Raw genomic sequence first — 72,089 nt, forward strand, 5'->3', positions numbered from 1 at the left:
CAGAAGCCTCCCAAGAAACCTGCTCACAGAGGAAAAGATTATACAGAAAAGATACCTCCTCCCAGGGAAGGATTACAACTGAGAGATGACAGGACATAACATTTTGGCGCCCAATGTGGGGCAAAGACTTTTGCTTATCCTGACAAGGACTTATTCTGAGCCCTTCAGAGGAGCTAACCTGGACTTGACACCCATAGAAGTGATCAGGAATTTGATGGGAGATGGAAGGAATCTTCTCCTCAGTTTCAACCAGTTTTTTCCATTTTTAAGTGGAATTCCTGGGTTGATTTGGGAGAACCCAGGTTGTTAATCAGAGGTAACCTAGTAACTGAAAGGAATTTTCTTATCTTAACACAATCAGAACTTAGTCTGATCTAAACAGTAGGAGAGAAATTTGTTTTAAAAGGCAGATTTAACCTAAGTCTGAAGGCTTCAGTTTTAAATCAAAATTATCAAACTCTCAGGCAAGGCCTGCAAAACTATTATGGTAGAACTAGATTAAAATGTAATTGGGGAATGTTTAACAAAATATAGACCATCATAATTTAGTTTTCTAAGTCAATGTTGTAGCCATCAGGGATCCATTTTCATTTCAGTTTCCCCTTCTAGTCAGAGACCAAAACTTAGACCCATTGTCAGGGATGCCCAGAAATGTGACTCACTGTATCTTTTAGTATGAATGAGTCTTCAGAGATTCAGTAACAGAAATCTAGATTAATTTTTGGATCAATAGAAATAACAGGAAAGTTAGGAGAAAGAATGAATTTAATGAGAAAGATGAAGAGTTCACTGTAATCTAACTACTGAATTTGTAAATAAAATATGAACCTAACTTGTGGAACACTCATTGTGTTCAGTAACAGAAATAGAGTATGATCATTAACTGTGAAAGATTAGATACTGTAATAAATACAATTAATGTAGTGTAGTACCTAGGGAGAATATAGCAATAACCCTAAGGCTACCTGGCCTTAACCTTAAGGCCACCTGACCTTGGGAGCACTGGAGTTTCACAAACAATGCTGACTGTCAGGTATCTGTTGGTAATAAAATTTTTGAGACAATCTAAGTATAGTATTCAATATGGGGTGCATACCAGATGACTCTTCAACTCCACCTCTAAAACATAAAATTAGCAAATCAGTGATATGAAAAACCTGATCTTTCTTTTTCTTATACATTTATCTTCTTGCTTTTGTTTCTTTGCTAAATTCTTTTGGAACTTAACCTGATGTTAGCAGCATATTAAATCTTTGCACTTCACTTGGAGGCAAACTGAATTTGTGAATGCTTTGACCATTCCTATGACACCAACTTAGGGATCCTAATATTGCTACTATGCCTTATTCTTCAATACAATTATCCAAGACAATTTCAAAGAACTCAGGATGAAAAAATGCTATCTACATCCAGAGAAAGAACTGATGAGCTCTGAATATAGACTGAAGCATGCATTTTTAAAGTTAGCTCCTTCCTTCCTTTCTTCCCTCACTTCCTCCCTCCATTCATCCTTTTTATTCCTTTCTTTTGTAACATAGCTAACATGGAAATATGTTTTTCGTGACTTCATATATATAATTGATATCAAATTACTTGCCTTCTCATTGGGAAGGTTTGAAGAGAGGGAGATAAATTGGAACTCCAAATTTTAAAAAAATGAATCCTAAATAAAACATAATTCTGAAAAAAATTAGGAGTTGGGCTTATATTTTCCTTTCATATGTCTTTAAAATTTTTCAAGTTATGATTCCCTCCCCCTTCTATTGTAAATACAATATTTTGTTCCTTCAAAGTAGCTTTGTTTCCACCAGCTCTCTGTTCCTTACCTCTGACCTCTTTTTCTTGTTTGTTTTGCCTTTCCCTTTAGGGATTTATCAATTCCTTTTTCTTTTTTTTAAATTAATTATAGTTTTTATTTACCAGATATATGCATGGGCAATTTTACAGCATTGACAATTGCCAAACTTTTTGTTCCAATTTTTCCCCTCCTTCCCCCCACCCCTTCCCCCAGATGGAAGGTTTACCAATACATGTTAAATATGCTAAAGTATAAATTAAATACAATATATATAACATGTCCAAACAGTTATTTTGCTGTACAAAAACAATCAGACTTTGAAATAGTGTACAATTAGCCTGTGAAGAAAATAAAAAATGCAGTTAGACAAAAATAGAGGGATTGGGAATTCTATGTAGTGGTTCATAGTCATCTCCCAGAGTTCTTTCACTGGGTGTAGTTGGTTCAGTTCATTACTGCTCTATTGGAACTGATTTGGTTCATCTCATTGTTGAAGAGGGCCTCATTCATCAGAATTGATCATTATATAGTATTGTTGTTGAAGTATATAATGATCTCCTGATCCTGCTCATTACACTCAGCATCAGTTCATGTAAGTCTCTCCAGGCATTTCTGAAATCATTCTGCTGGTCATTTTTTACAGAACAATAATATTCCATAATATTCATATAACACAATTTATTCAGCCATTCTCCAATTGATGGGCATCCACTTAGTTTCCAGTTTATGGCCACTACAAAGAGGACTGCCACAAACATTCTTGCACATACAGGTCCCTTTCCCTTCTTCAAGATCTCTTTGGGATATAAGCCCATTAGTAACACTGCTGGGTCAAAGGGTATGCACAGTTTGATAACTTTTTGAGCATAGTTCCAAATTGTTCTCCAGAATGGCTGGATGTATTCACAATTCCACCAACAATGTATCAGTGTCCCTGTTTCCCCACATTACTTCCAACATTGCGCATTATTTTTCCCTGTCATTCTAGCCAATCTGATAAGTGTGTAGTGGTATTTCAGAGTTGGCTTAATTTGCATTTCTCTGATTAATAATAACTTGGAGAATGTTCTTATATGACTAGAAATAGCTTCAATTTCTTCATCTGAGAATTGTCTGTTCATATCCTTTGACCATTTATCAATTGAAGAATGGCTTGATTTCTTATAAATTAGAGTCAATTCTCTATATATTTTGGAAATGAGGCCTTTATCAGAACCTTTGTAAAAATGTTTTCCCAGTTTATTGTTTCCATTCTAATCTTATCTGCATTAGTTTTGTTTGTACAAAAACTTTTCAATTTGATATGACCAAAGTTTTCTATTTTGTGATCAATAATAATCTCTAGTACTTCTTTGGACATAAATTCATTCCTCTTCCACAAGTCTGAGAGGCAAACTATCCTATGTTCCTCTAATTTATTTATAATCTCATTGTTTATGCCTAGGTCATGAACCCATTTTGACCTGATTTTGGTATACAGTGTTAAGTGTGGGTCAATGCCTAGTTTCTGCCATATTAATTTTTCCAGCAATTTTTGTTAAACATTGAGTTCTTATCCCAAAGCTGGGGTCCTTGGGTTTGTCAAACACTAGATTATTAAAGTTATTATTTTGTCCTTTGGACCTAACCTATTCCACTGATCAACTAGTCTATTTCTTAGCCAATATCAAATAGTTTTGCTAACCACTGCTTTATAATATAAGTTTAGATCTAGTACAGCTAGGCCACCTTCATTTGATTTTTTTCCCCCATTAATTCCCTTGAGATTCTTGACCTTTTGTTTTTCCATGTGAACTTTGTTGTTATTTTTTCTAAGTCATGAAAATAGTTTTTTGGGAGTCTGATTGGTATAGTGCCAAATAAATAGATTAGTTTAGGTAGTATTGTCATCTTTATTATATTTGCTTGCCTTATCAAGAGCATTTAATATTTTTCCAATTGGTTAGATCAGACTTAATTTGTGTGGAAAGTGTTTTGTAGTTTTGCTCATATAGTTTCTGATTTTCCCTTGGCAGATAGATTCCTAAATATTTTATACTATTGGTAGTTACTTTAAATGGAATTTCTCTTTGTAACTCTGTTGGATTTTGTTAGTGACATATAAGAATGCTGATGATTTATGTGGGTTTATTTTGTATCCTTCAACTTTGCTAAAGGTGTGGAGTATTTCTAATAGCTTTTCAGTAGAATCTCTGGGGTTCTCTAAGTATACCATCATATCATCAGCAAAGAGTGATAATTTTTTCCTCATTACTTACTCAAATTCCTTTAATCTCTTTCTCCACTCTTATTGCCAAAGCTAGCATTTCTAATACAATATTGAATAGTAATGGTGATAGTGGGCAACCTTGTTTCACTCCTGATTTTATTGGGAATGAATGCAGTTTATGCCATTACATATGATGCCTAGTGATGGTTTTAAATAGATGCTACTGATTATTTTAAGGAAAAGCCCATTTATTCCTATACTCTCAAGTGTTTTTTAATAGGAATGGATGTTGGATTTTATCAAATGCTTTTTCTGCATCTATTGAGATGATCATATGATTTTTGTTAATTTGGTTATTAATATGGCCAATTATACTGATAGTTTTCCTGCATTCCTGGTATAAATCCTACTTGATCATGATGTATTATTCTGGGGATGATTTTCTGTAGTCTTTTTGCTAATATCTTATTTAAGATTTTAGCATCAAGATTCATTAGGGAGATTGGTCTATAGTTTTCTTTCTCTGTTTTCAACCTACCTCGTTTGGGTATCAGTACCATGTCTATGTCATAAAAGGAATTTGGTAGGACTCCTTCATTCCCTATTTTTAATAGTTTATATAGCATTGGAGCTAATTAGTTTTTGAATGTTTGGTAGAATTCACCTGTAAATCCATCTGGTCTTGGAGATTTTTTCTTAGGGAGTTGATTAATAGCTTGTTCTATTTCTTTTACTGAAATGGGACTCTTTAAGCAATTTACTTCCTCCTCTGTTAATCTGGAAAGCCTATATTTTTGGAGGTAGTCATCCATTTCACTTAGGTTATCAAATTTATTGGCATAAAGTTGGGTAAAGTAGCTCCTTATTATTTCTCTAATTTCCTCCTCATTGGTGGAAAATTCCCCTTTTCATTTTTAAGACTAACAATTTGATTTTCCTCTCTTCTTTTTCTAATAATTTACCAAAGGCTTTATCTATTTTATTGGCTTTTTCATAAAACCAACTTTCAGTTTTATTTATTAGTTCAATAATTTTTTTACTTTCTATGTTATTAATTTCTCTTTTTAATTTTAGAATTTCAAGTTTAGTATTTGATTGTATTGATTGTATTTTTAATTTGGGTCTTTTTCTAGCTTTTTAAGTTGCAAGCTTAATTCATTGATCTTCTTTTTCTCTATTTTATTCAAGTAAGCCACTAAAGATACAAAATTTCCCTTTATTACCACTTTAGCTGTATCCCACAGATTTTGGTATGATGTCTCATCGTTGTCATTATCTTGAGTGAAATTATTAATTGTGTCTATAATTTGTTGTGTCACCCAATCATTCTTTAAGATGAGACTATTTAGTTTCCAATTGGTCTATTCACCCCTAACTTTTCGTTGAATGGAGTTTTTATTGCATCATGATCTGAAAAGAAAGCATTTACTATTTCTGCCTTCCTGCATTTAATTTTGAGATCTTTATGTCCTAATATATGGTCAATTTTTGTATAGGTTCCATGAACTGCTGAGAAGAAAGTATACTCCTTTCTGTCACCATTCATTTTTCTCCAAAGATCTATCATACCTAAATTTTCTAATATTCTATCTACCTCTTTAATTTCTTTTTTATTTGTTTTGTGGTTTGATTTATCTAATTCTGAGAGTGCAAGGTTGAGATCTCCTACTATTATAGTTTTGTTGTCTATCTCTTCTTGCAACTCTCTTAACTTCTCCTTTAGGAAGTTAGATGCTATACCACTTGGTGCATATATATTTAGTATTGATATTGCTTCATTGTCTATGCTACCCTTTAGCAAGATATAGTTTCCTTCCTTATCTCTTTTGATTAGATCAATTTTTGCTTTTGCTTGATCTGAGATAAGGATGGCTACCCTTGCTTTTTTTATTTTACCTGAAGCATAATAGATTCTGCTCCAGCCTTTTACCTTTACTCTATATGTACCTCCCTGCTTTAAATGTGTTTCCTGTAAAGAACATATTGTAAGGTTCTGACTATTGATCCAGTCTGCTATCCGCCTCCCCTTAATGGGAGAGTTTATTCCATTCACATTTATAGTTAAAATTACTAATTCTGTATTTCCTGCCATCATATTATCCCCAGATTATGCTTTTATTTCCCTTGCCCCCCAAACTCCTTCCCCAATATTAAACTTATGTGCCCCACTTGCCTCATGCAACCCTCCCTCTTTCGTATCCCTCCCTCCTTTCTTTAAGTCCCTTTCCCTTTCTTGTACCCTTCCCTTATTACTCTTTTCCTTTCCCCTTTTCCTCTCCCCCTTTTTTTAATAAGGTAAGAGAATTCTCTGTAAAACAAATATGTCAATTATTTTCTCTTTGAGCCAATTCTGAGGAGAGTAAGATTCACACAATGTTCCTCCCTCTCTCTAACTTCTCTCAGATATGATAGGTTTTCTTTGCCTCTTCGTGGGATGTAATTTCCCTCTTTTTATCTCCCCTTTTCCCTTTTTCTGATACTATCCTCTTTCCATTTCTACTTCTCTTTTTTAATGTTGTATCAGAAAAATCAAATTATACATGTGGTCTTACTGTATATCCATAACAGAAATACAGTTCTCAAGAGTTCCTTTTACCGTTTTCTTCTTCTCTTGAGTCCTATGGTTGGAAATCAAATTTTTTTTTTGTTTAGGTATGGCTTTTTTCCTTAGAAACAAATGGAATTCATCAGTTTCATTAATGTCCATCTTCTTCCATGGAAGAAAATGCTAAACTTAGCTGGGTAGTTTTATTCTTGGCTGCATTCTAAGTTCTTTTGCCTTTTGGAATACCAGATTCCAGGCCTTTCAATCCTTTAATGTAGAAGCAGCCAGATCTTGAAAGACTCTTATTGTGGCACTTCAGTATTTGAATTGTTATTTCCTGGCTGTTTGTAATATTTTTTCCTTAGATTGATAGTTTTAAAATTTGGCCACAATATTCCATGGAGTTTTGTTTTTTTTAGGGTCTTTTTCAGAAGGTGTTCGATGAATTCTTTCAACGTCTATTTTACCTTCTAGTTCTATTACCTCTGGGCAGTTCTCTTTGATGATTTCTTGTAAAATAGTATCTAGGCTCTTTTTTCATCTTAATTTTCAGGAAGTCCAAAAATCCTCAGATTATGTCTCCTAGATCTCTTTTCCAGGTCTGTCATTTTTCCAAGTAAATATTTGACATTTTTCTCCAGTTTTTCATTTTTTTTTTTTTTTTTGGTGTTGATAGACTGATTCTTGGTGTCTCAATGAATCATTCATTTCTATTTGTTCAGTTTTGATTTTTAATGAGTTATTTTCTTCATTAGCTTTTTTTTTTTTAACTTCTTTTGTATATGTCCAATTGAGTTTTTAAATGAGTTGTTTTGTTCTATGGAAATTTTTTCCTTTCACTAAATTTATTTTTTATTGAGTTATTTTCTTTTTCCAATTCACAAATCCTACTTTCTTGGGAATTCTTTATCTTTTCCAATTCACAGATCCTACTTTCCTGTGATTTCTTTACCTTTTCCAATTCCCTAATTCTGTTTCCCTGCACTTCCTGTGAATTCTTTACCTTTTCCAATTCACATTTCAGGAAGTTGTTTTACCTTTCCCAATTCACATTTCAGGAGGTTGTTACTCTCTTGAATAGCTTCTCTTTCCTTACCCCATTTTTCTTCTAACTCTCTTTTGAGATTTTTAGTAGTCTCTTCTAGGAGAGCCTTATTTGGGGTATTGTCTGGAGGCTGTTTGCTATTAGTCTCCTCAGGGTTGGAAACCCACTCTCTTTCTGTATAGAAGTTATCAATCATTCTCTTTATTTTTTTTACTCATTTTTTAAAAAGCTTTTAGGGTCTGCCTTCAGAGCAAGGAGGTTACCAGCTTCCTCTACAGGGCAAGGATAGGTATATGGACAGTAGCTCCTCTCAATGGGCTGCAAGGAGCTGCCGAGCTGTGGGAGTACTCTGGGAGTACTCTGCGAAGAGCTTCACACAGAAGTGACTAGGCTTGGGTATCAAGGGCGGGGCTCTGTAAGTGCCCTGAGAGGAGCCCCATTGTGAGGATTAGTGCCTGCTTTGGGGCTAGAGATTAAGCAGCAAGAGTATCATTGCCCCCCCCCCCCCAGAAGCCTGCTTTGAGTATTAGCAGTTGCCCTATCCCTCACCACACTGGAAGTGTCTCTGCCTGGGGAGCGTAGTTGAGCTGGGAAGATTCCACTACCCCAGGCTGAGCCCCCCACCATGAAGATGAGAGGCTGCCCCAGGATATGCCCCTGCAATGCAGGTTTGTGACTGCTCCCCAACAAGAGTCCCTAGCTACAGAATGCCACTGAAGAGTTGTGTTATGGTCTGTACTCAATCACATCTTGTCCTGGGTGGGCACAGCCAGATCCTGTTAGGCTCTGGTGTCCTTCAGTGTACCCTCTATCCTTGGCTCTAATTTCTCTGCTGGTCCATTACTCTGAGATCAAAGCAAAGCAGTCAGGCTATGGCAGAGAGCTCCATGTAAACCCTCCAACTTCAGAGGCCACCCCACTCCCGATTCTATCCCTGCCTGTGCTGGTCTGCTCTCGCCACTCAGGACAAATCTCTTCTGGTGATATTCCAGATTATCTTCGGCTGGTGAGTTGTTGTACTTCCAATCTCTGTGAACCTTACCAGACTAGCGCTATTTTTGAGGCTGATTTTAAAAATTGATAATGAGGGTATAAGAGGAGCTCAGACTGTCGCATGTGCCTTCTCTGCTATCTTGACTCCATCCCCCAACCAATTCCTTTTTCTCTCTTTCTTTTATCTGGTTATATATTTCTTTTCACTCTTTTTTTCCCTTCTAGTTAGTCAAGTTGATTCCCCCTCTCTCTCCTCTTTGGCTAATTTTGTTCATTAATTTTTAAATTTTCTATTTTTGTACTCTTTTAAAAAAGGATTTCTCTCACCCTCTTCATTATACATCTTTTCTTTCTGTTTATTCAGGATTCTTATTCTCTGAGTCATGACCTCTATAATTATTTGATCTCTCTCTTTTCTTTGATTTTTCAAAGAAAAGTATGTGGATAGTAGTGGCCACAAAAACAAAGACTCTCAGAGTAAGAAAAAGTAAAAAAGGATTTATTATGACCTAGAGAGAAAGAACATCTCCCAACCAACAAAGTGTCACTTAAAAGAGTGCAAAGTACAAACTGTAAAACACAAGATTAAATAGCCTTAACACAGAAGCCCCCACCCCCACCCCCACTTGGCCTTTTCTCCCATTGTTTGGGGGAATCTAGGATTACATTCTAAATTCAGAAGTCTATCCCAGAAATAAAAGAATAAATTACCAAAAGAAGTACTTAAATGCTAATTAAGAGGTGGTGGGAAACAGGAGGGGATGAACATCTAGAGCCTTTTTAACTATAGCTCAACTTGTTATTGCAAAGTTTCAAATCACAATTAGGGCATAGTTTAAGGTCATATTCCCATTAGAGGGTCTTCACTTAGTTTATACCATTCAGTCCATTTTCTTTATTTATCAACCTTTGAAGACTTCTCAGACCATTCTTTTCCTGAGGCTGGGGTTAAGTGACTTGTCCAGGGTCACACAGCCAGGAAGTATCAAGTGTCTGAGACCAGATTTGAACTCGGGTCCTCCCGAATTCAGGGCTGGTGCTCCATCCACTGTGCCACCTAGCTGCCCCCCTCAGACCATTCTTGATGTATTTCCTCAATCATCTTGTTCTGAGTTTCTAATCCCCCTGGACCTGGTTTGTCCTTTTTCTCTACTGGGATCCATCCTTGTCTACCTGGATTTCTCTCTCTAGAATGTTTATTTTTCCTTCTGTGGAAATCCCAGTCATATTCCTGAGGTTAAATTTCCCTTTTAAAACCATCCCATGGCGTCTAACTTCCTTTAGGGCAGCCCACCACAGCATTCTGCCTTGTGATGTCTTTTCCTTTCCTCCACACCACTTTCTATACCCCCAACTTCCATCTGAAACCATCTTTCACCCAACCATTTGTGTTCCCAGCAAATGCTAATGCTAAAAATAACAGACAGATAGAGATGCATCTAGCAACAGATAAATGATCAGGTCAAATATTCACTTATTTAGGATATAATAATTACATATTTTTAGATGGGAAACTGCAAGATCTTTTATCTACTGAATACTTGCTCCGATTATAATTATGTCCTTGCTTTTTCCTCTTATAGTGAATTTCTATAATCAAAAACTGTTCTCAGTGTGAAAGCCCATAAAGGATAAGATGAAGCATCCTTAGCTAATTGCATGCAATAACAATCCCACCTTATAGCCAAACTCAGGAATAATCAGGTGGGTTCTTATTTAAAAGAACATTACTGAGAAACTGAGTCAGAAGGATCTCACCTTAGGCAGAGGTTGAGGTTGTCCTCTCAATTCTTACCCAACTACTAACCTCTGCCTATTACAATTCAATATCACATTCCTTTGAGTAGCTTGTGGCATATTCCTTTGAGATTACTGGCTTGATCATTAGACAATCAAACTGAATTCAAAGCTCCAAATAAGATCAGCTACACTCTCAAGAGATTTTATTTAAAATAGCAAGTCATTAATCAAAAGCTTAATTAATTAATCATTAATCTAAGCTTCAAGTAAATGTAGCTCAAGGATTGCATATCCTAAATAAGTATTGAGTATGATGAATATGACATTGAAAACAATAAGAGATTTATCCTAGAACATTCACAGTTTATCTTTATATCTAAGTAGATGGGTTTTAAATTCAATATTACACAAATTATTTTACTTTGAGATGCTCAATAACCAATCTATATCAAAACATATTCAGATATTAACCATGTTCAAAGGGACAAAGATTTAAACCACTGTTCTCAGATTCTAATTCAACTTCCTCCAATTGAGACTCTATAAAAACTTTAAAAATTCCTCTCAAAGGAATTAAACACAATTAATTTCCTTACCACCAAAACATTCCTAATTACAAAGTCAATTTTAGAAGTTGTAAATTGTCCTTTACAATCCATTCTTGAAGTTTCTCTACAGATCTTTTAAACGTGGTGTTCTCAGGCTCCAGAGTGCAGTCTCATTCATCTGTAATGTCTGATAAGGTCTTTCCTACTCTGCTTCTTCCAGGAATTAGTAAGCACCCATTCTCCTGCAAACTGCAAACTCCAAAAGCATTGTCTGGGTCATCAATCCTTGTTTCTTAAGGCCTAAAAGAGATGAGGACACTGTCAGTATATAATTCCTCAAAAACTTGTCTTTTGTTTCACCAGAGGACCTTTCCCTTTCTCCTCCCAAATAAAATAAACCAATCTTATATAAGGAAAGTCCTAAGTCATTTCTGGGAACAGTTCTATTTTTTAAAAAACAAAACACTAGGCAAACATTTAGATTGCTTCAATTTAATCTCTAACAATTTACTAATTAGTTTCTTAAGAATCTGATTCATTCTTTCCACTATTTTTGATGAGGGTAGATGCCCAGGTGTATGAAATTGCCACTCAATTTGCAATCCTTCCCCATTATCTCTTATAAAACCTCAAAAGTAAAATATTTCCTTTATCAGAATCAATAGTCTCTACCAATCCATACTTAGGTACAATGTGTTCCAATATTATTCTACTAAGCTCTCTTAAAGAAGTAGAGTTCCGGGGAAAACTTCCACCCATCCCCTTTATCTCAGTTTCCCCACTGGTATCATTTCATTAAAACCTAATCTAAATATTTTGGAGTCAGACTCCCTCCCTCCAGAGGAACACCTCTCCTCAGTACCATCTTATTTATTTTTAGATATATTATACCTTTCAGATACGATTTGTTCTGCAATTACACATATCCCTATATGCCAAACTTTCTTACTTTTACTTCTTTGTTAAAGGGAGAAAGCAAGACATACCTTAAGATTAACAATCAAAATAGCTTTGGTCCAAATTTCACAAAATTTATACCACATATCCAGCTGGGCTGACAAAATGTTAAAGCACAGATCATACAAGTTTTACAAATTACCCAATATACAATTTAGAAAGCAACATATTTCATCTAATTAGGAGATACAAACATGTGACCTCTTTAGGTTAGTTACCAGAGAACACAAATTTTTGACTTAAAAATCAAATAAAAATATATTTAAATTTCTAGTAGCAATGCTTCAATATTAGTAGACACATATTTCTAAAATCTTATACCAGAATAAATAAATTCATAACTTTAGCATGTACTAGTTAATAGTAATTATCTCATACAACTTCAGAACCAGAATTTCAATTTAAACACACACAGCCCCAGAATTTAAAGTGGCAGAAAACTGCCCTTTAAAGTCCATCCACAGGACTTTAAGAAATTGTCAGACTTTAGGACCCTGGGGAAGAAAGTCAGAGATTCAGGACAGATATCACAAATCTCTCCAAGGAAAACCCCAGAGAGGGCAATTTTTTCCTTCTGTAGTTTTTCTGTAAGCCTCAAATTCTGATCCTCAGAAGACTTTTAGTCATGTAAATTAGGCGTACTTAAAAATACAATAGACTAACTCAAATTAGCTGAGAGACAGTGTCAAGTAACTTAATTAGTCTTAAAACCCCCAGAATCTGCTAAAATATTTTTACCAGTTCTATAATTTTAACTATTTTTGCAGATCCAAATTTGCCAGTTCTACACTCATAGAAAGATTATGTTTTGTATTGGATTGCCTGCCCTCTAGGGGAGGGGAGGGGAGGAAGGAGGGGAGAAGTTGGAACAGAAGATTTTGCAAGGATCAATGATAAAAAAATTATCCATGCATATGTTTTGTAAATAAAAAGCTATAATAATAATAATAAAAGAAAGAGCATTTTTTTTTGCTTTTTAGTGTGACAGTTAAAAACTTTCCCCATCTCAAAATTAGTTTTTCTTCTCTCTAGCTAAAAGCTATTTGCATAAGTCCAATTATATACAAAACAATCACTTTTTCAAAAATACCAAATAGCTAAATCTTTTCCTTTGTAATTCAGCTGAAACACAGAAGACAAACACAGGCAGGCACACACACACACACACACACACACACACACACACATACACACAAATACACACACTTTTCTAAATCAATCAGCTACCCTTTCAGCCTCACCCTGGAGTCAAATTGAAGAGGGGAGTTTAGGAGCCAGTCTGCTCCTTTGAATTTATACCCAGCCCTCAGGGGATGGAAGTTTCTCTGAACTAGCCAAACAACTGTCCAAACAAAACAACCATATTTAATCGATATACATGTTGGTACTTCATCCCAATTCTTTCTAGAGAATTAGTTTCTGCAAGCCATTTTCCAATTGATAAATGGTCAAAGGTATGAACAGACAATTCTCAAATGAAGAAATTGAAACTATTTCTAGCCATAATGAAAAGATGCTCCAAGTCATTATTAATCAGAGAAATGCAAATTAAGACAACTTTGAGATACCACTACACACCTGTCAGATTGGCTAGAATGACAGGGAAAGATAACGTAGAATGTTGGAGGGGATGTGGGAAAATTGGAACAGTGATACATTGTTGGTGGAATTATGAATACATCCAGTCATTCTGGAGAACAATTTGGAACTATGCTCAAAAAGTTATCAAATTGTGCATACCCTTTGACCCAGCAGTGTTACTAATGGGCTTATATCCCAAAGAGAGCTTAAAGAAGGGAAAGGGATCTGTATGTGCAAGAATGTTTGTGCCAGCCCTCTTTGAAGTGGCCAGAAACTGGAAACTGAGTGGATGCCCATCAATTGGAGAATGACTGAATAAATTATGGTATATGAATATTATGGACTATTACTGTTCTGTAAGAAATGACCAATAGGATGATTTCAGAAAGGCCTGGAGAGACTTACGTGAACTGCTGCTGAGTGAAATGAGCAGGACCAGGAGATTGTTGTATACTTCAACAACAATACTATATGATGATCAATTCTGATGAATGAGGACTTTTACAACAATGAGATGAACCAAATCAGTTCCAATAGAGCAGTAATGAACTGAACCAGCTACACCCAGGGAAAGAACTCTGGGAGATGACTATGAACCACTATGTAGAATTCCCAATCTCTATATTTTTGTCTGCCTGCATTTTTGACTTCCTTCACAGGGTGATTGTACACTACTTCAAAGTCTGATTCTTTTTGTACAGCAAAATAACTGCTTGGACATGTATACATATATTGTATTTTACTTATACTTTAACATATTTAACATGTATTGGTCAACCTGCCATCTGGGGAAAGGGGTGGGGGGAAGGAGGGGAAAAGTTGAAATAAAAGGTTTTGCAATTGTAAATGCTGAAAAATTACCTGTGCATAAAATTTTTGTAAAAATAATTTTTTTTAATAAAAAGAGTTATTTTCCAAGTATGTTAATTAGGAGAGCCAGCTAGATTGTTCCTTTTCCAAAATTCATACTTTCTTGTCTTCTTTAATGGAGGGTTCACTCAATCTCACAAAAGGAAAATAAGAGAATCTTTAGGGACTGCAATTTAGGCTTTTCCCAATATCAAAGGAAAATGATAGCGTTTTAAGGACTTTAACCACTTAAATTCTCCCAATCCCAATCCCAGTTACCCAAACAGTTTATTAATTCTTACCAAAGGAAAAGTATGGAGCTCTCCCTCAGCTCTCTCCCCATCCAGTTCTTGCCTTTATTTGGGTCCTGCACAATTTACCTGATTGTAATTTCAAACTTTTCTCAGCTGACTTAAGTCCTGGGCCAAATTAATTCTATATCTTTGTTAGCTCACTTACATTTTTACTTTCTCTGAGTGTCTATTTTCAGAAGTTTACCAGATTGGAGTGAGAGCTCCGGAGCCAAGTTCAAGGACAATTGGATTACTCTCTGGAGGGTATCTGCCCAAGGATTCAGCACAGGAGAGATCCTTCATGAACAGGAAATATTCCAGATGAGCCTTCAAACTGTGTGGAACAGTAGCAACCACAAAAATAACTAGAGACTCTCAGAGTAAGAAAAAGTAAAAAAAGGAATTTATTACGATCTTGTGAGAAAGGGCATTTCTCAACCAACAGGTGTGAGTTAAAGGAATGCAAAGTACAAATTGTAAAAGATTAAATAGCCTGAATGCAGAAGCCCCAACCCCAACCTGGCCTTTTCTTTATTCTTTGGGGGAGTCCAGATTTACATTCTAAACTCAGAAAGCTAAACAAAATAATAAATTGCCAAAAAGAAGTACTTAAGTGCTAATTAAGAGGTGGTGGGAAACAGAAGGGGATGAACATCTGAAGCTTTTTAGCTATATCTCAACTTGTTATTGCAAAGTTTCAAGTCACAATTAGGGCATAGTTTAAGGCCATGTTCCATGAGAGTGTCTTCACTCAGTTTATCCCATTCAAAAACTTCCATGGTCTCAGTTCTAAGATCTCCCTTCTAGGCACTTTCTGCCACTACCTTATAAGGCTTTATCCCATGGGTTTCCCTTTTCCATTGTATCTTACTCCCAGAACAGTATCAATTATTACAGATGTCTGAGAAGACACTGACCTATGGTCGGGCCACTCCCCCACTAAATCACTGATTATGTAGCTCACTATTGATCTATACCCTTTCTTGTTGATCTTTATTTCTACACTTGTCCAGAAATCTCCCAGTTGCCTCCATGGGTTCTCACCACCACCTTTTCTCAAAAAAGGCAGACTTTTCAAGCACCAAATCCTCTAGTCCTCATCTCCCTTTGTTAAAAAGATATTTTGGTATGGGCTTCACCCTGATCAGTGAGGCAAACTCAAAAAGAAAAATAAACAAAAACATATTTTATTAGCAGATCAAAGCAGCAGTTGGCATGTAGTTGGCACTGATTTTCAAACTGAGTGCAGTTTTTATAGATGAGTCAACAACTTCCATATAAGAACAAAAAATTGCTGATTGTCTATACATGATGAGGAGATAAGTTTTACACAACTTTAACTTTTCCCTATGTCTAAATGCACATGTATAAGGGTATCTCCAAACCATCATTCTCTGCAGACTGGCTCTGCATATATTCAAAGGTCAAACATGATTAAAACATGAGTCCCTTTGATGAGGTCCTGAGTAATTAGGTAGGGTTGGCAGAGTAATACTTATAATATTACTCCCTGAGGCAAGCAGGGAAAGGCACTGATAAGGATCAGTTTAACCTTATAGTCCCACTCTCTATTGAGACTTGGGCAACACCACCATGCTTTGTCCAGTCAGAAATCTGAGTTGTTCAAACTCCTGAGGTTAAATTTCCCCTATAAATCTATTGCCCCCGCCATCTTTGCTGAATCCATTGGGCATTCTGCCTCCTGGTGTCTTTCCCCTTCCACTTCTCCTATGCCATGTGATATCTTTCCTCTTATTACCCCATTATAACTCATGGTATCTTTCTCCTTCTTATAGTCAAATATCTTTTAGGGTGATAACTCTCTATAGATTTAGCCTGCCAGTTAAGGGCATACTCCAACATCATGGGTTTCTCCTGGTTTATTGTGAGTTCTTCTAGGGAATTTGTCTTTTCCACTGTTAATTCTTCTTTATTTATGCATATTTTGCCATTTTCTTTCTTTCTTTTTAAATAATAGGTTTTTTATTTTCAAAATATATGTAAAGATAGTTTTTACTATTCATCTTTGCAAAACCTTGTGTTCAAAATTTTCTCCCTCCCTTGTCTCCACCCTTTCTCCTAGACAGCAAGTAATCTAATATATATTAAATATGTGCAATTTATCATGCTCCACAAGAAAAATCAGATCAAAAAGGAAAAAAAAAATGAGAAAGAAAAAAACAATCAAGCAAATAACAAAAAATGGTGAAAATACTATGTGATCCACATTCAGTCCCCACAGTCCTTTCACTGGATGTAGATAGCTCTCTCCATCATTGAAATTGGCCTGAATCACCTCATTATTGAAAAGAGCCACGTCCATCACATAATCTTCTTGTTTCTGTGTACAATGTTCTCTTAGCTGTACTCCACTTTGCATTAGTTCATGTAAGTCTCTCCAGGCTTCTCTGAAAATATCTTGCTAATCATTTCTTAAAAAACAATAATATTCAAGACATTCACTTACAATAACTTTTCAGTCATTCTCCAAATGATGGGCATCCACTCAGTTTACAATTTTTTGCCACTACAAAGAAGGTTGCCACAAACATTATTGCACATGTGGATCCTTTCCCCTTTTTTATGATCTCTTTGGAATATAGACCCAGTAGACCCCCTGCTGGATCGAAGGGTATGCACAGTTTTGCCACAGTGAATGAAAAGTAACCCCTATGTGTCAAATGTATGTTGCTGCTGCTCTTACTCCAGTAAGAAAAGCATTTCCAAAAGTTATGTTGTTACATTCCATGGATGATATCTTGGGATATGCACCTGAGGAGCAAATGTTAAAAGCATGTCTACAAAATATCATAGAAACACTAAGGAACTATAAATTGCACATAGCTTCAGAAAAAATTCAAAGACATGCTCCTTTTCAATATTTAGGATATGAAGTATATTCTAAGGTGCTTACAGTACAAAAACTTTCTTTAAGAACAGCAACTGAATATGGGTCAGTTAGTCCCAATAGACTAGCTCTATTCTGAAGGGAAGGGAGATGGCCTCTATTGCTCTCGGACAATTGAAAGGGAGTTGGGTTCAGATTCCTGAATCCAGAGTGGCAGAGACGGCGTCAGGAGGCCTTCAGATCTTATATTTTTCTCCTGGCATGAACCCCCAAATGAACTAGGGACCTCTCTGAGACCCTTGCCAGCTTGAAGCAATTACAGAAGAAGAGGCCTTTGCCCCTTCACTCCAAATGAATTTAAGAGTAACTGTTCGAGAGGAGAAAATAATGGGAGAACCCCAATACTGTCACAAATTGTGGAGTACCATTGTTGGGGGCGGTAGCCCCCTTTGATATTCCTTGTTTAATCTCCAACTTCCTTTGGGCTAGTTTCGGTTTTCAGCCCCCATTCTAATGATCTGAAATTCTTTTCTGTAGAGAGACTGAAGGAGATAACAACAGAGAATTCTTGTCTTATTTACAAAAACAGAGAATTCTTGTAGTATTGACAAATATTTCCAGAACCTATTGATAACATCTCTGTGCAAACATTGTTTTGATGACTCTAGTTATGTATATAAGGAAGGTTGAAAAATGAAATCTTTGCATTTGGTGTATACCAGCCAATGCCTGTCAACTGACATCCCCTTGCAGGCAGTCTGGTCTTCCTGAAGGCCAAATGCCTGTCTATCCCTTTACTATCAATAAAGATTTTGTTTCCATATAGCATCGAGTAGCAAATTTATTTGCTGCCGACCCCGCCCTTGGTTACTTTGGGAAGGAGAAAAGCAACTGACCCGTCTCGGTTTAGAACCTCAGTTTACTCCTCATCACCATGAGGTAAACGCTTGAGAAAGTCCTTGAACGGGAGAAATTTTCCTTGACTCTCAGAGAACCTCTCCCCTGGGAAAGACCCACCCCAGGGAATCAAGATAAGTAGTTTCATCCTGTTATCCTGAAGGAGACTGCCCACCTCCCATTGATCACTAAGAGAATTCTTTTCTTAGTAAAAAAAGAAATAAACTTTCCTTTTATTGCCATATATACTTGGGTATGTGAATTCTTGTCATGTGGACTTGGACCTGCGTCTCTCTTTGTCTTTCTCTTTTCCTCTCTCCCAGCCCAGTCTCATACCTCATCACTAGTGCCAGAGCCTAGTTCATATCATGGGATCTGATCTATGAGAAGAAATAACTATAACTTTAAAAGGGACACTCAATGGCTCACAAGGACAGCTGAAGAGGAAAACAGTACCTTTCTTGTAGACTTCTTGTGAAGAAGTGGCAAATAAGTTATCCCAACATATTAAATCAAAGTAGATCCCCTGGGAGTGTACATCAGCAGATACTTGTGTGAATAGAAGGGGAGGCTGACAATAACTCTGGACCAACCTAGTCCAGGTGGATCTCTGCTCCTTCCCAAATAAAAGTAAAAGGATCCTTTGGTTTTGGATCAACTGGAATGCTGAAAAAACAAAACAAAAAAAGTAACAAACCATATATTGTGAGGAATGTTTGTGATTATAAAAATAGAATTTAGAATTATTCAGGCTCTCAAGACGACAAGCCTTCGGATCCTGGTCTAAATGGTGCACAGGCAGGCCTTCATCACCCCCTTCCTTTATTGGCAGTACAAGGGTATTTCAATGTGACTAGTTTGGCACAATCACCCCCAGCCAGACACATTGATGAATTTTTTGAATATGTTCAATAGTCTCTAAATTGATATTATATTGTTGCACACTAAAAGAAAGTCCTTTTTTAGTCTGAATCTTTATAGGTTCAACTGACCTCGTGCACCCCACAAAATAGTGGTAAGTTTCATAACATGGGAGGCAAATTAGACACTAGGGCTCCCATAAACCATTTAAATTCCTTTAAAATTGCCTAATGAATCACAGCAATTCCTTTGTATTCTAACATAATCTCTTCCCAATTGGCAGTGGATAATGGCCTCAGGTTTACATAACAATCCCCTTCCCCTCAAAGAGATAGAGGAGTGAGACATTGACAAAGGGAAAGAAAATATGCCGATGATTCAATAGCTATTTTAAGGGGAACACTAAAGTGCATATCTCACTTACTTCCAAGAAGCCCAATTCCTTTTCATACTTCAACATCAAGAAACCATTAGGGATGAGAAAGTCATGTCTACCAAGCAAACAAAGAAAATCCCATTAATAATAATTTTAAATAAGGTCTCCTAACTATATCCATGTTTCCCTTTCCCATTCCCAAGAAACATCCTAGTTTCCAACTGCCTTCCTCCTCCTATCATTGTGACTTTTCATCCCCAGCATCACAACAGGGTACTGACAATTTGGTTTTTATGGATGCCATGGTGATAGGTCTCCAACCTTTGTTCCCAGAATTTCCTTTCCCCAAAAGACAGAAAGTGGGGAAATGATGGATCAGAGTCCAGAGTCTATTCAAAACTGAATATCTAATTAAGGAATATGCAGAATAAAAGGTCTTATGTGTTGCTTCTTATTTGTCCTCTTCAAAAACCCCATCCTGTCTGATTGACGATACCTTGCTAAAAAATGTACTTTTTCCTTATCTGGATGAAAAGACATTCTTCCTTATCTCTTTTTCATAATTTACAATCTTGTAGGTTGTTAGCCTACTAATTAAGCCCAAAATTTTCAGTATATAAAACTCTCCCCAAACTCTTTCTAATTTCAAGAATCCCATATGGAGTCATGTAACTGAGTGTGGGGTTGCAGAAAATTTGGCAACAGTAAAAGGTGTCATGCATTCTACAATAATTTAATTCTTTATGTAAAAATAAACAAGCACATCCATCTCATTAGCATGTAAATTTGTCTTCATCTTTAATAAATAATAAAATTACATGTATGCCAAAATTGTTTTAAAATAAATCTCTTTATGATTTATTATCAGTAAATGTTTCATTTGTATACTATTTTATATAGCATAAAATATACTATTTACATAGGGTTACGTAAAAATTTCTCAGCAAAAATGAGGTTTTTTTCACTCCAGCTTTCTATTTCAGTAATTGCAAATATCTGCTGCCTATTGATTAACATAAGCTGAAGCAATTGCTTTGAGATTGTGTTCATTTTCTGGATCCAACAGAGCAAATTTCTGGGTGGCAGCACACAAATGAATATAGAAAGCATGAGAATATTCATCTAAACTTTTTTTTATAATATCATGGATTTTTTTCTCAATCAGTCATTTGTTGTGCTTCCTGCTCTAGAGCCAAACTATTTAAAACTGTGCTTTGCTACCCCATATAGGATCTTGTTACTGAATGTAGGAGTGAAAAAATTATCATTTGTTATTAGTAATTTTTATTTTATTTTATATATAAAACATATATACCTACAAATATGTTTTATATACCTTTTTTATATACTTATTTAATATACCTATATACCTGAGGTTACATAAAAATTTCTAGAGCAAAAAAGGATCAGGAGAGGAAAAAGTTTAAGAAGCCTTGCTCTAGAGCATATGGAGGATCATTTTCTGCATCAATGAATGTTTCCCAGTCTCTTTTATTAATTATAGTTCCAAATAGGAGGTATTCTGGGCCATGATGTTCTCTCCAACATAGGACTGGACTTTTGCTTTCTTATCCTTTATGAGAAGGGCATCTAATAATTCATCAACATCCTTCCAAGTGGAATTATAGCTCCTTATAATTGAATAATTTTGTGATTTTTTAAAAAAAATTGAGATGCTAGCGTGAAAGGTGTCAGAATTCTAGGGAAATACTAGTGAGAAAAATGTTTCGCAAGTTACCAATTTTATTTTGGGTACTGAATTTTATAGATCATTTCATGATTACTGTGTTTGGAAAGGTACATATCTAAATTAATGTTTGGTTATAAAGAATTGTATTCAGAACAAATGTATTTTCAATGATCTTCAGTGAAAAATTACAGTTTTTTAAATTGGTTTCTATTTTCCATAGGTTCAATGTAGAAATGTAGAAACATCTGCATTTTTTACCTTTGCACTACTTTCTAAGAATGTTGACTCATTCCACTCCTCTCCATTTGAGGTTTGAATGTGTTAAGCTTTTACCTTATGCAGGGCACTATGCTAAGCACTGGGGAAACAAAAAGAGCATTTTCTATCCCCAACAGGTGGGAGACAATATTCAAAAAAACTATACACACATACACATATACATGCACTGACACACACACACAAGATACATACAATGTAAATAGAAGGCAAGCTTAGAGGAGTGGGTGAAGAAGGAGAACTGAGAACAGTCTCCTGTAGAGAACTGCAGATTTAGACTTAATCTTGGAGAAAACCAGGGGAGAGACTAGGACTAGGAATGAGATATGAGGAGAGAGAAGACTCTAAGCATGGGGGAGAGCCAGGAGAAATAAATAAATATCTCAGTCTCTCTCTAGTCATATGTGGTTCCAATGGACACTTCTATGTTTGTTCTACATATGTTCTATGTTTGAATTTTCTCCCCCACTTGTGATGTAGTAAGTTGTGGGAGAAGTTGTCCTTATATCTATTAGTGATAGAAGTTGTTTTTTATCACATATTTAGGAGTGGATATAATTCTGAATCTGCAATCAAGAAGACTTGATTTTAAATCTGCCTCAGATACTTACTGGCTATGTGACTCTGGGCAAACTTACTTAATCCTGTTCACCTTAGTTTCTTCTTCTGTCATATGAGTTGGAGAAGGAAATGAGTAACAACTCCTGTATCTATGCCAAGAAAACTCAAATGGGGTTAAAAAGAGACAGCAATGGCTGAACAGGCAGCTAAGTGATATGACAGATATAATATCAGTTTGGAATTAGAAAAACTCATATTTATGAGTTCAAATCTGGCCCCAAATACTTATTAGGTATGTGACCCTGGCTAAGTCTCATAACCCATTTTTGCTTCATTTTCCCATCTGTAATATAAAGTGGAGAAGGAAATGGCAAACCACTCCTGTATCTTTGCCAGGAAAATCCCAAATTTGGTCACAAAGAGACAGCAATGGCTGAATGACAAATTTGATTAAATGCCTTTGGCTTTGAAATAACATTAATTTTATCTGACTTGGTAAAAGAAACATGTTGGGGGTTGTGAGTAGAGGCTGACTACCCCCAATACACATCTGAGACATTTGTGTAATGAGGGTCTTCAGTGCTCTATCCACTTTGACACCTTATTGCTCTCATTGATTTTGGGATCAAGATCTCTGCTCACTCTTATCCCCTGATATCTCAATCCCTCTTTGGGGCACTCTTGTGGAGTGCCCTATCCCACTCCTCTCTAGGTTGTTCTCCACATTGTCTTTTACCTCATTTATTTTCATTTTCCCTCATTCTGTTTTAGCCAATGGGGAAGTGGGGCAAGTTCTGTCATATTTTGTTCCACTAGAGGGTAGGAGCCTGGGAAAGTGTTCTGTGAAAGGAAGAAAAAACTGCCTAGTTGTGAAGAGGATTTGATCCCTAAGCAGCACAGAAACTGTCTTCAGAAAGAGCAATGGAGATGTGTGAAGCTGAGGATCCAAAGAATCCTGGGCTGGCAGAATTGGGTGGGTAAATATGAATTCAAGAGTACCAGTGATTTGGCAAGGTAGGGGTCAGGGCCATGTAGGGAATGGACCAGGGAGGGCTGGTGGGGAGGACCCTCAGCTTCCAGGCCAGAGCACTTGGGTTCTCCTCATGTTAGGCAAAGGAGAGTCCAGAAGTAGCATGAAATATAGGACAGAAAGATATCCTGTCCAGGGACCAGGAATGCATTTGCCCATTGCTTACCTATTTCCTCTCATATTGATGAGGGTGGAATAGCAGAAATCATGTCTGATCATTTTATGTAGATGAGGATGCACTGATGCCCTCTGGATGGAGCAACTTTAGCCTCAGAACTCAGAGCCTGAGAAGATTTCCAGGTATGTGGACCAATAAGGAGTAAAGAGGTACTGTGGAGACCATAGTCATAGGACTAAGAGACAGGACTTTTGGGCCCTAGAGAAGAGCATAGACAGCAAAGGGCTCTAAGCTGGACTCTCAGGGTTCCTACAGGAGCAGTTTAGAAGGATAGTTGTCAGGATAGTAATTCAATTCAACTTAATTCAGTTCAGTCCAATGTTCTCCTCTTTCACCTCCCCCTTTTTCACTCTCTAATTTCCTTCAAAGCTTAGCTCAAACTTCCCCTTCTCCATGTAAACTTCTTATTTCCCCAACTGCTAGTATGTTGCTCTTTGAAATTATGTTGTATTAATTTGCTGTTTTGCATTGCAGGTGTGCATGTATGTATACAGTGTATACATGTGTGTGGACCATACATGCACACATGCCTGTGACTATTTGCACATACATTTGCTTATAACAATACACTTGTACACTTGAATAGAAACACATATGTATATATGTGCATATATATATGCAAATATATGTGTATTCCCTTAGCATATAAACTCCTTAAGAAGAAGCATTCTTTATTTTTGTTTTAATGGAGGTTAACGCCTAGAGAGCCAGCCTTAAATATTGGCAGATCTGAGTCCAGCCTTCCCCCAAGCCCAAACACATTCTAGCTCAGTGATCCCGGGCAAGTAATGGGATCTCTCAGGACTTTAGTTCCCAATTCAAAAATGGGGTGCTAGGGGGCAGCTAGGTGGCGCAGTGGATAGAGACCAGCCTTGAATTCAGGATGACCTGAGTTCAAATTTGATCTCAGACACTTAACACTTCCTAGCTGTGTGATCCTGGGCAAGTCACTTGACCCCAGCCTCAGGGAAAAAAAAAAAAAGGGATGGTAGCATCTATTATGCTATTAGTGAAAGTAAAAAAAAAAAGCAGGAGTATTGAACTTGATCTCAGATCAAGCAAAAGCAAAAATTGATCTAATTAAAAAAGATAAGGAAGGAAATGATATCTAGCTTAAAGGTATCATAAAAAGTGAAATAATATCAATACTAAATATATATGTACCAAGTGATATAGCATCCAGATTCCTAGAGAAGTTAAGAGAGGGCGCAAGAGAAACAGACAGCAAAAATGGGATGCTAACTGCATGTGGAACCATGAAATGAAATTGGGAAAGAATTAACAAAATAAATAAAAATACAATAAAACATAGATACCATAACAGTTTAAAACTAGGTCAGAATGGGGGTCAGCTGAGCCATTCCTTGGTCCCAAAGGTGATCCCCCTACACCTGCTCCAGACAACTATAAGGCTCTTTAGATTGACAGAAAGGCACCAACTTCCTTTGGGAGAAGGAATCTCCCTCTCCCAGTGAAACCACAAGTTCAGTTCCTCTCCCCCATCCCTGCCATGGGCTCACAGTAGATGCTTAATAAATGTTTGTTAATTTAATTCAATTTCACAAGCAGATCCCCTGGGAACATAGGTTAAAGAGCTATCTCAGAGGGCTTTCTGGAAGAGAAGGGCTAGAAGAACTCTGATTGGGGGCCAGGGTGGCTCCTGGTGGGTAGAAGCATCATGGGATACAGGCTAGACATGACAAGGCTACAAAGATAATAGTAAGAGTCATCATGGCTAGCACTGCTAGAAGGTGTACAGAGCCTTACTTATGTGTCTCAATAACTTGCGGATGTCGGAGTTAATATTATCCTCATGTTACAGATGAGGGAACTCTGGGTCCCATAGTTAAGCAGTAAATGGCTATGGCTGAATTTGAATGCTGAACTTCCTGAGGCACTATTGCAGTGATGTATCTCCTGCATCATCGAGCTGCTTCTAAGATAGTTGATAGTTTCATAGATCCAAAATGATTTTTTCTATTCTGGGTCTGGGTAATATGATAGAAGAGCTTAGGGAAGACTTCCCAGGGTCTGGGGGCCAAGTGGCCTTGGGTTCTCCCCAACACTCCGTCCTTGCAGTTTCCTGGCTGACTCGCCTGGGCTTCCTGATGATGATGTTCTTCGTTACCCTTTCCTTCATCCTCAGCATCATTATCCTGTCCCGAGGTAAGAACCATTTCCAGGGAGATTAATGGGCTGGGCAAAGGGGAACTTCTATTTCTGATCTTTCTCATGGGACTTGGGAGATAGAGAAGAGGGGGGATGGTGAAGAGTAGAAAGAGCATTGTAACTAGAGTAAGAGACTCTGAATTCTAACCCTGCTACTGCCAAGTATTAGCTGTGTCATCTGGAGCTGGTATAATCTGAATTCTGACCCTGAGTTTTCTTAATTTCAAAGTGAAGTGGCTGGATTATCTTTAGCTTTTTAGCCTATGCTAATATAGGAATCTGTGCTGCTGGGTGTCTGGGTATTTGGGGCTACTCTGCAAGAGCGGAAGCCGGCTTGGATCCCCAAAGTCAGGCTGAATTGGGGGCCAGGCCTGAGCTCCCTGTCTTGAGTGAGATTGCCATACTATTAGAGAGGGCAACATCAAAGCGAGATCGCGGCTTAGGGGCCAATTCTGCCATTGATTCCAGAGGAATGGAAGCTTGTTTGAAATTGGGCTTTCCTCCTTACCCTGGACTCCTCAGGCTTCCATTAAATGAATATTACTCCAATGGACCCAATTCTACTTTATCTTCCAGTCTTTCAGAATCAAAGTCAGTATAACTTGGAGCATGAAACAATCCTGAAGAAACTGAACCAGCTCTCTACCCAAATGAAGGATGATTGGGGTAAGACCAGGAACTGGGGAAAAGATTCTGGTCTTAGTGGAAAGAATCAACCACTAGGTGGAGGGCTCAGAGACTTGCAGCAAGGAGGGACACAGAAGGACATTGGGGATTTTTAGGGAAGAGACTTCTTGAGTTATGGGTTGGAGCAGATGACCTTTGACATCCATCTCAAGTCTGAGTGTCTAGAGATCCAGAGGACAAGAAAGACCTGAACAATTGGATTCTCCAAGGAAGGGGAGACAGCCAGGAACAAGATTCAGCCTGGGCTTTCCAAAGAACGAGATGTTCATCTTTCTGACTTCCCTATTCCTCCCTCCCTAGATTTGAGGGCCAAAGAAAAACTTGAAGTTTCCCAGCTCATTGAACAACTGAACGAAACCTTGAGTAAGGATACCTGGGCATCTGGGAATGACTGGGGAATAAGAGAATAGGAATTGTACTTGTGTCTATCCAAAAAGGTCTGAGTTCAGTGGTCAGGTAAGGGAGCCAGGACTCTTGGATCCCTTGACAAGTCCTGCTTGTTACCCAAAGTCAGTAAAATTTGGAGCATGAAACAATCCAGAATAAACTGAGCCAGGTCTATGCCCAGATGACAGATGGTTGGGGTAAGGTCAGGAACTGGGGAAAAGACATCTGGTCTTAGTGGAAAAAATCAACCATCAGGTGGAGGGCTCAGAGATTTGCAGCAAAGATGGTCACAGGAAAAGCACTGGGGGTTTCTGGGGAAGGGATTTTGGGAGCTGTGTATTGGAGCAGATAACCTTTGACATCCCTCTCAAGTCTGAGTGTCTAGAGATCTAGAAGACCAGGAAGAAATGAACAACTGGATTCTGCAAGGAAGGGGAAACAGCCAGGAACAAGATGCAGCCTGGGTAGGACATCTGGGCTCTCCAAAGAGCAAAGATGCTCATCTTTCTGACTTCCCTATTCCTCCCTCCCTAGATTTGAAGGCCAAAGAAAACCTTGACATTTCCCAGCTCATTGAACAACTGAACAAAAACTTGAGTAAGGATACCTGGGCATCTGGGAAAGACTGGGGAAGTAAAAGAACAGGAATTGTACTTGCGTCTATCCAAAAAGGTCTGAGTCCAGTGGTCAGGAAAGGGAGCCAGGACTCTTGGATCCCTTGACAAGTCCTGCTTGTTACCCAAAGTCAGTATAATTTGGAGCATGAAACAATCCAAAAGAAACTGAGCCAGCTCTCTGCCCAGATGACAGATGGTTGGGGTAAGACCAGGAGCTAGAGGAAAAACATCTGGTTTTAGTGGGAAGAATCAACCACCAGGTGGAGAGCTCAGAGATTTGCAGCAAGGAGGGACACAGAAAATATAGTGGGAGCTAGAGAAGGGACTTCTTGAGTTGTGGGTTGTAGCAGATGACCTTGAAATCCCCCACAAATCTAAGTCTCTAGAGATCCAGAGGAGCAAGAATACTTAAATAACTGGGTTCTCTAAGGAAATGGAGACTGCCCAGGCAGGAGAGCTAGGCTCTTCAAAGAACAGAGATGTTCATCCTTCTGATTTCCTTATTCCTCCCTCTCTAGATTTGAGGACCAAGGAAAAAATTGAAGCTTCCCAACTCATTGATCAACTGAACAAAACCTTGAGTAAGGATACCTAGACATTTGGGAAAGACTGGGGAACTAAAAAGAACAGGAATTGTACTTGGGGCTATCCAAAAATGTCTGAGTTCAGTATTTGGGAGAGAGAGCTAGGACCCTTGCGTCCCTTGCCAAGTCCTACTCATTACCCAACATCAATATACTTTCGATCATGAAGCAATTCAGAAGAAACTGAGTCTACTCTCTGTCCAACTGACAGATGATTGGAGTAACATAGTGAACTTGGGGGAAAAAAAATCTGGTTTTAGTGGAAACAGTCAAGCGCCAGGTGGAGGGCTCAGAGATTTGTAGCAAGGAGGGACACAGGAAAGGCACTGGGGTTTCTGGGAAAGGGATTTCTGGAGCTGTGTGTTGGAGCAGATGACATTTGACATCTCTCTCAAATCTAAGTGTTTAGGGATTAAGAGGAGCAGGAATACCAGAACAACTGAGTTCTCCAAGGAAGGAGAAACAGCCAGGAGCAAAATCCAGCTTGGGCAGGACATCTAGGAAAAGTGTTCATTCTTCTGATTTCTATCTATTCCTCTCTCTCTAGACATGAGAGCCAAAGAACAAAATGAAGCTTCCCTGCTCATCAAACAACTGAACAGAACTTTGAGTAAGGACACTGGTACAACTGGGAAAGACCAAGAAACTAAAGAGAACAGGAATTTGTACTTGGGAATATCCAAAAAAGTCTAATTTCAGTGGTCAGGAGAGGGAGTCAGAACCTTTGGCTCCCTTGCCTAATCCTACTTATTACCCACAGGCACCCTTTGCCATCCATGTCCATATAAGTGGGAGTTCTATAAAGACAGTTGTTACCTCTTTTCTGTGAACCAAAATTCATGGGAGGAAGCCAGAGAGATGTGTAAGATAGATGGTTCTGACCTGGTCATCATCAGCTCTTCAGAGGAACAGGTGAGTTGTTTTCTCAGGCCCAAATCCCTGGATCCCAGGATTCCTTTTAATCTATATTTTTGTAGGCAAACAATTTTCCTTCTATGAGCCTCATCTGTTTTCTTATCTGCAAATTGAAAGTGTTGCATTGGTTGGGCTTTAAAGATGCCTTTTAACTCCAGATTTATATCATTTACAATGTGCAAGAAGAGTTAGCTTTTGTTTCATTTGCAGAATGCCAGAAAATAGAACAAGAATAGATGAAGTAGGGGTGGAAATAAGTTTTGGGAAATCAAAGAGGTTTGGGAAATGCAAGAGAGAAAGAACTTCATAATCTGACCTATCTAACCATGAAAGCAGATGGTGCATGAGACAGTGAACTTCTGGGAGTGCTCAGAGCAGCTTAGAAAGCCCAAATCAGGGATGTTGGATCCTCCAGAGGAGTGAAGGTCTATCTGACCTCTGGGGTTGTCCCAGCCCTCAAATCCCCCATGAGAATGTACTGGTTGACCAACTGAAATGAGAAATGGGTTTGACATTGCAACATCTGCTTACAGAAGCTTTGCTCTATGGGGCAATCTCCCTCCCTTTCACTGCTTTGGTTCCCTTCCTTCAGCTACAAAATTCTGGGGAGAGGAAAAGATATAGATGAGCCCTAAGATCCATGCTGATTCTCAGTGCTATGAACCTGAGTCTCTTCTTATTGTTCCTCCTATCCCTGGGAGCTTTTAGCTCCAGTAGAAGTGAGACTTCTATCCTGTCCTCCCATTCCCTCTTTACACTCAAATGGTCCAGTCTCCATTTCTCAGATCTCTGAGCAGAACACTCACTCCTTTATTCAACTTCCCTTTTTAAAGCACTGTCTTGAGCCCCGCATTGTCTTAAGCATTGGGAATATAAGGGCAAAAGAGAAACAATCCCTGCTCTCAAGAAGCTTATATTTGGACAGGCTAGACCATGCACACAAAAGAGATACAGGTCAGTTTGAGGGAGGAGGGGCCCTGGGGCAGGCTTCACATGCAAGATAGTGCGGAGGAAACTGGGCACCCCAATGGGGTAGAGGCATGGCAGGAGGGTTTTGCAGGGATGGGGACACAATGCAAAGGCACAGAGATGAAAAATGGAATGTTGAGGATGAGGAATAGTAACAAGATAAGCGTTCTGAACTATAGAGGCCACAGAGTGGAGGGTTGGGTGATTAGCTGGCAAGTTTCTTCAGAATTATTTGTTCTTACTACTTTCTCTTTACCTCCATTTTCTATCTCTAACTGGGACCCCATTGTCACTCCCAGTCACTTGTGGCTCAGCCCTGACAATTCTGTGTTCCAAGTGGAAGGTAGTATGAAAGAAACTGAATGTGAGGGTTGCAGAATTATGATTTATTATTAGTAAATGTTTGATTTATATACACATTTTATATCTCTAATACTGAAGGGCAGGTAAAAATTTCTCAGGTGAAAAGGTGTTGCAAAGGGGGAAAGCCTAAGAAGCCTTGATCTAGAGGCCCAGAGCAAAGGAATGAGCATTCAGGCATAGTTAGGGAAAGAAGTTGCAGTGGGTCATGAAGGGAAAGGAACTGGTATTCTGGGTGGGAGGCAGGAATGGGACACAGGGATTGAGACTGGAGAGTAAAGAACTGATGAGCTTTGGCTGAGAATGATGCTGGAAGACTGGCTCAGAAGAGGATTTTACATTAAATGATGATCTCTATAGGAACAAAGGATGCTTAGCCAGGGAAGAACATAGATGCTGCTTTCAAGTACTAGAAAGGCTAGCATGTGGAAGACAGTCCATCAGTCTTGTGTCTGATCCCAGAGGACAAAATTAGGAGCAATGGGCAAATGGGTTATTTATACCAAGAAAAATCATCCTAAGAATGAGTTACTGACAAGTAAAATGGTCTTCCTTGAGAGGTGGCAGGCTCTCTCTCCCTGAACATTCTTGAGAAAGAGCTGGTTACTGCCTCTGTGACTCTGGATAAGCCATTTTCACCTTGTTGGGGAGTTTCCTCCTTTGAAAAGAGGTTGGAGAAGATGTCACCAATGTCTCTTCTGGTGCTTTGTCTGTGATCATATGATCATTTGTCTTGATATTTCAGAGGACATTCAGGAATAGGTTAGACAGGATCATCTCTGAGATCTGTTCCAACTGAGGTTCTGTGATTTGGGGTTTGGAGTAAATGAGAGATGCCTTGAAACCAGACAAGTGAAGGAGGCAGGGTGGCTCAGTAGTCAGAGTGCTGGATCTGGAGCCAAAGGAGCCTGGTCACTTGCTGCCTGGGTGACTTTGGACAAGGGGTTGGCCTTGGTCTTCAAAGTCCCTTCTAATTCTGAAGTTATAACTGTTAGGTCATCCTTTCTGGAGAAGAAAATGGCAAACCACTCCAGTATTTTTTGTCATTGTTAAAAATAGCATTTAAAAATTTTCTTTTTTACTTAAAAACCAAAAAAACAAACAAATCCAGAAACCAAACATGCAAAAAGAGGCTGACATAACCCATGCATCTAGATGGGATGAGAGAGGCTCTCTCTCTTTCTGAGCCTTCTCTTCCTAATGCTACCCACATGATCCATACTGCTGCCCCTCAGTGGCAAGAAGTCATACCCAGAGCTGTGGCTACAGAGGCACGGCATCTCTACATGGCACAAGTCATTACCACCCTCTCCACAGGCACATTCATTCAGGCTAGCCCATAGTGTGTGCTAGTGAACTCCAAGGAGCCTGAGAATCACTGAGCACAGGGAGGAGATTCATAGCCTCATAGCCCCACAGGAACTCACACATGGATGCTGGAAGCAAGTCATCTCCCCTGGGGGCACACAGACTCTTGTGGGCTGCAGAGATCAGAGCTCCCAAACACCTTAGAGAAGAGCTAGCCCAGTCTTCTCACTTTACCAAGTGTCCCCAAATGCCCTTTTACCAAGGCCCAAAGAAGGGAAGAGGATGCCCCAAAGGTTCATGAGCAGCCTTTAGGGGAGCTAGGATCTGAATCCAGCTGTTCAAACTCAGAGAAGCTCCTCACTGGGAGGAGCAATGGGTTCAGAGCCCACCTCATATGCATCCTTAGCTGCATGATGCTGCCTAAGTATTTTTATCTCTCTCAAACAGTTCCTTTATCTGTAAGATGTAGAGAATGATGGGTTCTGCTTTAGAGGATTATCTGGAGGCTCAAATAAATGAAGTAACATGGGAAGTACTTTACAAACCTGAAAGTGCTGTATAAATGCTAGCTGCTGTTGTTGCTGCTATTGTTGTTGCTGTTGTTACTGCTGCTGTTACTGTTGGTATTGTTATTGCTATTGTTGCTGCTGTTGCTATTGTTGTTGCTGCTGCTATTGTTGCTCTTTTATTGCTATTGTTGCTGTTACTGTTGTTGGTGTTGTTGCTATTAGTGGTGGTGTTACTGCTGTTGCTGATATAGCTGCTGTTGTTATTGCTATTGGTATTATTACTGCTGGTTGTGCTGCTGCTGCTGCTGCTGCTGCTGCTGCTGCTGCAATAGTTTTCTCTCTAGTAGTTTGGTTCTGGGAAAAATTGTCTTCCTGTGAGTGCCCTCAGATATCCTACTGAATGGTTGAAGACTTTGGTCTCTGGGAGTCAGAGGAAAGAGTTCTAATATCTACTGCACTCTTGTGTTTCCCAGAAATACCTGAAGCAGAAGAGTGACTTCAGACATCAGTGGTGGTTGGGCCTCAGTGACAAGAAGAAAGAGGGGACCTGGCACTGGGTGGATGGAACAACTCTCGAGCAGTCGTAAGTCACTGGCAGCAGCCAGAGCCCAAGGGGGTAAGGGTGGTGAAACAAGTGTTTTTCCCTTCCTTAAGAGCCTCACAGAAAACCCCATCCCCTTCTGGCTGAAGCCTGAAACTCAAGCATCAGAATGGAGTTCAGGCACCAGAAGCCAACAGCTCCCAGCCTCATTATTGTAGAGTCAAGGGAAATCCCAAGCAAGGCCCACCAATTCCCTTTGACTGTGAAGGTCATTGTTTTCCTTTGATTAATTAATACCACCTTCAGTGTTTCCACCATCTCCTTCTCTCTACCACAATATTCTCTCCCCAGTCAGTCTCCACTTCAGGAAATATCTTTCTTCCCCACCCAGTCCTTATCCTTCCCCATTATAAGTTTCTTCTCCAGTCAGCATCTTCCCCTGACAATGTTTCCTATGCCCACATTCATCAACTTCTCTCTCCAGAAACAATGCCTTCCCTCCAAGCTTGTTTAGAACTTTGATCTCTCAAATGTTCAGTGGGAAGAACACTGACTTTGGGGTCAGAGTTCTTGAGTACAAATTCTACCACTGATACGTACCACCCTAGATGTTGTGTAAAATCCTGGGCAAGCCATTGGACTTCTTTCCATCTCAGTTTGCTTTTCTGTGTAAAGTGTGTGTTACCCATGCAAGATGAGTATATACATGTGAACTGTCTAAATATGGCTCATGGGGAGGTTCTGGTAGAAAACCCTGGATTTTTGTCCATCCCTCTTCAAGGGAGATTTTGATTCCTGCCTGTAGAAAAGACCATGAGGCTGGTTTCTTGGTTCTCTAAAAGGCGGTACTAGTTTTATCTCTTTGTCATCCCCTCCATATTGCTGATTTGGCCACCCAATATGTTTTTTAAGGTTCATAAGCAGCAAGCCACCAGCTTCCTTGATCATTATCCCTTGAACAGGGAAAGATGTCCTAGGTTTGGACTCCCTAGGTTAGGTCTTTTCCATCAAATGCTAATTACACAAATAAATTCTGTCACAAATAATGAATAATGACTAATCCTCAGCAGATAATGAACAAAATCAGAATTCTCCAGATTTAACTATATCACAAAATACACAAGGGCAAAGAAGTTCTTGATTAGGAGTAAGCCAAGAACTCACTCAACCGAGAAAGCCTCTGCTCTTAGTCAAAGCAAAACTGAAATCTCTAGGTTGGGCTGAAAATTAGGGATATATTGAGGTGCTGGCATTCCCTGCATGTTTGCAACTTTCAAAGTCTCTCTCTCTCTCTGTCTCTCTCTCTCTGTCTCTCTCTCTCTCTGTCTGTCTCTCTCTGTCTCTCTCTCTCTCTGTCTCTCTCTCTCTCTCTCTCTCTCTCTCTCTCTCTCTCTCTCTCTCTCTCTCTCTCTCTCTCTGAAGTTGGTTCTAAAGAGAGTAGGGAACTATATATGACTCCAAGCAGGATAGGAAAATGTCCTAATTGCAAAACTTTTGTACCAATTCTACCTTTCTCAGTTGTGTAAGGTCATGTCATCATTCATTCCACTTTATGCAAAGTGCTTAAATAGAAAACCAGGATTACATGTGTTAAAAGATGTTGGATTAGATAAACTTGGAGATGGCCAAATCTAAATTTATGATCATATGATTCTACTGACTTCTTGAACATTCAGAAGGGAACAATGTCTCAAAAATAAGTCCAAAAGCTCAGAGTTTTGTCATATGGGAAAACACAACTTTCCCTTTAGGGGGTTATATGGAAGGGAGAATTCATAATGAATCCTTGAGAACCTTTAATGCGGAGATGCCTTTGAATTGTGAAAGAAGCTCTCCTTTTCTTCTTTCTCAAACCCATCTATGTGTACAAATAAGTATTTCTTTAGCTCTTCTCAGCTATCCAGATTTCCATATGCCTGGGAAGCTCAGGATCTTTGGGGTGCAAACATGGTAAACTCCTGAGACTTCCCAGGGAAGGACAATTTGAGACAGGTAGGGATGGCAGAAAGCAAGAATAGGATGGGGAATGGATTGGGCCCTTCCATATCAGAATTATCTAAGGTTATAAGTGTATGTTTAAGGTGTGTGTGTGTGTGCGTGTGTGTGTGTGTGTGTGTGTGTGTGTGTTCTGATGATGGGGAGATGAAGAAGGAGTGAATGGGGGAGCTTGATGCCTCATTTGAGGACCAGAGCAGCTTTTGCCTAGTTGGGGAGAATAAGGACAAGGTGTCAATGCCTGGTGCTGAGTGACTACTTCAGTGTGGGAGAGGTGAGGATTGCTCACTAAGAGGCTAATGTTCACAGCTTTTGGAATGAGGGAGAACCCAACAATTCTGGTGATGAGGATTGCTGTGAGCTGACCTCTAAGGGTTGGAATGATGCACCTTGCAGCAAGATGAACAACTGGATCTGTGAGAAGGAAGCTTTCTCTTGCCTAAAACCCTGAGGTGCTCCAGGGATTGGAGGGTGGGTGGGAGTAATGGTAATAACTGTACCTGGATAGAAGAAGAATAGATGGGGCTAGGGACCAGGACTCCAGGCTACATTCTGCCCGGACATCACCCTCCACTTTTGTATCTCAGTTTATCCTTTTGTGAATTCTGGCCCTCATTTTTTGTCATGAGGCTAAAGTTCCCTGAGATTTCCCTAAATAAATATTTCCCCTACACTCTCTCCTATACTAATCACCATGTCTTTGATTGTCACCTTTATCTAGCTGATTCCCAGGACTACATCTCTCATAAGCTTGCTCCCTTCCTTTCTGACCATTTTGTTTGTGGCTGACCATTCATCCCTGTCTGAAGATTTTGCTTCAATAAAATAAATGATTTTCCTCCTATCTTGTGTATATTTTTGTAAAAGAGTTCCCAATGTAGAATACCTGGTACATAATTCTTCCCTAATAAATGCCTGTTGATTAATTGTGTTGGGGGAATTATATTGGAAACGGGATGGAAAAAGCACTGGATTTGGAATCAGGAGCCTGTGTTTGAATCCAGACTCTGATATGTAGTATATGTGTGATGCTATGGATCTCAGTTTCTTCATCTGTAAAATGGAAATAGTAATACTTACACTACCTCTGCAGCTTGGTTGTAAAAGAAACATTTTCTTGGTTGCTCCCTATTTGAAACTTTTGAAACTCACAAGGTCATAGCTGATGAGGTAAATACTTAATGAGGAGGTCTATACCTCATTAAAATTAGGATTAATTGAGGTCTAGTGGCAGGATTGGGGTACAGGGAGTTGCATGGAGCTCCCCTGCATCCCCTTTGGATTCAGTGCAAGAATACAAAGTTAAATCAGATCTTGTGGCGGCGAGAGTCCCCTGTAAATAAATTTACAGGCCCGAAAACCTGGATTGATAAAAAGAGGTTTATTGCAGAGTTTAGAAGCAAGGTTAAAGTCTGGTTAGAAAAAGGCATTAGAGAGAGGAAGAAATACACCATAAGTGGTGGCGGGACAGAGAGTCTGCAAAGCACGGTTGCCTGGCATGTTTCAACTCTCTGCCAAGGGATGATTCCAACTTGGCTTTTTTATCTGCTTGAAGGGGCATATGGGTGGAGCCCAGGTTGATTCCTCAAAGGCCAGAACCCACCAGGTGGGGGTTGGGCTATCTGAGCAGATTATTAGAATGGGAGCTGAAAACCCAAGCCAGCTCAGATCTGGTGGGGGCTGGGTACAGCCCAAACTGGCTCAGATATGGATCTTTCCCTTAGGAATACAAAAGGGTGGTTTTGACCAGATTTTGTAAATTAAAGGTCAGTCCCAAAGGAATTTGTAGATTAGACAAGGAATCTTAAAGGGGCTATTGCCCCCATCAATAGCCATTTCTAATGGAATTAAAAGGAATGGTGAAGCCTAAAACTTAATATCTGGTACTCAACAAGGGCCATCTTAATATTCAAAATCACCTTCCCTCATCCAAAAGTGATAAGGAAAAAGAAAAAGACAAAGAAAAGCAAGCTTCCTTTCTCAGAAAGAATGCTTAGTTCCTATACCAATCCCATAGCACATATGAGTGATTTGAGCCAGTCCTTCAGTAGTTACTGTTTGATAATAAAACAAAATGAATTTCTTATATGTCATTCAGCAATTAATAACAACTAAACAATTTACTTAGCTATGGCAGAAATCTGGAGGATTAGAAAAGAACCTTCAAATAGCTCACAAGCTAATGTGTAGGTACTGAGCACTTCTTGAGACAATTCAGCTGAGAGAAGCTCCCTGGCCCATAATAACCCAACAATCAAGCTTCCATGTATGTGATCTTGTAGCTACTTTGTTCTTGGGTGATAAGGAAGTGATGTCAACAGTCTAAGCTTTAGACACCAGAGCCAAGCAAGTCTGCAAGAAGGTCTATAGCTTTTTGAAGAAAATGTAGCCCAACTTTCATGAGGGGAGGAGTTAGGATATTGCTAGACCACAACATGAAACTCCACAGAGATTAAGAACCTGAGGTTGATTGGAAAGCATTCCTTTACCTTTCACCATTATGTGAACAACCAAATTGTTTAAGTAAAAATTCTTCCATGGTCACTTAACTGGGGTTTGGACAACATTTCCTAAGTGGAGAATGCAAAGACTTTTCAATTGGTTCATGTACTATAAGCAATCCTTTTCAGGTCCAGACAAATTTCCTCTGGGTTTTTATTCCAAAGGACTCTGCAAATTTCCTCCAGTGGATCTTTGCCATTATAAAGCTACTTCTACTAGATTCCCAGATTCATCCAATGAGAAGATAAGTAGGTGCAATTTGAGATACAAGAAAAACAAAGTCAAAAAAGCCTTAAACATCCCAAAATGAAGAATTAATCACTAAGAACTGATTCCTCAGGAATTTCTAACAAGAGGACTTGGATCTCACAATAAGATCAACAATCTACTTAAATGCAAAATAAGAGCCTTGAGCACCAGATAAGTGCTATTAGTGATACAAAATCTTATATTAGCATCAATGTCAGCACTTATCCAGGATTCAGTAAATTTATAGCAGCATCTGCAAATTTATATCAGTACATAAACATGGAATTAACCAACAAATATAAAAGTCTACAAAAATTAACTCAAAAAACAACTGAGAAAACACACCAAAAAGGGTGGGGAAAATGACTTGTAGAGTGACAGCCTTAAAAAGAGATAAAAACATGTGACAGTTTTCTAAGATGGATCCTGAAAACTATCATTTCCGTTATTAATAATATCCCAGGTGAAGAATGTTTTCAGTGGGATTGTCACAAATGTGAAGGATCCAGTTTTCTTCCAGGAGAGACTCCACATGAAGGATCCTCTGGCCTTACTCTTCCAGAGAAAGACTTGTCACTTCTCCCTTTCAGGATCCTAAGGATATCCCTAATGACAATGCTATGGCTTTTTCCAATGCTATTGAATAGGGCTCCTTTGCCAAAATATTAGCAACTAGCAATTAACCAATTTATGACCAATTAACCAATGAACATCATTGAACTTTTACAAAGTGAGATGTACTGTGAAGATAAAGCAAGAATAGAAGTTACAAACTTGGGACCACACTCTCCCTTAGATTACCTCATCTCCTAGGAAGAGTGGGCTCAGAGTTAACAGGATTTCTGCATAACATTCACTCCACCATGTTAATTTCCAAATGTGCCATTATTCTTAGATGAGTCTTCATTGGGATGAGTCCATAATTAACTCATTAGTGGTTGGGTCCCTCAGAATATTCCACTGGGCTATGTTTTTCTAGTCACAAAATCCCACATGGATTCCATCAGCAAAGGACTATGTCTTTTTTTTTTCTGAAGACCAGACCAACTCATTGGAGTAGCTATATGTGAACATATATTTTGAACCACTGTAAATACCAAAGATAATTTGCTAAGGTATTGAGCTGTTGTAAAACACACCAGTTAAGGAAGTAGCGATACTGAAGACTTGCTCTGTTGGCCATTCATTGATTGCAGGGAGTGGTGTTAGAAGAGAAGGTGGCCCCCACACAGGAATCTCATCATAAACGTACCCTGAGAAGTAGATGTCTCAATTAGAGGTCTGAAAAGGGGAAGAGTAGACGACAAACACTAGATAGCTGAATGACATGAGTGTTAGTTACTCAGCTACTCTGTGACTGTGGGAGATGACATAGTTGGGGACACCTGGTGCACTAAGTAGCAGGAGTAGAAACAGAACAGTAGGAAAACTCCAGAGGGATGTAGACCAGTACTAAAGAGACAGTCCCTTAGTTCAGTAGTCAGATTTATATAGTAAATGCTAAATTGTGCCTGTATTGGCCCATGCTAGGGCTCAGGTGGAGCTCTATAAAGTTTTGCTGAGTGTGGTCTGAGAAACAGCAGAGTTCAATTCAATAAGCAGTGGCAAGGGCAGCCACTAGGTGGTGCAATAAGTAAACAGGGCTGGCCTTGAAATCAGCATGAGGGGCAGCTAAATGGCAGAATGAATAGAGCAGTAGAACCTGAGTTCAAATCCAGTCTCAGAAACGTAACAGTTATTAGCTATGTGACCTTTGGCAAGTCACTTAACTCCAATTTCCTTGCCAAAAAACCCAGTAAATTGAAATCAGATTGAGCTGAATTTAAATCTCACCTCATCTGAGTGACTTTACTTCTGTCAGTCTCAGCTTCATCTTCTGTGAAATAGGAATAATAGTGCTTATTTTCACTGAGCTATTGGAGGATCAAATGAGGTAAAAATCTGTGAAGTGCTTTGCCTACATTAAAGTACTGTATAAATGCAAGTTATTCTTTATTAATCAACTCCTACACCCCATACACAGAAAAGCAAAATAGACCCCATCCTTAAGGAACTTATATTCTATTGAAGGAATAATTCTGAGCAAAAGAAGCAGAACCAGGAATACATTGGACAGAATAATAGCAGGAATGTGCAATGATCAACTATGAAAGACTTGTTTTTTTCAGATGTTCAGAGATCCAAGATAATCCCAATACACTTTGGAAATAAAATGCTATCTGCATCTAGAAAAAGAACTAAGGAGACTGAATATAAATCAATACATGCTATGTTTACTTCTTTAAAAAAGATGTTTTTTAACACCGTATACCAAGATCAGGTCAAAATGACCTAGGCATAAAGAATTAGATTATAAATAAATTAGAGGAACATAGGATAGTTTATCTCTCAGAACTGTGGAAGAGGAAGGAATTTATGTCCAAAGAAGAACCAGAGATCATTATTGATCACAAAATAGAAAACTTTGATTATATCAAATTGAAAAGTTTTTGTACAAGCAAAACTAATGCAGATAAGATTGGAAGGAAACAAACTGGGAAAACATTTTTACAATCAAAGGTTCTGACAAAGGCTTCATTTCCAAAATATATAGAGAATTGACTCTAATGTATAAGAAATCAAGCCATTCTCCAATTGATAAATGGTCAAATGATATGAACAGACAATTCTCAGATGAAGAAATTGAAACTACTTCTAACCATATGAAAAGATGTTCCAAGTCATTATTAATCAGAGAAATGCAAAATAAGACAATTCTGAGATACCACTACACACCTGTCAGATTAGCTAGAATGACAGGGAAAGATACTTTGGAATTATTGGAGGGCATGTGGGAAAACTGGGACACTAATACATTGTTTCCATCATCTTCTCTCTACCACAATCATTCTCTCCCCAGTTAGTCCCCATCTCAGTCAATATCTTTCCTTCCCATCCAATCCTTGTTCTCCCCCATTATCAGTATCTTCTCCAGTCAACACTGTCTCCTGACAGTGTTTTCTATGTCCACATTCATCAGCTTCTCTCTCCAGAAACAATGCCTTCCCTCCAAGCTTGTTCTTAAATGTTCAGTGGGAAGAACATTAACTTTATGGTCAGAGGTCTTGAGTACAAATTCTACCACTGATATGTACCACCCTAGATGTTATGTATAACCCTGTGCAAGCCACTGAACTTCTCCATCTCAGTTTGCTTCTCTTTGTAAAGTGTGTGTTGCCCATGCAAGATTGGTATGTTCATGTGAACTGTCTAAATATGACTCATGGGGAGGCACTGGTAGAAAATCCTGTATTTTTGTCCATTCCTCTTCAAGGGCGATTTTGATTCCTGCCTGGAGAGGTGCAGAAGAAAAGACCATGAGGCAGTACCGATTTTATCCCTTTTAGAATTCCCCCCATATTTCTGGTTTGGCCACCCAATATGTTTTTTTTTAAGGTTCATGAGCAACAAAATCACCAACTTCCTTGGACATTATCCCTTAAATGAGGAAAGGTGTCCCAACTTTGCACACCCTAGGTTGGTCTTTCCCACCAAAAGCTAATTATACAAATGCCTGTCACAATTTTACTTTACCAGAAAATATGCAAGAGCAAAGAAGTCCTTAGATCGGAGTAAGCCGAAAACTCACTCAACCAAGGCTCCAATTGTAATCAAAGGAAAATTGAAATCTCTAGGTTGGGCTGGAAATTAGGGATAGATTGAGTTGCTGCCATTCTCTGCATGTTTGCCACTTTCAAAGTCTTTCTCTCTCTCTCTTCTTGAAGTTGGTTCTATAAAGAGAGTTTGGAACAATATGTGACTCTCCAAGCAGAATAGAAAAATGTCCTGACTCTCTAAAGCTTTTGTACCAATTCGACCTTTCGTAATTGTATAGGATCATAGAGTTAATGATTCATTCCACCTATTAGGTTAGTCTTTTGCAAAGTGCTTAAGTTGAAAACCAGGAACACGTGTTAAAGGAAGCAGTTGAATTAGATAAATTTTGAGATGCTTTCCAAATCTAGATTGTAGATTAGTTCTGATGATCATATGATTCTACTGACTTCCTGACTATTTTGAAGGGGACAATGTCTTAGAAACAACTTCTAATTTGCTTTGTTTTTGTCATAAAGCTAATTTAATGTGTTGTATTTTTCTTTTTTGGCTCATAAAAATATAATTTCCAAATTATAAACACTTTTGACTAAAGGAAGGTTGTAACTAGGAATTTATTTTGTTATACTACTTTAGGGATTTCTTTATATTTTGCACCAACTTAATTTTGATAAATTACAATTTTAAAAATTTATTTTTGCTTCAAGGATAATTGAGAGAGAGATCTCTCATTTTAGAGATTCCCAACTCATTTACTTCATAAAAATTTAGTAATTATTCCTTTTAACATCAGGATAAATTTTAAGCTATCATAAAAATCATTTGTTTGATTTTTAGAGGACTTATTAAATTTTCTGTTATAATAATAATTTGATATTGAAACAATTATATCCAAACCCACTGTGATAAGTGAGACTTTAGGACTGGGAATATTCTTTTTTAGAATTTTATTCTCATATTTGCCTTGGACTATCTTGAAAAGGGTTCATTCAGATAAACACAATCAACATCAACAACTCAATGGAAGCAGTATCTGAAATCTAAGACTAGGGAATATCTGTCCCTGGGAATAAGATAGGGAGGATATGTTGAGAAAGCTAAGATGGATTCTTTTTAGTTTTCTCATACAGGAAAACTATCTACTTGGTTTCATATTCTAGATTATTTATGGTGGTATAGTTCTTATAGATTAATTCTGATGCTATTATATCCATGTCCAAGGTAATAGCTCTCAGAACCAATTTCTATTATCAGGGTAGACAAAAAGTGGAAAATTTCCATTGCAATCCACAATTATTATTAGTTATTAAAATTATTAGAGTGGTGGAGCCAAGATGGTGGAGAAGGCACAAGCGAGATTCTGAGCTCCTCTCATATGCTCATTACCAATTTTTAAAATCAGCCTCAAAAATAGTTCTAGACTGGTAAGGTTCATGAAGATCAGAAGTACAACAAATCACCAGCCGAAGATAATCTGGAATATCGCCAGAAAAGGTTTGTCCTGAGTGACAGGAACAGATCAGCACAGGGCAGGGATAGAATCAGGAGTGGGGCAGCCTCTGCAGTTGGAAGGTTTACATAGAGCTATCTGCCATAGCCCCAGACAATACCCCAAATAACACTCTCCTAGAAGAGACTATTAAAAATCTCAAAAGAGAGTTAAAGGAATAATGGGTAAAGGAAAGAAAAGCTATGCAAGAGATTAACAACCTCCTGAAATGTGAATTGGAAAAGGTAAACAACTTCCTGAAATGTGCATTGGAAAAGGTAAAGAATTCACAGGAAGTGCAGGGAAACAGAATTAGGGAATTGGAAAAGATAAAGAAATCACAGGAAAGTAGGATCTGTGAATTGGAAAAGATAAAGAATTCCCAAGAAAGTAGGATTTGTGAATTGGTAAAAGAAAATAACTCACTAAAAAACAAATTTAGTGGAATGTAAAAAAACTTCCATAGAACAAAACAACTCATTTAAAACTCTATTGGACATATACAAAAAGAACTAAAAAAGCTAATGAAGAAAATAACTCATTAAAAATCAGAACTGAACAAATAGAAATGAATGACTCATTGAGACAACAAAAATCAGTCCAGCAAAACCAAAAAAATGAAAAACTGGAGAAAAATGTCAAATATTTACTTGGAAAAATGACAGACCTGGAAAAGAGATCTAGGAGAGATAATCTGAGAATTATTGGACTTCCCGAAAATTATGATGAAAAAAAGAGCCTAGATACTATTTTATAGGAAATCATCAAAGAGAACTTCCAAGAGGTAACAGAACCAGAAGGGAAAATAGACAATGAAAGAATTCATTGAATACCTTTTGAAAAAGTCCCTAAAAACAAAACAAAACAAAACAAAGCAAAACAAACAACAACAACAACAACAAAAACTCCACCAAATATTGTGGCCAAATTTCAGAACTATCAGACTAAAGAAAAAATATTACAAGCAGCCAAGAAAAAACAATTCAAATACCTAGGTGCCACAATAAGGGTCACTAAAGATCTGGCTGCCTCTACATTAAAGGAGCAAAGGGCCTGGAATCTGATATTTCAAAAGGCAAAAGAACTTGGAATACAGCCAAGAATAAAATACCCAGCTAATTTTAGCATTTGGAAGAAGATGGGCATTTAATGAAAGAGATGAATTCCATTTGCTTCTAAGGAAAAAACCAGATTTAAACAAAAAAATTTGATCTCCAACCATAGGACTCAAGAGAAGCAGAAAAAGGTAAAAAGAATTCTTGAGAACTGTAATTCAGTTGTGGATATACATTAAGACTACATGTATAATTTGATTTTACTGATGTAATAAAAAAGGGAAGTAGAAATGGAAAGGGGATAGTGTCAGAAAAAGGGAAAAGGAGAGATAAAAAGAGGGAAACTACATCCCATGAAGAGGTAAAGAAAACCTATCATATCTGAGAGAAGTTAGAGAGAGGGAGGAACATTGTGTGAATCTTACTCTCATCAGAATTGGCTCAAAGAGAAAATAATTGACATATTTGTTTTACAGAGAATTCTCTTACCTTATTAAAAAGGGGGAGAGGAAAAGGGAAAAGGAAAAGAGTAATAAGGGAAGGTACAAGAAAGGGAAAGGGACTTAAAGGGAGAAAGGAGGGATACTAAAGAGGGAGGGCTGCATGAGGCAAGTGGGGCACATAAGTTTAATACTGGGAAAGGAGTTTGGGGGGGCAAGAGAAATAAAAGCATAATCTGGGGATAATATGATGGCAGGAAATACAGAATTAGTAATTTTAACTGTAAATGTGAATGGGATGAACTGTCCCATTAAGTAGAGGCAGATAGCAGACTGGATCAAAAGTCAGAACCCTACAATATGTTGTTTACAGGAAACTGCCCACCTGGCAGTTACAATTACTAGTCTGCCCTAGGCCCAACCTTTGCAGTGTCAACTCTACCTGGCTCGCTTCCTCTGAGGCCTTCAAAGGTCTCTGGCCACAATCTCTTGAATCTATAGCTTAATAACTGGTAGCCCACTCAAGAACAGCCATGTGTAATCTTAAAAGCCTTTATTATACCTACTCACATAATGCCCTGACTTGATGCCTTGACTTGTTGATTCCCAAGTGAACACCTGGTCAGAAGACCCACGTGTTCACTTCCAAAATCCTTACCTCTTTTGGCTACCCATCTCGGCTTGGCCAACCAGGCTAGGGAGCCTTACTTTACAATAAAGTAGGGAAATACATACAGAGTAAAGGTAAAAGGCTAAGAATCTATTATGCTTCAAGTGAAGTCAAAAAAGCAGGGGTAGCCATCCTTATCTCAGATCAAGCAAAAGCAAAAATTGATCTAGTCAAAACAGATAAGGAAGGAAACTATATTTTGCTAAAAAGTAGCATAGACAATGAAGCAATATCAATACTAAATTTATATGCACCAAGTGGTATAGCATCTAACTTCCTAAAGGGAAAGTTAAAAGAGTTGCAAGAAGAGATAGACAACAAAACTATAATAGTAGGAGATCTCAACCTTGTACTCTCAGAATTAAATAAATCAAAACACAAAACAAATAAAAAAGAAATTAAAGAGGTAAATAGAATATTAGGAAAATTAGGTATGATAGATCTTTGGAAAAAACTGAATGGTGACAGATTATATTTTCTTCTCAGCAGTTCAAGGAACCTATACAAAAAATGACCATATATTAGGACATAAAGATCTCAAAATTAAATGCATGAAGGCAGAAATAGTAAAGGCTTTATTTTCAGATTACAATGCAATAAAACTACATTCAACAAAAAGTTAGGGGTAAGTAGACCAAAAAATAATTGGAAACTAAATGATCTCATCTTAAAGAATGATTGGGTGAAACAGCAAATTATAGACACAATTAATAATTTCACTCAAGATAATGACAAAGATGAGACATCATACCAAAATCTGTGGGATGCAGCTAAAGTGGTAATAAGGAGAAATTTTATATCTGTAGAAGCTTACTTGAATAAAATAAAGAGAAGATCAATGAATTGGGCTTGCAACTTACAAAGCTAGAAAAAGACCAAATTAAAACCCCGAAATCAAATACTAAACTTGAAATTCTAAAATTAAAAGGAGAAATTAATAATATTGAAAGTAAAAATACTATTGAACTAATAAATAAAACTAACAGTTGGTTTTATGAAAAATCCAATCAAATAGATAAACCTTTGGTAAATCTGACTTAAAAATGAAAAGAGGGAACTTTCTACCAATGAAGAGGAAATTAAGAAATAATGAGGTACTTTGCTCAGTTTTATGCCAATAAATTTTGATAACCTAAGTGAAATGGATGACTACCTCCAAAAATATAGGCTTCCCAGATTAACAGAGGAGGAAGTAAATTGCTTAAATAGTCCCATTTCCAAAAAAGAAATAGAACAAGCTATTAATCAACTCCCTAAGAAAAAATCTCCAGGACCAGATGGATTTACATGTGAATTCTACGAAACATTCAAAGAACAATTAGCCCCAATGCTACATAAACTATTTGAAAAAATAGGGAATGAAGGAGTCCTACCAAATTCCTTTTATGACACAGACATGGTACTTATACCCAAACCAGGTAGGTTAAAAACTGAGAAAGAAAACTATAGATCAATCTCCTTAATGAATATAGATGCTAAAATCTTAAATAAGATATTAGCAAAAAGACTACAGAAAATCATCCCCAGGATAATACATCATGATTAAGTAGGATTTATACCAGGAATGCAGGGCTAGTTCAATATTAGGAAAACTATCAGTATAATTGGCTATATTAATAACCAAATTAACAAAAACCATATGATTCTGATCAATAGACACAGAAAAAGCATTTGATAAAATCCAACATCCATTCCTATTAAAAACACTTGAGAGTATAGGAATAAATGGGCTTTTCCTTAAAATAATCAGTAGCATCAATTTAAAACCATCAGTAAGTATCATATGTAATGGGGATAAACTGCAATCATTCCCAATAAGATCAGGAGTGAAACAAGGTTGCCCACTATCACCATTACTATTCAATATTGTATTAGAAATGCTATCTTTGGCAATAAGAGTGGAGAAAGTGATTAAAGGAATTTGAGTAGGTAATGAGGAAACCAAATTATCACTCTTTGCTGATGATATGATGGTATACTTAGAGAACCCCAAAGATTCTATTAAAAAGTTATTACAAATAATTCACACCTTTAGCAAAGTTGCAGGATACAAAATAAACCCACATAAATCATCAGCATTCTTATATGTCACTAACAAAATCCAACAATTAGAGTTACAAAGAAAAATTCCATTTAAAGTAACTACCAATAATATAAAATATTTAGGGAATCTATCTGCCAAGGGAAAATCAGAAACTATATGAGCAAAACTACAAAACAGTTTTCACACAAATTAAGTCTGATCTAACCAATTGGAAAAATATTAAATGCTCTTGGATAGGGTGAGCAAATACCAAAAAATGGCAATGCTCCCTGAATTAATCTATTTACTTAGCACTATACCAATCAGACTCCCCCAAAACTATTTTAATGACCAAGAAAAAATAACAACAAAGCTCATATGGAAAAAACAAAAGGTCAAGAATCTCAAGGGAATTAATGGGAAAAAAAATCAAATGAAGGTGGCCTAGCTGTACCAGATCTAAAATTATATTATAAAGCAGTGGTTACCAAAACCATTTGGTATTGGCTAAGAAATAGACTAGTTGATCAGTGGAACAGGTTAGGTCCAAAAGACAAAATAATCAATAATTTTAATAATCTAGTGTTTGCCAAACCCAAGGACCCCAGCTTTTGGGATAAGAACTCAATGTTTGGCAAAAATTGCTGGGAAATTGGAAATTAATATGGCAGAAACCAGGCATTGACCCACACTTAAGACCGTACACCAATCAGGTCAAAATAGGTTCATGACTTAAGCATAAAGAATGAGATTATAAATAAATTAGAGGAACATAGGATAGTTTACCTCTCAGAACTGTGGAAGAGGAATGAATTTATGTCCAAAGAAGAACTAGAGATCATCATTGAACACAAAGTAGAAAACTTTGATTATATCAAATTGAAAAGTTTTTGTACAAACAAAATGAATGCAGATAAGATTAGAAGGGAAACAATAAACTGGGAAAACATTTTTACAGTCAAAGGTTCTGATAAAGGCCTCATTTCCAAAATATATAGAGAATTGACTCTAATTTATAAGAAATCAAGCCATTCTCCAATTGATAAAGTGGTCAAAGGATATGAACAGACAATTCTCAGATGAAGAAATTGAAACTATTTCTAGCCATATGAAAAGATGCTACAATCAGAGAAATGCAAAATAAGACAATTCTGAGATACCACTATACACCTGTCAGATTGGCTAGAATTTCAGGGAAAGATAATGCGGAATGTTGGAGGGGATGTGGGAAAACAGGGTCACTGCCACATTGACGGTGAAATTGTAAATACATCCAGCCATTCTGGAGAGCAATTTGGAACTATGCTCAAAAAGTTATCAAACTGTGCATACCCTTTGACCCAACAGTGTTATTAATGGGCTTATATCCCAAAGAGACCTTAAAGAAGGGAAAGGGACCTGTATGTTTAAGAATGTTTGTGGCAGCCCTCTTTGTAGTGACAAGAAACTGGAAACTAAGTGAATTCCCATCAATTGGACAATGGCTGAATAAATTGTGGTATATGAATATTATGGAATATTATTGTTCTATAAGAAATGTCCAACAGGATGATTTCAGAAAGGCCTGGAGAGACTTACATGAACTGATGCTGAGTGAAATGAGCAGGACCAGGAGATCATTATATACTTCAACAACAATACTATATGATGATCAATTCTGATGGACGAGGCCCTCTCAATGAGATGAACCAAATCAGTTCCAATAGAGCAGTAATGAACTGAACCAGCTACACCCAGCGAAAGAACTCTGGGAGATGACTATGAACCACTACATAGAATTCCCAATCCCTCTATTTTTGTCTAACTGCATTTTTTATTTCCTTCACAGGCTAATTGTACACTATTTCAAAGTCCGATTCTTTTTGTACAGCAAAACAACTGTTTGGACATGTATACATATATATTTAATTTATACCTTAACACATTTAACATGTATTGGTCAACCTGCCAGCTGGGAGGGGGAAAGGAAGGGAAAATTTAGAACAAAAGGTTTGGCAATTGTCAATATTGTAAAATTACCCATGCATATATCTGGTAAATAAAAACTAGTAAAAAAAAGTTAGTTGTTTCAATGATGCCAAAGCAGCTAAATTTCTATAACCAGTTGTATGTGGGAGATCTTGCTGTTTTGATCTGAATTTGTTATCATTCTATGGCCCAGGCAAGAGTTAAATTAGTTAAATTAATGCTTGAACTTGTCATATGTATAGGATTCAATTCCTGAAGTATCTCATTCTTTCAGAATGATGTGAGTATAATTAGGCAAACAAACTTGTGAGACAAAGATATATATTTGTTATCATGGTGAGGTTAAAGTTAGGAAGTCTTTTGTTTTTGTTTTTGTTGTAAGAATAGAATTTCAGTATGGATAGTTATATTGGAGAAGTGTCATAATTGATGAGCTATCTCATGTCACCCTAATGGGAAATCTGATTTTATTTATGTTTTTATTTAATCTTCCATTTGGATATGTGAAAAGATGTTCCCATTGTTTAAAAGGGATTCTGGAAGATATCCCTGCGTATATGGTCAATAACTGAATATATTTTACTATAGACAACATTTCATTAAATCTGTTATCAATAGACAATGTAGAATTTTTATATTTATACATCCCAAGTCTTTTTTTTGTTATTAAGCATCTTAAAGCAAAATCATTTATGTAATGTTTAACTTAAAACCATCTACTTAGTATGAGTGCCAGTTATTTCAAGATAAGTTGTAAATTTTCAATAAAGAATCTTGCTGTAACCATTGTGAATAATTATTATTTAGGATGTGTTATCCTTGAGAACCAAATTCATTATTGAATTATTAAAATTTGCTATTTAAGATTTATGGAAGGGGCAGCTAGATGGTACATCGAAGAACACCTGAGTTCAAATCTGGTATTAGGCACTTAATATTTATTAACTGTGTGAACCTGGGAAAGTCCCTTAACCCCAATTACTTCATGAAAACACAAACAAACAAAAGACTTTATAAGAGTGATAATTGATATTATTCTGAGTTTTGACTCCAGATTTGATTATCAAGAAAATTGGCTGTCGAGCCTGTTCCATGATTCTAGCAACCTCTAAGGAGTTTTACATGCATAAACTGTAGGTGAAGTTCTCATGGCAAAGGCTGAAAGAGCAACTGTTTAAATAAAACTGAAGTAGGATACTCATGACTCACTTTACCAAACATGACATTTCTCCAACCCACCTTGTTGACTTAAGCCTGGCCTAGTGCAAATTGCAATCTACATAATTTTTGCCCCAAACTGACATCAAAATAAGGGGACAGTTTTCCTTATGTCCATATTCTTTTATAGCAAATTTTTGTAATCAAGAAGGACAACCTGAAATCTATTAAATAATAGATTGATACAGGAACATAACTGAGTTATTAAAATAGGATATAAGGATGCATACCAGACAATATTAATCTATATTTATGATAAAATTATAATACAGGGATTCTATCTTCCAAAAGGGGCAATGGTTAGACAAGGTAATGTGAAAGTTTTCTAATTAAACAGAATAGAAAATTTTGAGAAAAGCAACAGGACTAGACTGTTTTTCTCTAAGAATATATGTAGAGAATGATAATTTTAAAGGGTAGAAGAACAGGCCATAAATAACTTCCTGAGAAAAAAAGAGCATTAGAACTGGACAGATTTATAAGTGAATTCCATCAAACATTATATCAGATACAGGATTTAGGTAAGAATAATGACAGCATATGATATATGAATTGAAATTCTCTGATTTCAAAATTGGAGAAGCAAATTTATGTGATAACATTAGTTTAAGTCAGAAACTCTAGATTTGAAACTTGAGAAGCAGAGACCTGATTAGAGTAATCCTGAGAATCAAGCATATTGTCTAGGAAAAAATATATCACATAACTACATAAAATATTTGGCATTATCCTCTTTCCCCAATTAACTCTTCCCTTCTACACTATTCTAACTTTGGCCCTTTCTCTGCCTTCCCTCCTCCCCTATCTCTCCTGCCAACAAAGGCTAAAAAGTGTTTGGTTAGCCATGTGCCTCTGTTAGATGGGTCTTGCTGTTAATGTTTAAGTTTTCTTGGTTACCTTGGTGATATGTAAATCTTTCTTCTTAAAAATAGTCCATTGTGAATCCTCTAAGTGATCTGATCTGTACCTGACTTAATGTCATTGTGCCATTATAAGAGTTGTGAGAAAAATTTTCTTGTCCTGCCTTAACATAACCCTGTATGGCTGGATCATTTATAGATGTTTAGAGATTTTTCACCAAGTATTTGTGTTATGTTGATCAAAAGCAGCAGGTATGATACAAGAAGTTTTGTCTAAGGGATCTACCAGATCCTTCTGAATATTCCTATAACTGCCAAACCTGTGGATATGTATTTCTGAATCATCTGAAGAAAGGCCCTGCTCCTGACTGATTGACAGAACCCCTAAGGACACCAAGATTCATTTAGTATGGACCCAAAAGGAGCCAACATCCAGATGGGACAGCGGTCCCAAGAGGCTGGACCAGGGATGAGTAAGTATATCTTTTAGTTACAGAATTAAGACCTTGATTCAAGTATATTTTGGCATTTTTCTCTTTAAAATTTTTGCTGCCCTTCCTTCACCCCCCCCTCCACCCACCTGCCTTCTTATCTGAGTCCCTTTCATGTAGTAAGTTACTCATCCCATAAGAATTCATTATTTGACAAAAACTGCTGGGAAAACTGGAAATTAGTCTGGCAGAAATTAGGCATGGACCAATACTTTTGTTGTTGTTGTTGTTTATTTAATTTTAATTTTATTTTATAATTATAACTTTTTTTTGACAGTACATATGCATGGGTAATGCATTCCCTTGCACTTACTTCTGTTCAGATTTTTTCCCTTCCTCCCCCAACCCCCTCCCCCAGATGGCAGGCAGTCTTATACATGTTAAATATATTACAATATATTCTAGATACAATATATGTGTGTAGAACCGAATTTCTTGTGGCACAGGAAGAATTGGATTCAGAAGGTAAAAATAACAATTTACACTCATTTCCCAGTGTTCCTTTTCTGGATGTAGCTGATTCTGTCCATCATTAATCAATTGGAATTGGATTAGCTCTTCTCTGTGTTGAAGATATCCACTTCCATCAAAATACATCCTCATACAGTATTGTTGAAGTGTATAATGATCCCCTAGTTCTACTCGTTTCACTTAGCATCAGCTGATGTAAGTCTCTCCAAGCCTCTCTGTATTTCTCCTGTTGGTCATTTCTTATAGAACAATAATATTCCATAACATTCATATACCATAATTTACCCAGCCATTCTCCAATTGATGGACATCCATTCATCTTCCAGCTTCTAGCCACTATGAAAAGGGCTGCCACAAACATTTTGGCACATACAGGTCCCTTTCCCTTCTTTAGTATTTCCTTGGGATATAAGCCCAGGAGTAGTATGGCTGGGTCAAAGGGTATGCACATTTTGATAACTTTTTGGGCATAATTCCAGATTGCTCTCCAGAATGCTTGGATTCTTTCACAACTCCACCAACAATGCATCGGTGTCCCAGTTTTCCCACAGCCCCTCCAACATTCATCTTTATTTGTTCCTGTCATCTTAGCTAATCTGACAGGTGTGTAATGATATCTCAGAGTTGTCTTAATTTGCATTTCTCTGATCAATAGTGATTTGGAACACTCTTTCATATGAGTGGAAATAGTTTTAATTTCATCATCTGAAAATTGTCTGTTCATATCCTTTGACCATTTATCAATTGGAGAATGGCTTGATTTCTTATAAATTAAAGTCAATTCTCTGTATATTTTGGAGATGAGGCCTTTATCGGAACCTTTAACTGTAAAAATGTTTTCCCAATTTGTTGCTTCCCTTCTAATCTTGTTTGCATTAGTTTTGTTTGTGCAGAAACTTTTTAATTTGGTGTAATCAAAATTTTCTATTTTGTGATCAATAATGGTCTCTAGTTCTCCCTTGGACACAAACTCCTTCCTCCTCCACAAGTCTGAGAGGTAAACCATCCCATGTTCCTCCAATTTATTTATGATTTCGTTCTTTATGCCTAAATCTTGGACCCATTTTGATTTAATCTTAGTATGTGGTGTTAAATGTGGGTCCATGCCTAGTTTCTGCCATACTAATTTCCAGTTTTCCCAGCAGTTTTTGTCAAATAATGAATTCTTATCCCAAAATTTGGGATCTTTGGGTTTGTCAAACACTAGATTGCTATTTTTATTCACTATATTGCCCTGTGAACCTAACCTGTTCCACTGATCAACTAGTGTATTTCTTAGCCAATACCAAATGGTTTTGGTGACTGTTGCTTTATAATACAGTTCTAGATCAGGTACAGCTAGACCACCTTCACTTAATTTTTTTTTTCATTACTTCCCTTGAAATTCTCGACCTTTTGTTGTTCTATATGAATTCTGTTGTTATTTTTTCTAGGTTATTAAAATAGTTTCTTGGAAGTCTGATTGGTATAGCACTAAATAAATAGATTAGTTTAGGAAGTATTGTCATCTTAATTATATTTGCTCGGCCTATCCAAGAGCACTGAATGTCTTTCCAATTATTTAAATCTGACTTTATTTTTGTGGCAAGTGTTTTGTAATTTTGCTCATATAATTCCTGACTCTCCTTTGGTAGATATATTCCCAAATATTTTATACTATTGACCGTTATTTTGAATGGAATTTCTCTTTGTATCTCTTGCCGTTGGATTGTGTTGGTAATGTATAAAAATGCTGAGGATTTATGTGGATTTATTTTGTATCCTGCAACTTTGCTAAAATTCTGAATTATTTCTAATAGCTTTTTAGCAGAGTCTTTGGGGTTCTCTAAGTATACCATCATGTCATCTGCAAAAAGTGACAATTTGATTTCTTCATTTCCTACTCTAATTCCTTGAATCTCTTTCTCGGCTCTTATTGCCAAGGCTAGAGTTTCTAGTACTATATTGAAAAGTAATGGTGATAGTGGGCAACTTTGTTTCACTCCTGATCTTATAGGGAAAGGTTCTAGTTTATCGCCATTACATATGATGCTTACTGAAGGTTTTAAAGATATGCTCCTTATTATTTTAAGGAATAGTCCATTTATTCCTATACTCTCAAGCGTTTTTAGTAGGAATGGATGTTGGATTTTATCAAATGCTTTTTCTGCATCTATTGAGATGATCATATGGTTTTTATTAATTTGATTATTAATATGGTCAATTATACTAATAGTTTTCCTAATATTAAACCAGCCCTGCATTCCTGGTATAAATCCCACTTGGTCATAGTGTATTATCCTGGGGATGATTTCCTGAAGTCTATTTGCTAATATCTTATTTAAGATTTTAGCATCAATATTCATTAAATAAATTGGTCTATAGTTTTCTTTCTCAGTTTTCAGCCTACCTGGTTTAGGTATCAGTACCATGTCTGTGTCATAGAAGGAATTTGGTAGGACTCCTTCAATCCCTATTTTTTCAAATAGTTTACATAGCATTGGAGTTAGTTGTTCTTTAAATGTTTGGTAGAATTCACCTGTAAATCCATCTGGTCCTGGGGACTTTTTCTTAGGAAGTTGGTTAATAGCTTGGTCTATTTCTTTTTCTGAGATGGGACTATTTAGACTACTTACTTCTTCCTCTGTTAATCTGGGCAAGCTATATTTTTGAAGGTATTCTTCCATTTCATTTAAGTTATTGAATTTATCGGCATAAAGTTGAGCAAAGTAGCTCCTAACTATTGTTCTAATTTCCTCTTCATTAGTGGTGAGTTCACCCTTTTCATTTTCAAGACTATCAATTTGCTTTTTCTCTTTCCTTTTTTTAATCAGGTTTACTAAGGGTTTGTCTATTTTGTTGGTTTTTTCATAAAACCAACTCTTAGTTTTATTAATTAATTCAATAGTTTTTTTACTTTCAATTTTATTAATCTCACCTTTTATTTTTTGAATTTCAAGTTTTGTGTTTGTCTGGGGGTTTTTAATTTGTTCATTTTCTAGCAATTTTAGTTGTAAGCCCAATTTGTTGGCCCTCTCTTTCTCTATTTTATGCAAGTAGGCCTGTAGAGATATAAAACTTCCCCTTATTACTGCTTTGGCTGTATCCCACACATTTTGGTATGATGTCTCATTATTGTCATTTTCTTGGGTGAAGTTATTAATTATGTCTATGATTTGCTGTTTTACCCAATCATTCTTTAGTATAAGATTAGTTAGTTTCCAATTATTTTTTGGTCTATTTTCCCCTGGCTTTTTATTAAATGTAATTTTGATTGCATTATGGTCTGAAAAGGATGCATTTACTATTTCTGCCTTACTGCATTTGATTTTGAGGTTTTTATGCCTTAGTATATGATCAATTTTTGTATAGGTTGGCATGGACCCATACTTAACACTATACATCAAGATAAGATCAATGTAGGTCCATGATTTAGGCATATAGAATGAGCTTATAAATACATTAGAGGAACATAGGATAGTTTACCTCTCAGAGTTGTGGAGGAGCAGGAATTTGTAACCAAAGAAGAACTAGAGATCATTATTGATCACAAAATAGAAAATTTTGATTATATCAAATTAAAAAGCCTTTGTACAAACAAAGAAAATGCAAACATAAATTAGAAGGGAAGTAACAAATTGGGAAAACATTTTTACAGTTAAAGGATCTGATAAAGGCCTCATTTCCAAAATATATAGAGAATTGACTCGAATTTATAAGAAATCAAGCTATTCTTCATTTGATAAGTGGTCAAAGGATATGAACAGATAATTTTCAGATGATTAAATTGAAACTAGTTCCACTCATATGAAAGAGTGTTCCAAATCACTATTGATTAGAGAAATGCAAATTAAGACAACTCTGAGATACCACTACACACCTGTCAGATTGGCTAGAATGGCAGGAAAAATAATGATGAATGTTTGAGGGGATACAGGAAAACTGGACACTAATGCATTGTTGGTGGAGTTGTGAAAGAATCCAACCATTCTGGAGAGCAATCTGGAATTATGCTCAAAAAGTTATCAAAATGTGCATACCCTTTGACCCAGCCATACTACTCCTGGGCTTATATCCCAAGGAAATACTAAAGAAGGGAAAGGGACCTGTGTGTGCCAAAATGTTTGTGGCAGCCCTTTTCATAGTGGCTAGAAGCTGGAAAATGAATGGATGCCCATCAATTGGAGAATGGTTGGGTAAATTGTGGTATATGAATATTAGGGAATAATATTGTTCTGTAAGAAATGACCAGCAGGATGACTACAGAGAGGCTTGGAGAGACTTACATCAACTGATGCTGAGTGAAATGAGCAGAACCAGGAAATCATTATACACTTCAACAACAATACTATATGAGGATATATTCTGATGGAAGTGGATATCTTCAACAAAGAGAAGATCTAATTCAGTTCCAATTGATCAATGATGGACAGAATCAGCTACACCCAGAAAAGGAATACTGGGAAATGAGTGTGAACTATTTGCATTCTTGTTTTTCTTCCTGAATCCAATTCTTCTTGTGCAACAAGAGAACGGTTCGATTCTACATACATACATTGTAACATATTTAACATGTATAAGACTACCTACCATCTAAGGGAGGGGGTGGAGGGAGAGAAGGGAAAAGTCAGAACAGAAGTGAGTTCAAGGGATGATGTTGTAAAAAATTACCCATGCATATGTACTGTCAATAAAAAGTTATAATTTTAAAAAAATTACCAAAGCCAACAACAACAACAATAAGTTACTCATCGCATCTTCTGGTTGCTCTTGGGGTGGTATTAGTTTGCTTTTTTTGCCTGATTTCTTCCACCATTTCACAGATAATTTTGTTCCTTATAATAATCCTTCTCAAAGGCCCCATGTGGCCTGGCCATAGCTCAAGGGCATCATGTTCCAGGCAGTCATTCTTTAACCTTTGGGCATCAGGTAACTTCCCACCCAACCACTCTCCTATTTTCTGGAGACTTCACCTTCTGTAAAGTTCACAATACCCCAGTAAATGGCCCAGGACCTTATGTTTTCATATGATTTCAAGCTTAAATGCATGCTTGATTAATCTTAGGAGGAGGGGAACATCCCAGTTACCCAAGTCTCTAGATTCCTGGGAATTCTCTACACCTATTGATTAACATAAGTTGAAGCAATTGCTTTAAAATTGTGTTAATTGTTCTGGATCTAACTGAGCAAATTTCTGTATGCAGCATACCCATCAATATATAAGGCATGGGAAAAATCATCTAAAGTTTTTATAATGTCATGGATTTTTCTCAATCTATCATTTCTTGTGCTTCCTGTTCTAGAGCCAAACTACTTAAACTGTGCTTTACAACTCCATATGGGGTCTTGTATCTCAATGTAGGGGTGACAAAATTATGATTTGTTATCAATAAGTTTTATCTTTATATACCTATTTTATATACTTATATAAATTCCTTATAAACATATTTTATATAAATAGTTATATTTGGTTATGTACATAACCAAAGTTACATAAAAATTTCTAGAGCAAAAAAAGGATCAGGAGTTGAAGAAGTTTAAGAAGCCTTCCTATAGAGCAGAAAGAGGGTAATGCTCTACATCACTGAATATTTCTCAGGCTCCTTTATTGTTATAGTTCCAAGTGGGAAGTATTCTGGGCCATGATGTTCTCTACAGCATAGGATAGGATTTTTGCCTTCTTATCCTTTGTGATAAGGGCATCTAATAATCCATCAACATCCTTCCAGGTGAAATTATACCTCCATATAATTGAATAGTTTTGTGATTTTAAAAAATATTGAGATGTTAGTACAAAAGGTGTCATAATTCTAGGAAAATACTAGGAGAAAAATGTTTTGTATGTTACCAATTTTATTTTGGGTAGTGTATTTTATGGGTCATTTCATGGTTACTGTGTTTGGAAAGTTACATATTATCAAAATTAATATTTGATTATAAAGAGTTATAGGCAGCAAAATGTATTTTGAATGATATGTAATGAAAAATTACAGTTTAATTGGTTTCTATTTCCCATAAGTTCAATGTATAAATGCAGAAACATCTGCATTTTTTACCTTTGCACCATTTTCTAAGAATGTTGACTCATTCTACCCCTCCCCATTTGAGGATTGAATGTGTAATGTTTTTACCTTATGCAGGGCACTATGCTAAGCACTGAGGATACAAAAAGAACATTTTCTATCTCCAACAATTTACATTGTAAGATGGGAGTCAACATTCAAACAACTATACACACATACACATATACATGCATTGACACACACATACACAAGTCAAATGCAACATAAATAGAAGGTAAGCTTAGAATAGAGAGGGGATAAAGAAGGGGGACTGAAATTAGTCTCCTGCAGAGAATTGCAGATTTGGACTAAATGTTGGAGAAACCAGGGAAGAAAGCAGGAATGAGAGACGAGGAGAGAAAACATTCCAAGCATGGGGGAGAGCCAGTAGAAATAAGGCTAAGATCTCTGTCTCTCTCTGGTCATATGTGGTCCCAATGAACACTTTGTATGTTTGTTCTACATTTATTCTATGTTTGTATTTTCTCCCACAGTGGTGATGTAGTATGTTATAGGAGAGAGTGCCCTTATGTCTTTTCGTGATGGAAGTTGTTTTTAATCACATATTTGGGAGTAGATATAATGCTAGGTCTGGAATCAGGAAAACCTGATTTTAAGTCTGCCTCAAACACTTACTAGCTGTGTGATTCTGGGCAAACTTACTTCATCCTGTTCACCTCAGTCTCCTCTTCTGTAATATGAAGTGGAGAAAGAAATGTCAAATCATTCCTGTACCTTTGCCTAGAAAACCCCAAATAGGGTCACAAAGAAATAGCAATGACTGAATGCCAAATGTGATTAAATGCCTTTGGCTTTGAAAAAACACTTTATTTGAATTGGTAAAAGAAACATATTAGGGACTGTGAGTAGATGCTGACTACCTCCTATCACATCTGATTGTGTGATGAGGGTCTTCAGTGTTCTCTCCACTTTGACACGTAACTGCCCCAATTGGTTTTGGGATCAAGGTCCCTGCTCATTCCTATCCCCCCAAATCTCAGGCTCCCTTTGGGACCTGATACTTGTGTAGTTCCCTACCTCACTCTTCTTTGGGCTGTCTTTCACATTGTCTTTTATTCCATTCCTTTTTTTCCCTCTCATTCTGTTTTAGCCAATGGGGGAGTGGGGCAAGTTCATTTCATTCCCATCATATTTTTTTGCATTAGAGGGTGGGACTCTGGGAAAGTGTTTTTGTGAAAGGAAGAAAAACTGTATAACTGTAAAGAGGATTTGATCCCTAAGCAGAACTGAAACAGTCCTGAGAAAGGGCAACAGAGATGTGTGAAGCTGAGTATCCAAAGAATCCTGAGCTGGCAGGATTGGGTGGGTAGACATGAGATCACAGGTGCCAGTAGGTGGGCTAGGCAGTAGTCAGGGCCTAAGAGGGGATGGACAGGGGTTGGTGGGGAAGACTTTCAGGTTCTAGGCCAGAGCACTGGGGTTCTCCTCATGGGGAGTTCAGAAGCAGCATGAAATATAGGAAAGAAAGATATCTTGGCCAGTACACAGCAATGCATCTGCCTATTGCTTTTCTATTTCCTCTCATATTGATGAGGGTGGGATGGGGGGGGAATGATCTTTGATCATTCTGTGCAGATGAGAATATGTTGATGTCCTCTGGATGGAGCAACTTTAGCCTCAGATCCCAGAGAACTCAGAGCCTGAGAAGCTTTCTAGGTATTTGGACTAGTAAGGAGTAAAGAAAGGACCACGGAGGCAGTTGCCTGCTGCAGGACTAAAAGACAGGACATTCTAGGTTCTGGAGAAGGGCATAAAAAGCAGAGGACTCCAAGCTGGGTTGTCGGGGTTCATACAGGGGCAGTTTACAGTGACAATTGTAATTTTCAATTGTCAAATTCAATTGGATTTAATTCATACATTCCCCTTTCACCTCCTCCTTTGAAAAAGGGGGAAAATTTCCTTAAAAATTTAGGTCAAATGCTCTCTTCTCCATGTAACCTTTCCTATTTCGCCAACTGCTATTATGTTGCTCTTTGAAATTGTTGTATTTATTTGCCATATGCAATACTTTAGTGCATATATGTATATATAGGCATATAGATGTGCATATAATAATACACTTACATACATGTATAGACATATATATATAGATAGATAGATATATATAGATATGTGCACATATATGCATCTTTCTCATGGGACTTAGGGGATAGAATAGAGTGAGATGGTGATAGAGTAGAAAGAGCATCGTAACTAGAGTAAGAGAATCTGAATTCTAGTCCTGCTACTGCCAAGTATTAGCTGTATCATCTGGAGCTGGTAGCTTCCTTTTCCTGACCCTGAGTTTTCTTAATTACAAAATGAAGTGGTTAGATTATCTTCAGCTTTCTAGCCTATGCTAATATAGGAATCTGTGCTGCTGGGTATCTGGGTATTTGGGGCTACTCTGAAAGAGTGGAAGCTGGCCTGCATCCCCAAAGTCAGGCTGAATTAGGGGTCAAGCCTAAGCTCCCTGTCTTGAGTGATTTTGCCATACCATTAGAGAGGGCAGCATCAGAGTGAGATCACAGCTTAGGGGCCAATTCTGCCATTGGTTTCAGAGGAAGGAAAGCTTGTTTGAAACTGAGCTTTCTTCCTCATCCTGGACTCCTCAGACTTCCATTAGATTACTCCAATGTACCCAACTCTATTTTATCTTCCAGTCTTCCAGAACCAAAGTCATTCAGGAAGATCTCTGAGATCTGTTCCAGCTGAAGTTCTGTGATTTGGGATTTGGAGTAAATGAGAGATGCCTTGAAACCAGACAAGTGAAGGAGGCAGGGTGGCTCAGTAGTCAGAGTGCTGGATCTGGAGCCAAAGGAGCCTGGTCACTTGCTGCCTGGGTGACTTTGGACAATCACAGGGGGTTGGCCTTGGTCTTCAAAGTCCCTTCTAATTCTGAAGTTATAACTGTTAGGTCCATCCTTTCTGGAGAAGAAAATGGCAAACCACTCCAGTATTTTTTGTCATTGTTAAAAATAGCATTTAAAAATTTTCTTTTTTACTTAAAAACCAAAAAAACAAACAAATCCAGAAACCAAACATGCAAAAAGAGGCTGACATAACCCATGCATCTAGATGGGATGAGAGAGGCTCTCTCTCTTTCTGAGCCTTCTCTTCCTAATGCTACCCACATGATCCATACTGCTGCCCCTCAGTGGCAAGAAGTCATACCCAGGGCTGTGGCTACAGAGGCATGGCATCTCTACATGGCACAAGTCATTACCACCCTCCCCACAGACACATTCATTCAGGCTAGCCCGTAGTGTGTGCTAGTGAACTCCAAGGAGCCTGAGAATCACTGAGCACAGGGAGGAGATTCATAGCCTCATAGCCCCACAGGAACTCACACATGGATGCTGGAAGCAAGTCATCTCCCCTGGGGGCACACAGACTCTTATGGGCTGCCTAGCCCAGTCTTCTCACCTTACCAAGTGTCCCCAAATGCCCTTTTACCAAGGCCCAAAGAAGGGAAGAGGATGCCCCAAAGGTTCATGAGCAGCCTTTAGGGGAGCTAGGATCTGAATCCAGCTGTTCAAACTCAGAGAAGCTCCTCACTGAGAGGAGCAATGGGTTCAGAGCCCACCTCATATGCATCCTTAGCTGCATGATGCTGCCTAAGTAAGTATTTTAATCTCTCTCAAACAGTTCCTTTATCTGTAAAATGTAGAGAATGATGGGTTCTGCTTTAGAGGATTATCTGGAGGCTCAAATAAATGAAGTAACATGGGAAGTACTTTACAAATCTGAAAGTGCTGTATAAATGCTAGCTGCTTTTGTTGCTGTTGTTGCTCTGCTGTTACTGTTTGGTGTTGTTATTGCTATTGTGGTTGAATCCTTGAGTCTGGAGATGCCTTGAAATCTTGAAAGAAGCTCACATATATTTACAAATAACTATTTCTTTAGCTCTTCTCAGCTATCCAGACATCCATGTGCCTGGGAAGCTCAGAATCTTTGGGGTACAAATATGCTAAACTCCTGAGGCTTACTCCCAAGTCTCCCCAGGGAAGGACAATTTAAGATAGGTAGGGATGACAGAAAATGTGTGTGTGTGTGTGTGTGTGTGTGTGTGTGTGTGTGTGTGTGTGTGTGTTCTAATGTTGGGGAGAGGAAAAAGGAGTGAGTGGGGAAGCTTGATGCCTCATCTGAGGCACAGACTAGCTTTTGCCTTGTTGGGGAGATCAGGTAGAATTGGGAAACAAGGTGCCATCTCCTGGGTGGGACTACTCCAGTGTGGGAGAGAGAAGGATTGCTCACAAAAAGGCTAATATTCACAGCTTTGACATACTGGAGAATCTAACAATAATGGTGATGAGGAGCTGACGTCTAATGGTTGGAATGATGCACTTTGCATTCTCTTGCCTAAAATCCTGAGGTGCTCCAGGGATTGGGGGGGGGTGAGAGTAGTAATGGTAGTGACTGCATCTGGATAGGAGAAGAATAGCTGGGGCTAGAGACCAGGACTCCTGGGTCTGAATCCAGGTTATTCTGTCCTGAAACATCCCCCCTTCACTCTTGTATCTCAGTTTATCCTTTTGTGAATCCTGGCCCTCATTTTCTGTCATGAAGACTAAAGTTCCCTGAGATTTCCCTAAATAAACTTTTCCCCTACACTCTCTCCTATGCTAATCTCCATGTCTTTGATTGTCACTCTGTCTAGCTGACTCCCATTCTCATACACTATCTCTCACGTTCTAAAGATTTGCCTGTGGCTGACCATTCATCCCTGCCTGATGATCTCGTCTCAATAAAATAAATGATTTTCCCCTATGTTGTGTATATTTTTGTAAAGATTTCCTAATGCAGAGTACCTGGTACATAACAGTTGCCTAATAAATGCTTATTGTGTTGGGGGAATTGAAATGGAAATGGGATGGGAAGAGCATTGGATTTGGAATCAGAAGCCTTTGTTTGAATCTAGACTCTGATATGTAGTAGATGTGTGATCCTGGGCAATTAACTTTATCTCTATGGACCTCAGTTTCTTCATCTGTAAAATGGAGATAGTAATACTTGTAGTGTCTACCTCTGCAGCTTGGTTGTAAAGAAAACATTTTCTTGGTTACTTCTGCTTCCAATATTTTGAAACTCACAAGGTCATAGCCATCTCTAATGGACTTAGAAGTAATGGTAAGTTTAAAAGCTGAATACTTGGTACTCAACAAGGGCCATCTTAATATTCAAAATCATCTTCCCTCATCCAAAGGTAATAAGGAAAAGGAAAAAGACAAAGAAAAGCAAGCTTCCCTTCTCAAAAAGAATGCTTAGTCCCTATAGCAATCCCATAGCACATATGAGTGGTTTGGGCTAGTCCTTTGGTAATTAAGTTTGATAATAAAACAAAATTAATTTCTTATAGGTCATTCAACAGTTAACAACAACAAAACAATTTACTTAGCCATAGCAAAAAAAAAGACATTTAATAATCCATCAACTAATCAATTAATAAATATTTATTAAGTATTTATTATGTATAAGGCACTGTCCTAAATCTTGAAGGAGGCTTCAAATAGCTCACAAGCTAATGTGTAGGTATCAAGAACTTCTTGAGACAATGCAATTGAGAGAAGCTCCCTGGCCCATAATAACCCATCAATCAAGCTTCCATGTGACCTTGTAGCTACTTTGTACTTAGGTGATGAGGAAGTGATGTCAACTGTCTTAAGTTTTAGAGACCAGAGCCAAGAAAGTCTGTAAGAAAATCTATAGTTTTTTGAGGAAAATGTAGCCCAGCTTTCATGAGGGGAAGAGGAGGGGGGGTATGCCTTTTCTCCAAACTTGCTTTTAGCATCTTTTAGATAGTGATAATCTAAAATTGAAGAGGTAATTATTCTGAGGACATTGCTGTACCACAACATGAAACTCTTTTCACAGAGATTAAGAACCTGAGGTGGATGGAAAGCATCCCTTCCCTTTCACCGTTATATCAAAAACCAAACTGTTTTAAGTAAAAATTTGTCCATAGTCACTTAACTGGAGTCTGGACAACATTTCCTAAGTGGAGAATGCAAAAACTTTTCAGTTGGTCCATGTACTGTAAGCAATCCTTTTCAGGTCCAGGAAAATTTACAAGTTTTTATTCCAAAGGACACTGAAAATTTATCCCAATGGATCTTTGCCTCATCCAGTGAGAGGACAAGTGGGTATAATTAGAGACACAAGAAAAAACAAAGTCAAACAAGCCTTAAACAAGTGTGAGGTTTCCAAAATGAAGGAATAATCACTAAGAACTGATCATAAGCATCTCAGAATAAGACCAACACTCTACTTAAATGTGAAAGAAGAGCTTTGAGTACCAGGTAGGTGCTAGCATTTTAGTGGTACAAAGTCTCCTATTAGCATCAATGTCAGCACTTACCTGGTATTCAATAAATTGATAGCAGTATCTGCAAATTTATATCGGTACAAAAGCATGGGCTTAATTACAAATACTTTAAGTCTACAAAAATTATCTCAAAAACAACTTACTTTTAAAGGAAACACCAAAAAAAGGGGGGCAATGACTTGTAGCATGACAGCCTAAAAAAAGCTATAAAAACATGTGACAGTTTTTCTAAGCTAGATCCTCAAAATGATCATATCCAGTAATCAATAATATCCCAGGTGAACAATCTCTCCAGTGAGGTTCTCACAAATGTCAAAGATCCAGTTTTCTTCTAAGTAAGGCTCTACATGAAGGATCCTCTGACCTTACTCTTCCAGAGAAAAACTTGTCGCATCTCTCCCTCAAGGTCCTAGGGATACCCCTAAAGGGGCTTTCTCTAGCTATTGTATAGAGTTCCTTTGCTAAAATATTCATTGCTAGCAATTAACTAATTGATGACCAATTAACATCAATGATTTTTTTTTTGTTTTGTTTTTTACAAAATGAGATGTGCTATGAAAGTAAAACAAGAACAAAAGTTACAAACTTTTGATCACATTCTCCCCTAGATTACCTCATTTCCTAGGAAGAATTGCCTCAGAGTTATCATGGTTTCTACATAGCATTCACTCCACCATGTTCATTTCCAAGTAAGTCCATAATTAGCTCATTAGAGGAATATCCCTCAGGATATTCCATTGGGCTATGGCTTTCTAGTAATAAAATCTCATATGGATTCCATCAGCAAAGGACTATGTGGTTTTTTTTTTTTTTTTTCTGAAGACCAGACCAACTCATTGGAGTAGCTATGCAATGAATATATATTTTGAACCACCATTAATCCCAACGATAATTTACTAAGGTATTGAGTTGTTGGAAAATACACCAGTTAAGGAAGTAGCGATACTGAAGACTGATCTGTTGGCCATTCATCGATTGCAGGGAGTGGCGTTAGAGGGGAAGATGGATCCCACAACAGGAACCTCATCATAAAGCTACTCTGAGAAATGGATATCTCAATTAGAGCTCTGAAAAGAAGTGTAGGCAATGAACTCTAGATAGCTGAATGACATGAGGTGTTACTCAGCTACTCTGTGACTGTGGGAGATGACATAGTTGGGGGCATCTGGTGCACTCAGAGTAGCAGAAGTAGAAACAGAACAGTAGGGAAACTTCAGAGGAATGTAGACCAGTACTAAAGAGAAAGTCCCTCAGTATTGGCTCGTTGTATGTAGGTTCAGGTGGAGCTCTAAAGTTTTTCTGAGTGTGGTCTGAGCAACTGCAGAGTTCAATTCATTAAGCACTGGTAAGGGCAGCCACTAAGTGGTGCAATAGGTAAACTGGATGGATGTGAAATCAGGATGAGGGGAAGCTAAATGGCAGAGTGAATAAAGCAATAGAATCTGAGTTCAAATCCATCCTCAGAAATTTAACATTTATGAGCTATGTTACCCTGGACAAGTCACTTAACCCCAATTTCCTTGCTAAAAAAAACCAACACAAAAAAACAAACAAAAAAAGTAAATTGAAATCAGGATGAGCTATATTTAGATCTCACCTCAGACACATTATCTGGGTGACTTCACCTCTGTCAGTCTCAGTTTCATCTCCATGAAAAAGGAACAACAGTGCAAATGTCCCTGGGCTCTTGGAAAAATCAATTGAGATAAATATCTTTGAAGTGTTTTGCCTATGTTAAAGTACTGTATAAATTCAAGTTATTTTTTGTTAAGCAACTTCTACACCTTAGACACAAAAACAAAACAGACCCCATTCTTAAGGATTCTATATTCTATTGAAGGAGTGATGCTGAGAGAAACAAGCAGAACCAGGAATACATTGGATGGAATAATAGCAAGAATGTGCAATGATCAATTGAAAGTTTTGTTTCTTCTCAAGGGTTTAAGGATCCAAAGCAGTCCCAATAGACTTTGGACAGAAAATGCCATCTGCATCTAGAAAAATAACTGAGACTGAATATAAATCAATACATGCTATGTTCACTTCTTTAAAAAAACGATTTTTTCCCTTGAAGAAAAAAAATAAAAGAAATAACATGTAAACAGATAAGTAAATAAAAATTGCATGCAAAGAAATTCTGTAGGAGAGGACATTACTAAAGGTGGGGATTAAAGTGGGCTTCTCCCACTCCCGCAAGAAGAGGAGGCATTTGAATTGAACTTAGAAAGAAACAAAGGATTTTAAGAAGCTTGAGTGAGAAAGGGAGTCCACTACAGGTGTCATGAGGGATTAAACAATGAGGGCTGAAAAACAAGTGTCCTAGGAGGATGTTCATAGGACTCTTAGAGATGTCTGTTGATCTGTCTTCTGGAAGCATAAGAAACAGAATGGAAGGGTCTAGTTCTTCACTCCAGAGCATGCATGGCTATCTTGTGATTTTTTTCCCAATTTACTCACTTTTAACTGGCTGCTGAACTAGAATTAAGTATGCATACAAAGCACACTACTTGGCCAAAATACTCTCATATGGCTTGGTAGCTTGAGTTAATAGGAAGAAATTCTGTATGCTTTGGGCTGTCACCTCTATTCCAGTTGCATCTGTACTTTTCTTCTCTTACATGAAGGAGTTTTAGAAATGGCTTCAATCTTTACAATCATCAGAATTCCAGAGTCCATACCAGAGACATTTATAACCTAGTCCAGTATCCTTTTCAGTCCCCAAAGAATGACCTGCTTGATCTACTGTAGCAGCGTTATAAGTGCTCATAACATGTGTCCTGCAATCCCTTGATTGTATCTACTAGTTTCACCAAATTTGGGAGTAGAATGAATGGTTTGTAAAACCTGTGAGCTCATTCTCCCCAGGGCCTAAGGTGGTAGATAGAGGGTACAGAATTTGCCTCTTAACTTAGTGATGTTTGTATTCTTGCTTTTGTTATAGCTTTGCAGCAAAAATATCTCTTCATAAAAGCTAGTTGACTCTAATTACTAGCCTTGATATTGCAAGAGCACACTAGAATGAGGGCTACAGTTAATAGTTCTTTTTAAAAATTTTTTAAACAAATTTATTTATTTTGGTGAGGCAATTGGGACTAAGTGATTTGCCCAGAGTCACCTAGCTAGTAAGTATTAAGTATCTGAGTTCAGATTTGAACTCAAATCCTCCTGATTTCAGGTCTGGTGCTCTATCCATGGAGTTAATAGTTTTAGAAAGACACACTTACTCATTCAGGCAGGCAGGGTTCTATCTGGCAGCCTCTGTGTGACGACCCAATTTGTCAGAGGGAGTCTGAGTTGGGATAAGGCTACACTTCCAGCATATAATGACTACACAGTATGGAGGACAGTTTGAGGAAAAGCATAAAGATTAGTGATGAAATGTCATACATGAGGAACAGAAAGTAGGTCACTTTTGCTAGACTACAGGATGCATAAAGAAAAGGAAAAAGTATTCTACTGGAAAAGTAACTAGATTGGGAAAGGTTTTCAATGACAAAGGAATCCTAGAAGCATGTGGGAGCCACAAAAGATTCTTGTGAAGAGAAAAGACCCATTTAGACCTGTGTTTTAAGCATACCAGTAGTAGCTCTTGGGAGGAGAGATCAGAAGAGACTAAAAACAAAGAGACTAGAGACTTTTAGAATGATCCAGGCAAGTAGTGATGAAGGCCTGAATTAGAATGGATTGTGACTGGATGGAAAGGAACAGTTTTTATATATGTGAAGATAAACTCACAAAAATTGACAACTGATAATGATGAGAACTAAATAAGGAGTATCTAAATGAAATTAGGTTTAATTGAGGTCAAGTGGCAGATTCGGGGTACAGGGAGTCAAATAGAGCTCCCCTGCAACCCCTTTGGATTCAGCGCAAAGATACAGAGTTAAATGAGGCCTAGTGGCAGCACAAGAGTCCTCTGTAAAGGAATTTGCAGCTCCAAAAACCTAGATTGATAAAAGAGGTTTATTGTGGGGTTTGGAAGTAAAGTCTAGTTAGTAAAGTTGAGGGTAGAGATAAGTGAGCACCGGAGCTACAAGTTCGGTGGGCAGAAACCCTTGACATGACCAACGTAAGGATGCCATGTTTGGGACTTCTGCAAAGAGAGGACTCCAGTTTTCCCCCTTTTTATAATAGGGGGCTTTTGGTAATCTGAAGGGGCTTGTGGAGTCCCAGGTTGGCCTCTGGCTTGAGCTTCAGCCAGGATTAGACTTTGAATAGAATTCAATGGGTATTTAGATAAGGAGGAAGCTGTTTGTGCTTGGGATGGGGGTTGGGAAACCTGAGCAGCTCATTAGAATGGGGGCTGGGACAGCCCAAGTTATCTCAGATCCCATGGGAGCTGGGAGAGCCCGGATATCTCCCATTTGAATTCATGTGGGTTGGGAATCAGAAAGAAATCTTAACCCACATCAATAGACCCAGGGCTTAAGGGAGAATGAAATCCAGAATGATACAGAGGTTGAGAAACTGGTTAAGTGGAAGAATAGTAGTACTCTTTACAGAAATGAGAAAGTAGAGAGGTGAATCTTGGGAGAAAATTTTGGACAAGTTGAGTTTGAGACACTGATGGAATATCCAAATGTGTCCATGAGTTGGTCATGTAGGACTAGATCTCTGGATAGAGATGAAGGTTAGAGATATATAGATGACGTGTTTATACACATATATGCATATGTATAATTTTATACATGTATGTCTATATCTATACCACATGTCTGCTTATACACTCACATATATGTATATAGATACATATATACACTTGTCTACTGCTTAGAAATTATAGTTATATTATTAATATAGAAATGTGTTTAAATTTTTGTATATGTATTGTTATGGGTCAGAACTCTGTACTTAAAACAAGGTGTTAAGTCAGTGGAATTGATGAGGCAATGGTTATCTAGTTTATCATGGTGCTTAATAGTTCTCTAAATTCAGTGTGATTGATTCAATCCTACAAGAAATAATGGTTTCCTAGTGATATAATGATTGGTTTTTACTCAGTGTAGAGCATATAAGCTGGGACACAGAGCCAGATTCATTCAGAGCCAGAGAAGACAAGTGGACTGGAGGTGAGAGCTCAAGCTCTTGGAGCCAAATAGAGACAGATTCATGCCATTGTCCACCTTTGTGGTGGCTGGAGGCTGAAGCATAAGCCCTCGGACTCAGACAGATTCAATTCTATCTTCATCAGCCTTGTGGTGGCTGGCCTGGCCTCCTACACTTCCCCCACTGAGACCAAGGATGGTCTGAAACGCTCTCAAGAAAGCTAGCTGAGCCTCAGCAAAGCAACTAGATTGTGAAGGAGATAATAAAGGATTTGGACTTTAACACCTGGCTATTCTTGTGGTGATTACTGAACTGAAACAAAGGCTGCTCCCAAAGACCTCCAGGAAACTCAACAAAGAACATTACAATGTATAATCTATAGGAGATTTTTTTTGCTGTTTTGGGGAGGGACAGGCAAAGAAAGTAGGGGGAGGAATTGGAACTCAAAATCTTCCGAAAATGAATGTTGAAAATGATCTTTAAATGTAATTGGAAAAATAAAATTCTATTGAGTAAAAAAAAGATAAAATAAAGGTGTAGCATAAAAAAAAAAAAGAAATTATAGTTGCTCCTATGGGAGATCATAAGATCATCAAGATAGGAAATATATAGGGAAAAGATGGCCCAGAATTGAGTTATGAGTTACATTTATTCTTAGGTGGTAGGAAATGGATAGTGATCAATTAAGGAAGACAGAGGAGAAGCCAATTATATAATGCATGCATTTTTTTTCTCTGTGATTTTAGAAAAAGTGGCAAATTGAGATTTGAAATCCTAGACATGAGAAGATAGGGAGAGAACAACTGGTTACCCTTGATAAGTTTAAATCAACTGGTCAAGATGAACTTTGTCCTCAGGACCTGAAAAAACTGGAAGCTGTAATATTTGAAAGCATTGAAAATAAGAGAGGTACCATAGGATTGAAGAAAGACAGTTTACTAATTGAACAATTTCCTGTGGGGAGCCAAGATGGTGGATTAGAGACATTCACCCAGATGAACTCTCTGAACAGTCTGTTTCAAACAACTTAAAAATAACTCCTCAAACTGAATTTTGGAGAGGCAAAGCCAACAAAAGATCAGAGTGAGACATTTTTTCCAATGCAAGACAACTTAGGAGTTGCCAGGAGAGGTTTTTAATGATAGAGTGAGAGTTATGGGAATCAGCACAGAGAATGGTGGGAGTACTAACTGTGGTTCTTGGAGATAGTTATGACAGCAGTGACAGCTTGAACATCTGTCAACTCAAAGAGAGCGAGGGAATCAGATGATTGGTCAGATACTGGGTGTAGCTGACACTGATTGGCAACTCTATTGCCCATAGTTCCAGGATAGAGAGGAGCACTGGTGGTCTGTCATAAATAGGGGTCTGTCATAGTTCCAAGGCAGAGAAAAAATTAAACTTATGGCTACAGGAAAACAGAGGAATGGTTACAGTTTTAGGGTCAAATGGAATGCTGGCATTTGTGACTTCAGGGGTATAGGATGAAGACCAGAGTGCAACCAAGAAAGCAGGAAAACATTTCTCCCTGAATATATATACTGTCTTAGAAGCATGCAAAACTCATTTGTCACTAAAACTAGCTCTGAAAACAGAAGTATGAAAAAAACTAAAGCTTGGGAAACTGCCTTCCTATTCCAGATGAGCAGAACCCAATTTCAACATAATTTTCAAACTCAAAAAATGGGCTAGAAAAGAGAATACATCACAACCACAAAAGAGCCTGATCATAACAAGCTATTATTATGACAAAAATCAAGACACAAACTCAGAAGACAATAATGTGAAAACAGCTACAAGCAAAATACAACTGCTAATTGAATTTAAGCCCAACAAGAATTCCTGGAAGAAAGAAAGTGACAAGAATGATAAAGAGAAAAGTGGGAAAAGAAATGAGGCTAGTGTAAGAAAATGATGAAAGGAAAATTAACATCTTATTAAAAGAGGCACTCTTTTAACTCCCTCCCCCATATCACCTTAAAAAAAATTGGCCTACTGGTAAAAGAGGCACAAAAAAATTGTTGAAGGGAAAAAAAAAACCAAAAAAACTCCTTAAAAATCAGGATTTGCCAAATAGAAAAAATATAAAAGTTCACTGAAAAAGAAATCCTTAAAAATTAGAATTGGGCAATGGGAAGCTAATAACTCTATGGGAAAAGCAAGAAACAATTCTAAAAGCTAAAAGAATGAGAAAATAAAAGAAAATATGAAATATCTCATTGGGAAAATAACTGACTTAGAAAACAGGTCAGGGGAAGCTAATTTAAGAATTATTACACTATTTGAAAGCTATATTTAAATAAAAGACATAGACATCATGTTTCAAGAAATTATCCAGGAAAAGTATCTTAGATCCAGAGGACAAACTAGAAATGGAAATAATCCACTAATCACTTTCTGAAAGAGATCTCAAATGAACATTCCTGGGAATATTATGTCCAGATTTGAGAGACTTTAGTTTAAGGAGAAAATACTTCAATTGGCCAGAAAGAAACAATTCAAATACTGTGGAACCACATTCAGGATAACATAAAATTTAGTGGCTTTCGTGTTCAAGGAATGGAAGGCTTGATTTATAATATTTCAGAATGCTAAGAAACTAGGATTATCACTAATAATGAATCCAGTAAAAATGAGTATAATCCTTTGGAGTAAAATGGATATTTAATAAAATAAAGGACTTTCAAGCATTCTTGAGGAAAAGAACAAAGCTGAATAGAAAATTTGACATTCAAACATAAGATTTAAGAGGAGTATTAGAAAGAATAAGCATGAGGGACTTGATAAAATTAAACTATTTACCTTCCTATACAGAAAGAAGATACATGTAACTCCTAAGAATTTTATCATTAGAATTTTAACAATTAGAAGGAGTCTACATAGAAAGAGTCTACACTAGTACTGCAAGTAGGATTATTTCAAATGGAGTTGGACGTGGCTGACATAAAAGAGCTTTTATAGTGGAGGGGGAAAGGAGGGTAGAGGTGGACAATGGTTGAACTTCACTCTGTTTGGAATTGGTTCAAAGAGGGAAGATTACACACACATATACACACATGCACACACATACACACATACAAACACACATAAAGGGTATAGAAATATATCTTGCCCAATAGAGAAATAGAAAGACAAACATGATAAAAGGGAGGCCAAATGATCAGAAGCAAAACAGACTTGTGAGGAAGGACAGGATAAAAAAGAGAGAGCGAAGCATAAACAGAAAAAAAAAGTAGGAAGAAATGAAATATATAGTAATTCTAATTGAATGTGAATGGGACTTGAAAGGGACCAAAATGATATCCCAATATGAGTTCAGAAACCTCTACTT

The 72,089-nt window shown here is 37.6% G+C and overlaps 1 protein-coding gene across 1 annotated transcript; it reads left to right on the top strand.

Moving 5' to 3' along the window:
* Positions 1-22,893: 22,893 nt before the first annotated feature.
* Positions 22,894-35,160, top strand: CD209 (CD209 molecule). The gene is made up of 11 exons (XM_074300927.1): positions 22,894-23,040; positions 23,326-23,397; positions 25,355-25,441; positions 26,021-26,110; positions 26,432-26,494; positions 27,053-27,115; positions 27,654-27,716; positions 28,267-28,329; positions 28,480-28,631; positions 32,254-32,363; positions 34,626-35,160. The coding sequence occupies exons 1-11, from the start codon at positions 22,989-22,991 to the stop codon at positions 34,765-34,767; spliced, it is 957 nt and encodes a 318-aa protein (XP_074157028.1). The 5' UTR covers positions 22,894-22,988; the 3' UTR covers positions 34,768-35,160.
* Positions 35,161-72,089: the final 36,929 nt, after the last annotated feature.

This window comes from Sminthopsis crassicaudata, chromosome 1 (assembly GCF_048593235.1).
Source record: "Sminthopsis crassicaudata isolate SCR6 chromosome 1, ASM4859323v1, whole genome shotgun sequence".
NCBI lineage: Eukaryota > Metazoa > Chordata > Mammalia > Dasyuromorphia > Dasyuridae > Sminthopsis > Sminthopsis crassicaudata.

Bases quoted from the DNA above. Each gene is read 5' to 3' on its own strand.
- CD209 (XM_074300927.1), top strand. From the start codon at position 22,989: ATGGAGATGTGTGAAGCTGAGGATCCAAAGAATCCTGGGCTGGCAGAA. The intron at 26,111-26,431 runs GTAAGACCAGGA...CTCCCTCCCTAG, and splicing joins CCAAATGAAGGATGATTGGG to ATTTGAGGGCCAAAGAAAAA. The intron at 26,495-27,052 runs GTAAGGATACCT...CTCCCTCCCTAG, and splicing joins ACAACTGAACGAAACCTTGA to ATTTGAAGGCCAAAGAAAAC.